Consider the following 71,150-nt stretch of genomic DNA (forward strand, 5'->3'; position numbering starts at 1 on the left):
ATGTAAGATAAATAAGTGAATTCAATCTATAAATTTGAAGAATTTGATTATTGTAGCATGATTTCCTAATATTGATCATAAAATTAATTAGCAAACTAATCTTTTCACAAAGAAAAAACCTTCTAGATCTGATAAGAAATGAAAGGTAATAGTCTCCTTCAATTTGACTCATAGTGATAGGAATTTTAGATGTATCCGAAAAGTATCTACAACATTAATTTTATTTTTACCGGTACGTATCTCGAAGTATCCTACGAGTATCGTATTCGATACGGTATCCATTTGGATATCGTGATAGTATGGAAGTATCCATGTTTCCTATGATCTAACAAGTGTCCTTGGCATTGATGTGCTGCTATCGTTGACTGCTGTGCTTTACTGGCATGATAAAAAGCATGTTCTTTGTTTGCAATTTTGCATTGGTCAAGATCCATTATCTGAGAGACTAAACTGATGGTCTAGCACAATTAAATCTTTACATGTCTCCTTGAAGAAGTGGGAATGAGTTTGGGTTAAGAGATTTTTCTAATATAAGGAACTTGTGATTACATATCCTGCTACATCACAGTTATGCTTAGATTTTTTTATCTCGCAACCAAAGAGATGTGTGCAGCTCTATATGATTGTCGTGACTTTTCTAGTGATGATAATAATTTGTTGGAGGTATTTCTTATTATGAGTTAATTTTTCAGTGCTATGCAGCTTGGTATGCACATGTTCCAGGTTTAAAGGTGCTAAGCCCTTACTCAGCTGAAGATGCTCGAGGTTTGCTAAAAGCAGCTATTAGGGATCCAGATCCTGTTGTATTCCTTGAAAATGAGCTTCTGTATGTGATTCCTAATCTTTTGTCCTTACCTGTATAAATCCAAACCTTCAAAACATTAGTTAGCTTGAAAAATAAATATGTTTCTTTATTCTTCAGCTATGGAGAATCATTTCCTGTTTCAGCTGAAGCTCTTGATTCTAGTTTCTGTCTTCCTATTGGGAAAGCTAAGGTATGCTCTTATAAGGTCTCTTTAGAGTTTTTGAGTGTAAATTTTACTTAATGAAAGCTCTGGTGTATCTTTTCCTCTATTGACAGATTGAACGAGAAGGAAAGCATGTCACTATTACAGCATTCTCAAAGATGGTTGGATATGCCCTTCAGGTGCATAACCATTAACTGCTTGACTACTTGACATATTTTCTGAACTAAACTTGCATTTCAAATTACTTTAATCCTTTCTTGACTCCTGAATCATCATGGGTCAAGTAATTGAAACATGAGATGATAAATATCATTTTTTTAAAATTTTATAAATATATGTCTGAATGTCTCAGGTCTGTGGTAACTTTTAACTTTTGTTGTTAGTTGCCATACAATAGTGCTGTTCCCTGGATGCTCGTTTATTGCTCTTTCTTTTCCATTTCATGGTATTTCAGTAATGTCTAGAAGTTGGTAGATTTATATATGTAAAGGTATATCTTATCTGATGTTATAGTATATGATTATTCTCCTTGCTCTAGGAGAAAATTAATGGCTATAAGGATATTTGTTTTGCTGAGATTGAAGGAAGTATGTATCTTCTTTGTTTTGTAACCTTTGAGCAGAAATTGGTACTTCTTAGAAATACTAATCCATTAAATATATCTTCTTAAGATGTGCATAGTGGTTATGCACACTTGTACCTATACAATGTGAACCAAGGATGCTGGGCTACTGGCACAGGCAGTGGTGAGTTTGCTTGCCATATAAGGTGTCCTGATGGGATAGTGCCAGGCCAACTGTCACGGCCTGGTAAGGAAGATGTATTCTCTTTCTCCCTTCTAGTGAGCTGGAGACTAATAGGATGATATCTGGTATCCATTCTCCTTCCTTGCTCCACTTTGGATTGAGGCATCCCCCTGCCCACCTTCCATTCCCAGTTATTGGGCAGTGTCACAGGCACCTGCACTGTATGGTTGGAACAATTGCATATAAAATATTTTGAGCTGTCTCACTGCAAAATATTTGGAGAAATTACTGCTGGGGGTTCCAATTGAGAACTCATTTTAGGACATGTTCTATTATGAAATAATTGAAAAAAAGAACCACAATCATGTTGAAGTTTCATGCAAGATATGAAGATAAACAAGTTTCCAATCGAAGTCTGATAAATTATCAAAATAATTTGCTGCATCTCTAATATCAGTAGCACTACATAATTGCCAGTTTATCTTCTTCTCTATGAACCAAGGTCCAAATTTGTGCAAAAGTAATTAAATTTGTGACATTTGTCTATTTTCAGGAAAGCATTTGTTATTGCGGTTGACATCCTAAATGGGACTGTACCATTAATAAAATTGCGCACACACACCTCGAAGTATATAGAGATGCATTAACAATGTTGTGGGGTAGTAGAATGGGCAAGTTTGCATGTGCAGTACTAGTTAACAATACCTGATGGTTCTATACTTTACTTCCGGCAGCAGATGTGGAAAGGGGCACACCTTTTAGCTATTTGTTAATGTTTAAATTGGTTGATTTTGTCTTTGAGGGTTCTGGCCATAGTCTATCTGAATTTTGTGAGATTCTATGATGACTTCAAGTTATCAATATGGTCATTGTAATTTGTTGAATGTCACTTTAAGCTGCCAAATCCTTATCCATTGAGAGAGGTCATAGCAACAATGGTTGAAAATGAACAGTAGCTGAAAGTGTGAAGCAAATTTATAGGTGGGTATGCCATTACATTTTAGACTATAGACTGAATATAAATTTTCCGTTAGCACATCATCCTGATAGTTACAAAGGGGAAATGAAACAAATTTAAACAGGTTTTCTACCTAGGCGAGTTGCTCCCTCAGATTTGATGTTTTGCTTGACTTCTTTGGTTTATCGAACTTAATCAAATTGATAATGGTTTTGTTTCCCGATATATTTTATAAATGTTTCTTTCATGGCTTATAATTTTTGCAATTTCTTTAGACTTTAGTTTATTCTTTATGCATCTAATTCCTTGTCATTGATGTTTAGGCTGCAGAAATATTGTCCAAGGATGGAATAAGTGCTGAGGTAACTGCTTTACGGAGAACATGGACACTTTTCTGTAGTGTTCAAAATGTTCTTTCTCATCCAGCCCAACTTTTTCTTCTCTAATTGTCAAATAAAATGCGCATCACACAGGTTATAAATCTCCGCTCAATTAGGCCACTGGACAGAGCTACCATCAATGCATCTGTCCGGAAAACTAACAGACTTGTAACTGTTGAAGAAGGTTTCCCGCAACATGGCATTGGTGCTGAAATATGGTTAATCTCTCTCTCTCTCTCTCTCTCTCTCTCTCTCTCTCTCTCTCTCTCTGTGTATATATGTATGTTATGCACCTCAGTGTGTGTGTGTGTATACAAACATACAGAAATCAGGTTCTAAGGTGCAATTTTTCCTTTTCAGCACGTCGGTTGTTGAGGAAAGCTTTGGGTATCTCGATGCACCAGTGGAGAGAATTGCTGGAGCTGATGTTCCCATGCCTTACGCAGCAAACCTTGAGAGGATGGCTGTTCCACAGGTAATTACTTTGGCAACTTTATAAATGAAAGTTGAAACTATACGATTGTTCCAAAAAAAAAAATTCAGTTAAGCTGTCAATTAACTAATACTCCTTTTTTGTTTGAATTGCTCTACCCAGGTTGAAGACATTGTCCGCGCAGCAAAGAGAGCATGCTACAGATCAGTTCCCATGGCAGCAGCTGCATAGTTCCTGCAGTTCTACCTGAATACTCTTCTTTTTTTTGCCTTTATTATCATAGAAGATAAATCACAATGTGTCGGTGCGAACTTTGCCACCAGTGAGCTAATTTTGCAGATCTATCACAAGATTTTACCGTTCGAACTTCAAGCAGTTTGATTTTTCCCCAGTCTACTGGGTAAATCACGCGAAACTACTGAAAATTCATTACAGATTGTTCATCTGGAAGATTGAAACATGATGTCTTGTTTAATAATGGAAATCAGAAGGTCTTCAAGAATTTCCCTTATCATGTTATGAATACCACTTGTCTCTTACAGCATTCTGAGACGGTATTTGAACATCTTTATTGCATCTCATTTTATGATACCATTTGTGTCCATCTATAGTTTCAAGTATATTTAATATATATATATATATATATAACTACTTTTTATCATTTGGCATAAAATATCACAGATTCTCGCTAATTTATTATATTTTTATATTATATTAAATATAATAATTATTTTTTATACTAATATTGAATTAAATATTAAAATAGTTTATACTAATATTAGATTTCTTTGTCTCCTGATATTAAAATTTAAAATAATAGTATCTATTCTAGCTTTATTCCAAAGTATTACAGCCTTAGGAGGAGCTTTTGACCGGAATATACTTATTTTTTAAATATTTTATCGGAATGAATTATTCTCAAACTTATTTATTAAATAAGATCTAATTTACTGTAGCATTAATAAAAATACAGAACTGATCAGCGTTTTAAAAAATACTGATAAGTTCTACATTTTTATAGCCAGATATTTTTTTTCTTAAACTACTGAAAGACTAAGTTAAAATAATATATATATATATATATATATAATTAGCGTTTTAAGACTCAGATTAAAAATGTTAATTAGTTCAGTATTTTTTTTTTGTTAGAGTTAATTAGACGGATAGCCTATTTCGGTAAAAAGGTATTGGAATAGGGCTAGTTTGGTCAAAATCTCGCTTTTGCGTACGGCTGTCAGCTGTTCACGAGATGATATCGTGACAGGGATCGGGCATCTCTGACCGTTGAACGGTTGACTTCTCCCGACATACTCATTGCTTTATCTCGTAATTCTCGCCAAACCCGGTTGCCGGGAATTCCGGAAACGGACTTTGATAATGACCCGGTTCAAATGAATCCAACCTCGTTATATCAAAAAATAATATTAATATTAACTTAAAGAGATATAATTTTATTTCTCGCCCCCAAAATTAACTTCAAACCGTGTCTTGTTTTTTCTCAGAATATTTAGTGGAAAATGCAATTTATGCTCTTAACTCTCTATTCTAACATATATGTAATTACCCCATTATTAATTTTAATGTTAAGTATATTAAATTACTCCTTTTGTTTTTATAGCAAATAATTAGAAATTTATTTTTTTTGGTGAATCTTTTTTTTTTTTAATCTTCTCACTGAATTTTTTTTTTAAACAACAATAATAATCGATAGTTTAGCAATTTTAACATTATCTTTACCAGTAGTTTTAATAAAAAAAACTAACGATTTCGTATAGATTAGAACCGATTAAATGACACAAGTGAAATTTTATAGACTTGAAATCAGATATGGGCACTATTTGTCTAGGGTTTTTAAAACTTAATTACATTTAATTTGTTGATTTATAATAATAAAACTATAGCGTGCATTTTGTTGTAATAAAATTGTGAATTGACTATAAAAATATATGCAATTTGTTTTATATGCTAAATTAAAAAGATAAAATCATGTATATATTATATTACTCTTTGTTATATTTTGTTATTATGTTATAGATTTAAGTAATGTGTCATAATCCATGTAGGCAGTATATGGTCACTCAATTTAATATCTATTCACTAATCACAACTATGTTATAATATGAAAAATAAAAGAGGATAGAATTATGATTCTCCCACTGTCTAATCCATTTCTAATATGTTTCCAATCCTAATCAAATATGCCATAATGCATTGCATTGATCATTTATATTTAACAATTTTAATTGTGCTTTAATCCTACAACTCATGTATATAATATCAACAATTAAGTTTTTGTAAGCAAATTAATGCACTAAACTATTTGGTGCACATGAATAAGTCTATACCTATAATTTATTTATTTTTCTAACTAATCTTTAAAAAAATATATTCAATTTTAAAGAGTAAAAAAAAATAGTGTCTAAATGGCAATATTTTAACGCTATATAGGTAGGATTGTCAAAAAATAATACTAGAGTTAGGTGAGCTTGAAAAAAAAATTAGATTCAGAATTAATTTCAAACTGAGCAAGAATAATAGCAAGTTTGCTTAAGCTCGGCTCAATAAAGCTCAAATATATATAATATTAACTTATACTATGACTATTGTTTTTTAATCATTGGATCAAGATATAATGGTTTACAAGATATAAACTTAAATTAAATCTGATGGCCAACTTGAGAAGGCTTGAATTAGGCTTGAATTGAGCTTGTTTAAGGCTTGAGATTAAATTAAGCTTGAGTGAATAGGTTTCAATTGGTCTTATTTTAAATCTCAAGCTCAAATTAGACTTAGCTTCAACTCAACTCCAAACAAAAGGGGGCTAACTCAAACTTCCCCTCATTTAAATTAACATAAAATAGAAATAAAAAGTAATAATTAAAATTCTTTTTTTTTTTAAAAACTTTTTCTTTAATCTAGATCTTTGACCAGAGGAATAAAATAAAGGAAATTATTTGGGGAAAGGAAACAGAAGCAAGTTGCTTGCTATAGAGAGAGAGCGCAGCAAAGAGAGAAGAGAGAGAAAGCAAGATAGATCTTCCTCTTCTTTGTCTCTCTCTCTCTCTCTCTCTCTCTAGGGTTTCTAATTCTTGCTGTTGGAATCTCCACATCTCTTCTCCGATTTCCTATCGTTGATTTCGAGCGACCAACTTGGTCGGGCGGGATTTGGAGGAGATGAAGGCGTCGCTCAGGAAGCTGCAAAGGTTCGCGCTCCACCGTAACGACCAAAAGGAGAAGAGGGGGACTCATCACGTGGCCCAAGAAGATGAGCTCCTCCATGCCACCCAGGTTTGCCTTCTCTCGCTCGCTCTCTCTCGATCACTTTGCCTCCGAGAAGATCACGTGGTTTTTTTGGTGGCAAAGGAGGGATTTTTAGTACAATTACATGATTTTTGGTTGAATATTTTTGTTCATAATCCAATTGGATTCGTAAACTTTCAGCTCACTCTTTCTTGAAAGTGGAAAATTTGTCATTTTAGATGCTGTAGCTTTGGGCTAAATCTGCGACACCTTTGGTCTCTCATTTATTTTTCTTCTTGTGAATTTAGCAAAAGAAGAGTAGAGGAGAGAGAGGGAGAGGGAGAGAGAGAGAGAGAGTTGGTACTGCGTCGCATGATATATGTGTTTTGTCTAATTTTTGTTTTCATTAGTCATTAGCTTTGGGACTTTCCGTTTCATGATGCATGGTGCTCATTGACGGGCTGCGTATTTTGTTGAAAACCTCGGATTAGAGAAGCTACAAATTTTTACCACGTGTGTCTAAATCTAGTCGTAAGGAACTTGAATTGGTTAGAATGTTTTGAAAATAAAATGCATGCTAGAGGTGTTTGTTGCCTGCTACTGCAGCTCCCTCCTGTATTAGAAATATATGCGTGAATTATACCTGACTTTTATCTCTATTTTAGAGAGAAACATATAGCAAGATTTGTGAATAGGGGACTGTTAATTTTACGAATATCACTCCTTTATTCACCACAATCGTGAATAGGGGATGGTTAATTTACAAATATCACTCCCTTATTCAGCAACAATATTGAACATATTCTAACCTAACAACCTCTTAGTTATTATGAAAACATTCAAACCTAACCCGTATGCTCATCCTTAAGTCCATTGCAAGGTGCTTCTCTACTTCCTCAGACAACATTTCCCATATCATCTTGAGTTATCATTGTATTGTCATCAATTCTTGCAACATTGGTTATTTAGAGAATTTTCCGACGATAGTTGTGCCAGTCTGCATACCATATGCAGACCTACACTTGATGTGCCAGTGGTGGCACGACATCCGGCATGGGGTGTGCCAGTCAATGTGGAGCCTATTTTTTAAAACTTTTTTTTAATCTTCATCGATCACCATCAATTAACTTTAGTGACATTTTTATGCCGGCAAATAAAGTCATCATTAATCGACAGTATTTAACACAACTTTCTCGTGTTATTTTGGTGCTGGCAAATAAAGTCTTTAATCCTCCCCGTTATTTTTTGTTCAACTAATTATTATTTTTAATTATTAAACCATTGTTAATATTATGTGTTGAATGTTATTATGTGTTTAATTATATTATGGAGTATTCAATCATATTATGAAGTGTTTAATTATTAATATTAGTTTTAATGAATGTATTCAATTGTATTATGTGTTGAATAATATTTATTTTTGGCTACTGCTATATTTTTAATAAAATAGGTCATTATAAAAATAATCGAAAGATAAAAGACTGTAACGTAGGTTTTAATACATATATTCAAACAAAAAAAATCAAAAATTGACGTGCCAACAACCTAGAAACATCTCTAAATATCCTAGTTTTTTTTAAAATTAAAACCATATTAAAAGCATGCCAGTGGCAGGTAGGGGCGTGACTTCGGGACAGCCATCATTAGAATTTTCACCACCTTTCCCCACATATTGTGATAGTAATCATTACCTATCTATTTCACCTCAATATCCTGATAAGTTCTTCCTCTAGTAATACTTGTAGCTCGTTGTCCTAATCTTTTGGAAAATGTACTTTCAATCAATCATCAAGGAGATGCAAGTTACTGTCTACTTGTGATAGGTCTTGGATTTGGGTTGGTACTACATTCCAAGATTTCCATGGTTCATTGCATGTCGAAAATGAAAATTGTAGGAATCTGGTATCAACATTTGACCCGGCAGTGGCATCCTCTCCATGTCTTTTTCAGGGATTGAAAAGAAGTTCACATTTCTTAGAGGTAGCTCATCTTGTGGTGTTTAATCGGGAGAAATTTCACGGGTTATGAATAATAGCACGACTAATTAGGTTCTTGTGGTCCACAAAGATTCTTCTTTCTGATGTTGTTGAGCATCGTAGCTAGTTCGGCCTTTGGACCTAAATTAAAAAGTGATCTACTTGGGGGGTAGGGCAAGGTGACAAAAGGTGTTCGAGTTGCTAGTCTAGTGATATGCATTACCATAAGTGGCACTCAGTTGGGATCAGGATGTGAAGGATCATATAGAATATCCAGAAGAAAATATCGTTTGTGACTGTAAGTTAAGATGCAGCCTAGACGTCCTCATTTTTTTGCAGGTGGAGACCAATTTATGTCCTTGTCACAAAGGTTGAGGAAGGCAAGTTAGTCAGCAAGGCCTTCAACATAGTTGGGGAAAATAATTGGTGATCAACATTCTCGTTGCAATCTCATGGAGGTTGAGTCGGGCCCTAGCAGTAGTGCCTTTATCATGAAGCTGTACTTCATCACTAATCGTGCTATTGGGATTTGCCCCCCAATTGTCATTATCCTCCTCACTATTGTTAACGTCTCCACTAGAATCACTACATGATGGTGTTAGATCTGCTTATGTTGGTACTGTTTGGACACTTGATTAGGGATCAAAACTGTGCTCCAAGTAGAACATGTAGCATTAGAGAAGGTTTATCAAATGGAATATCCCTTGTTTGATAATCAATACGTTTCCTTACTCAGTATTAAGTTAATATAATTGGGGGTGCATAGGATCATTAGGCGTGACAAAGTCAAGGCTCAATTTAGTTGTAAGATGCTAAGCTCAAGTCATAGAATTGCTATCAATTGGACTGTTATATACAATATTACCTAGTTGAGGGTGAGTTATCTTAACTTGGACATGAACCCTGAGGATGCTTTATACTCTACTTAACGTTAGCAAGTAGCTAGGCAGCATTCCTTGGAAAGTTTATGTACCACGTGTTGATCCTTGAGGCCTATTCTTAGCTTCACTATATATGTAGGATGCAATGCTTAATCTAGGGAACAAAAAAGGTCTTAAGATTTGATGTTCTTGTTGTCTTTTGTAGACTTCCCTAAATTCTTTATGCCTCCTTTTCCCTATTTTAACTTGGGTTGAGGAAAACCCAAGTTTCCTTGTTTACTTGTGTAACTGTCATCACAATTGTTTCCTTGTTTACTTATGAGAGTGAAGTACATCCATTTTTCATGTGAGAGGGATTATCTCCTAGTTGCAGAAGTCCGTAATTGTGTCATGGAAGACTTTCAATGTTTTCCAGTGTATTCTGAACTTTTATCATTTTCATAGTCTCTACCCTTCCCAACCATTATCTCCTTTTCGTTCTAGCTTTTTATCTATTGAACTACTTCTCTATATTATCAGTATGTATATATATATAAATTGCATAGTTGTATGTGCTCGCATGCACTATTTATTAGTTGTTTTTTTTTTTTTGAGGTGTAATGATATAACATCTAGGGTGTAAATGAGCCAAGATCAAGTTAGCGGAGGTAGGCTTGTCTCTGCTCGAAATAAGTCAATAACTAAAAGAGAAGGTCAAAATGAGCTGGACTCAAGTTGAACCTGCTATGGGCAGGTTCGATCTTGGCTTTCCCTACTGACAAGCTGACCTTGAGGTCGGATTGGCTTTGGAAATCCCAACTCTAGGCTAGCTAAGTTACTGGGAAAATACTTAAATGGCTCTTCAAGTGGGGCATAATGGTTTGAAGACATAGAATGAGAACCTATTCAACCCAAACCTCTTAGCAGTAGGACTATTTTGGAACCAAATGTTTGTATAAGTACAGTCTAAAGCTAAATATTGATGACATGATTCAAATTTTAAAAGTAAAAGGCCGTCTTACTAATTGAGACAACAAATGGTAGGTGAAAAGCTGCAACTAAATGTATAATATATATTACTTCATGTGTTCAATCTAAACTGAGCCATGGCCAGGTCAAGCTCAGCTCATTTATTAAATGTATAATTTATATAAAGTTAAATGAACTTCTATTAGTATAACTCATTATGTTAAACAGCTAGTTTTGATACAGTGATGGTGGACTTGACTTTTTTTCCAAGGGAAGTTTATCTGAAAATTCAACCGGAGAACAATATAAACAAAGAAAAAGGGGACCATGGCCGAATTATATTTCTGCTATGTGTAGTATATCATTGGCATACTTTGCAAGATGATAAAATGTGAATTTTTTTTCTCAACGAGTCAACAACATTCTTCAGAGGATGTATATATTCTTTGAAGTGGGTGCTTTTGCTTTTGCAGGACATGCTAGATATGAGGGATAGTTATGATAGTTTGCTTTCAGCTGCTGCTGCAACTGCAAATAGTGCATATGGTATATTTTTCTCTTAATATCTTCTGTTGCTCCAGTATTATGATATTCTCTAAAATATCTTATTTAATTAAAATATTCCTTTACTTGTAAAATACACTTGTGGTATACTTGTAAGAAATTCTAGCACTGTGTGCATGCTATAAATTTGTATCTTTTGATGTACGATTTTTTTTACCACATCAAAAAATTTCTGTACATTTTAGAAGTGTTTGCAGAGAAATGTTAAGCCCGAAGGTGTAAGTAATGAAGAATAAAGCAATATATAACTTCCAAAAAATCCAGATGTCATGAAAAAAATAAAATAAAGAACTAAGCATTCAGATAGGCCTAGGCCACCTATTGTTCAATTGGAAGAAGGGATATAAGAAGAATATTGGAAAACACTTAGCACAGTGTGGATAAATAGAAGGGTTATGCTTATTCCCCTTGCTTCTGAGTGAAAAGGACAATATGCCATATGATAGCATAATTATTAGATCTATTATTGGTTAAATTGCAGATAGGTAAAATAACATGTTTCCAATGTTAAGTGGTAAGGTAAGGATGTTGAGATGAATGATAGGTTGTACTATAAGATATAATAAAAATGAATTAGTGGCAAGTTGGTCGCACCAGCAGTATGCAAGAAAATCATTTAAGTCTGTTTGAACATGTTCTTTGAAGCCATTTAAGGTAAAAAGAAATAATAATTTAGTTCAGGCTAAAGTTTCCTCAAAGATTGAAGATCAGAGTAATTTGAATGGTAGTAAGATAAATTTATCATGGAACCAATCATTTGAAAAAAGGGATAAGGTGTCATACAACGTCCCTCCCTATATCCTTCGTAGGCTGGAGGGTGGCATACAACCATTATTATCTATTGTACTTTTACCTGACATTAGCTTTCCTAAAGTAAGATTATACTCAAGTATTATGCTTCTATATCTTAAGATATCAGACATGTATATATTTCTACAGAATTATCAGAGGCGCTGCGTGAAATGGGTACTTGTCTGCTCGAAAAGATCACACTGAATGATAACGATGAAACCAGTAAGTTCATCAATTACTTCTTGCATATTTTGCTGCATTTTATCTAAGTTATGTCTATAGATTATATGTCATTAGGAGGGGTAACAATTTGCGAGTCATCAGGATTTTGGAATCTACATATTTCAAGGTCTACTTTCCTGGAAAGATTTGATTAACTTCGTCACTTTCTGCACTTTCATATCTTTTGTTGAAAAGACAACTGATATTTACCTTTTTCATGCCTTCCATGAGTTTTACATCACTATGCATTCAATTATAAGGGTCAGCTGTGTGTGTCTGTTTTGCCTGTTCAGCTCTAGTTTGTACAATCTCCTCCATAACCCGAGGTCTTATCTTTTCTAGTAACTTTTATCCAATTCCTCTTTGGTCTGCCTCTCCCCTTTAGCAGTTTGATACCTCCATTTTCAATGGAGCCCCTCCTCACTGATGCAGCATGTGGTTTCGTTGGGTCTTACTGAACTACCTCAAATGATTTTCTTAATGCTGATCCTTAATATACACATACTCACATAATACTATGATCTCTTATTAAGTACAAAATGCTTCTATCATTTCCATTTTATTGGTGCATGCAGGTAAGGTTTTGTTGACGCTTGGGAAAGCACAGTTTGAACTTCAGAAACTTGTTGATAGTTATGTGAGTTATTGATTCCGCTGCTCTGAGATAAGTCGTCTGAAATTTTCTTTTGTTAATGCTTTTCTTCATGGTTTGTTGATTTTTCTTTATTCTGTTCTCAGCGTGTCCATGTCACACAGACCATTACAACTCCATCAGAATCTCTCCTCAAAGAGCTTCAAATTGTAGAGGTCTATTCAACTTTTAAAGTTTATCCCTTATTTTTGATGTGCTTAAATGTTATGGTTGAGCTACAAGTTACTAGAATGTTCAATGCATGCGTTTATAGAAGTAATTGAATCCGCTCTCTCCCTTGCTTTTGAGGTTGAGTTGTTTTGCTATCATTCTTGTTTCTGGGTGTGAGATTTTTTCAAATTGAGATGAATGTGAAGGCTCACTTATGATCACCCTAATGGCATGGGCTAATTGACTAGGATTTTCTTGCTTGGCTTTCTAAGACAAGGTACTATTATTTGGAAGCGAACTGACAGTTATAAAGGCTTTTTATTGTTATTATGTGCTCTAGAATTTAGGAATGAAAGTGTAGTTACTTTTTATGCTCTTATTCAAAGATTGTTGTGCTAGTGGCATGTCCTATGCTGACGACACCTACTTGATACATATGTTTCATGGAGTATGTCGTGTCTAAGTCAGCACGAATGGCATGCCATTTAATTATATATTTTTTGACCTTTTAAACTGTCAACAAAGTCTATTTAGGTCTCAAATGAGTCAAGTCTTGTTAATCCCTATATGAATTCATCTCTTGTTTGTTTTCCTCAAATTAATTTTAGCAATTCCCAAGTATGGTCAAAAAGCTGGAAAAAAGAAACTCTATTTTTGGTCAATAAGATACACCCAAATCTGAAAATAGTGGGATTAGATCTACTCAATGGTATATCTAGTTGATTCCTGCATCCTTTTGTTCCTGTCTAACTCATTTCCTCCTTATTTCAGATTTTTTTAAAAGTAGGGGAAACCCACAATGCCTCTAATTTCACTAATTTATGGCTATTTTCCTTGCATCTACATCTATAATGTTACATTAGCAGGTATTGTCAGCAAACTAGTACATAACATATCAGTCTCCATGGTAATAAATTTGCTATGATTTCACTTGATTTTTTCTTCCTTTTTTTGTTGGAAAAGACAGTGAGAGATGAAAGAAGACTCTCTGTGACAGCATTCTCTTGGTGATCCCACCTCCTATTCAACATCGAGGAGCCTCCAACGAGCTTGCCTACCCCTTCACATTTTCTCTCTTCTTGAGCCCTTAAGGATGGAGAGAACTAAGATGAAAGTCTGAAAGAGACTCCTTTATTTCCACTAATCTTAATAGGTGCCAGATGTCATGTGCTATACATGCTAGCCCCTCCTAATTAGTGCTGACCCAGTGTCAGTATTAAGTGCTGATCTGCATGAGGCATGCTAGCCAACACAACTAAGTTTGATTATATTTCTCGCTTGTCATTTCTTTAACAAGCCCCTGATTTCAGCTCTTTAGCTTATATGGATCCTCTTCTTTCATTCATATCTATTTGATATAAGGTTCTTTATTAAATTAAGTGATATGATGTTCTTTTGTCCTAACTTTCTCCCATGTAATTGTGGTCTTCCCCTCCCTCTTAAGGCTTGCTCCATAGTAAAGTCACTCCCTACTGCTTTCTACAGTCCCCTTTTTGTGCGCCAAAATAATCTTATGTAGGCATTCCAGCTAATTTTTATTGCTTTTTACATCTTATATAGTAAATAGTAACCTCACTTATCGATTTTAACATCTTCATCTCGATTACATTCAACTTTTGCATAATTATTTTTGGTTGACCATTATTCTGATCCAAAAAGAATAGCTTCTCTTGTAATCGTCTTATGATGTTTTCCTTTTGGGTACATGGCTATTGCACGACACACTAGAGATACTTCTTCATTTTATATCCTATTCAATGTTATTTGACTTATTGATCTTCCCAGCTAACTGAGCGTAGATCCATAGAAGGGAAAAATCCCTCCTAGATACTTGCCCATCAAAGATACATATTTTGTTTTCACCATCTTGATGTCTTGAGTTACTACAATTGCATTCCATATAGTTAGTATTGGTCCCTACTTGTTCTAAAACATTTAGATCCCAGTTTTCTTCATCTTTTCTATCAAAAAATCTTCTATCAATTACTCAAGTCCTGTAAATAATTCTTTCAGATCTAACTGAACTTATGTCTAGCTGTTGCTTTTCTGACTGCATTCACCACATAATTACAAAAATATTTTGTATGTTGGGGTACTATACCTAATAGTTTCGTGGGATCTCCATCTGTATAATCATTTGGTGACCCCATAATGAAGATCAGCTGTATGCATATCTAAGAGAAGACATAAGAGGATCTTAAGATGAAGACCTTGTAGTCCCAAATATCTAATTCATATAGCAAATGTACTAAGAATTTTTGGTAGGTCGAGAGTGAGAGTGGAATGGATATGGGTTTGGTATCTACTATATCCATGTAAATAGCATTCAACAAATGTCATTATATATGAAACTAATACTCAGGAGGGCACCCTTAAAAGCTTTTTCAACTGCACCTGGTTCTCACCTTTTTAAAAAACAGCTTCTCCAATATATCTTGCCCTCGCGGGAGCTACACAATGGGTGCCTCATGCACTTGTATTCTTTCCTTTTTTATGTATTCATATTTCAAAAATGCTTGCTTATATCTTTATGCTACTAATCTTGGGGTTCTAGTCAATTGTGCCTTGCCAAGATTAGCTGTTTGTGCCTGTTGTATGTGTGGTATTTTATGCACTTTTGTTGGATAAAGCACAATAACTCTTAGAATGTTTGTTTATACAGGAGATGAAACGCCAATGTGATGATAAAAGGTATTAATCTTATACACATCAAATTTTGATCTATGTTCTCCTGCAATGTCATGATTTCTTACTTTGCCATATTATTTTCAGAGACTTGTATAAGTTAATGTTAGCAGCACAGAGAGATAAAGGAAGGACAAGGCACAGCAAAGGTGAAACTTTCTCTGTAGAACAATTACAGCAAGCTCAAGAAGATTACCAAGAGGAGGCAACTCTATTTGTGTTTCGGTTAAAATCATTAAAACAAGGACAATTTCGAAGTATTTTGACACAGGCTGCTCGACACCATGCTGCACAGGTAGTTCCCACTTTCCTGCTACCAATGATATCTTTTATCTAATATGAGGAATTAATATGCAATATGTCATTATTTTCTTTTGTGATTTAGTTAAATTTCTTTAGAAAAGGAGTTAAGTCTCTTGAGGTGGTTGAGCCACATGTCAAAGTAGTTGCGGAGCAGCAGCATATTGATTATCAGTTTTGTGGTCTTGAGGATGAAAACTCAAACGAGGATGATGGCGATATTGAGGACGACAATTTTGGTGGTTATGATGGCAATGATTACAGGGAATTGAGTTTTGACTATTGTCAAAATGACCATCGCCAAGATGTTAGTTCTATGTCTAGAAACTCAATGGAGGTAAGAACTAAGAAGATCTATATTTTTTCCAAGGACTTGTTAAGTTCTCATGTTAAAGTTTCCATTTAAATTGAGCATTGATGACATAATTCAGTTAGTTAGTCAGCTCATTTTAGTGCATGCATTTATTTGTGTAGTCTGTGCTCATGCATGTTGTGAACCATGTTATATTGAATGGAGTCAAACTTTAGTTGGAACTTTTTCCTCCCAGTCCAATTGAGAACCACCAAAAAAGGAAAATGATTCTATGTTTAAAATCCCTCAAAACCAAAGATGATGTTCTTGAAGTCTCCTAGGTATACATCTAGTCTTAGGAATACAGAAAATCAAGAAATTCACAGAAGTGCATGACACCATGATTTGATTCGAGATGCAAACCAGATTCATTGTATACAATCCGAGTGAGTTGAGTGTTCTAAAGCAAAACTGAGAAAAAAACTTTATATTTTCTTCAGATATGTCCCATCAAAGAATATGGATTCTGATTATACATGTTTTGTCTAGGTTATTTGCAAGAAATTTATCTCAATTCAGTTGGTATATTGTGTATTTTACTTACAATATTTGTGCTAGAATCTTCGTATGCTAGGTCAAAGCTTCACTAAATCTGAATTTAATGAAGCAAGGAATAACATGCGCTTGTTCCCTATAACACACTTATGTTTTTGTTAAGTTTAACTGTCAGTGCAGTGGGAAAATATATAATGTAAAAGAAATTATGCGAGTTTTACTGCCGAGAAACTGCTAATAACCCATAAATTGACTTCAATAGAACATATAGAAATGAGACAGAAAAACTATCTCTTCCAGTCATTAGATGAATTCAAGCCTTTTTCCTTATTTGGAAGAGTAATGAAAAATTCATCATCCATTTTACCTTTGATGGCTTTGTCAGATTCCTTTACTAATTGCATCATATAAATCTCTAGATGCAACAGTCTATAGTGCATCGATTTATAGCTTTAAGGAAATCTACCTGTGAAATAATCATTTTTGCTGCAATGCTTGATGAAGAAGGCTGTGTGGAGTAGATTTATCACCTTCTGATTTACTAATGATTATGAATATTTAGGGGTTGTTGGGAAATATTTGTGGAAGAGCTGCAGTCGGATTTAGCATATAATACAAATTTTAAACCTTCTGTTTTAACGGTATTATAGTTCAAATCCTATGATCAACTTTTTGCATGTCGAGTCCTAAGTTTTTACCTACACCCTAGGTTAGATTTAACTCAATAAGGTTTGAAGAAAGGTATCAGGCAGCATTCTCTATGCTCTTTATGTTAAATTTATCTCACTTCTATTACTGAAGATACCCTCACTTTCCTCTCCAAGAGCAAACTTCTCCTTTTTGCACCCATTTCCTGTCAATCCACTGTCCAAATTGAAAACCCACTCCTGCTGGCTGTGGACAGTTCGCCACATAACCACCATTGCTGTGATTGGTCTGTTCCTCAAGAATCTGCAAATGTTGATGCAGATCAGTTTGCCTGCCTTGGTTCAGTAATCTTCATCTTAGATAGTTAGATTAGACAGAACTTTAGTAACTTTACATATATGGTTAAAATTAGGCCAAACATATGGCTTTGACAGACTAATGTTTAATGTGTTTATTGGGCAAAAACTAGGAAATATAGTGCTCGACTTTTAGACACTGAAAATGGACACAAATTGAATATTGTTACGTTTAAGTTGTGAAATGAAAAATTCTGGTGAATTGTGTTGCAACCACAAGATTGAAGGCTTTATAATAGTACTGACTGGATTTATGAAGGATATATATAGAAGATATAATTATTACTTTTGTATGTTTGAGAAGGCAACTTGGCTAGATTTAATCTCTAGTATAAAAAAAAGTTTTGAGACAATAAGACTTGATGAAATTGACAGAGATGTTGAAAAATGAGGACAGTAAATCCCTGGCTGCACAAGCAGGAAGTTCAATGAACAGGAACTAGTAGTTGTTACTGACAACTTTGTCTTTTTGGAAGAAAAGACATGTTTTACGAAGACATTTAATCTTGGGCAAATGAATTTTGATTTTGAGAAGACAATGCTGTTAAGCTCAATCATCTCTTATATTTGTGCAAACTGGTGGAAAAAGATGAAAGCATGCAATTTATTTCTGGCACTTGGTAGCAAACAATACAAGCTCAGGAGTCAGCCAACTCATTAGACATTGCTTTAGGAAGTTCAATTTCTTTGCACTGTTGATGGCACCAAATGCAAAATTTAATCTAATGGTTTCTACTTCTTGAAGGTTTAGGATGATGGTGGTTGTTAAGTGTTAAAGGGCTTTTCCAAAACCAACCATGAAAGTAATAGTTAGTAAGAAAAGGAAAGGTTGTTTGGAGAGGTTGTTTATATGGCTTAAAGCCATGTTCAGTTGTGGTGCAGAGGCAACATTTACTGTAAAACTAAGTGATGCCATCTTTGAAACTTAGTGGTCGTACTAGCAATATCTTCAGGTTAATGATTTTGAATCATGTCCTTTGGTATGAGTTCCTTGGTCCTTGTTCTTGGATTCTTGCAAGATCTAGGAAGCATGGATACTTCCATCCTTGCAGCATATTTGTATTAGATTCAGTATCAGATATAATACTCGTTGGATACTTCCGGATATGTATCTACTTCCTTAAAGTATCTGTTTTTTTTTAAAAAATAATATGAATATTGCGGAAACTTCTGTAAGACTTCCATGATTCCAATCAATATGAGTCAAGTGAAGTAGGCTATTACATTTCACTTCCTATCACATCTAGAATGCTTTATTTGTGCACAGAGGCATGGTTTTATTTCCAGGAGGCTTAATTAGGAAATGGTGTTACAATGTCAATTTCTTATGATCTATAAATCAAAATTGCTTGTTTATCTTATATCTTAGTTTGTCATATACTATGCAATCTATAGGACCTTTTGTTATGAAAGGTAGTTATTTTTAATTGATAAATTGGAGGTCTCAGTATATAAACTATCACAGACTATGATAATATATAATTCCTCTACTAAGAAAATGCAAGTACAAGTACACTAATATATATGCGCAGACAAAAGTATATACATGTGTGAGGTACATATCACAAATGTATCATATTCTTGTTGTTTGAGATATTTCCATATTGGTGTATCTGTGTCATTTCTATATCGATGTTCCATATTGCAAGATTCATGCCATAATTTCTTTTTCAGGAATCTCTAGACAAAAACCAAGCAGATTTTCTCCCTTCTAGTAGAGGGCCAAGAGATGGCATTCAGTCAGCACCGATTTTACCTGACAAGAAAATTGAGCCGTCTGAAAGGATAAAACTGATTCAACCTTCATTGTCAAAGAAGTTTCACACTTATGTTTTACCTACGCCGGGTGACATAAGTAGCTCATCTTTATCAGGCTCAAGCAAGCCTATTCCTAGATCTCAGTTAGAAAGCAAGGGCGACTTGCAAGCACAGCTGTGGCACTCATCCCCATTACAACCAAATATGAATTTGAAATATTTAAGAGATGATGACCTCCGAAGTCCCACCAGATCAACTCAAGAACAGTCAGTTCTCAAAGAGAGCAATATTAATAGTAGCTTGATGAAGATTCCCCCTCGTTTGAGTGAAGGGTCAGCTTTGCCCCGCTATAGTCCAGAAAATGCTTCTGATACCAAAAAGAGTAGGAGAGAAGCCTTTTCTGGTCCATTACCAAGTAATACATGGTCAAGCAAGCCTGTATCTGTTGCAAATGATTCAGTGTCATCAGTGAAATATCCTCATGCAGCTACAAAGCCTACAATTATTTCAAGGCCCAAGCCATTGATGCCCCCAAAAGTCTCTCCTGGTGCGTCACCTCCTTTGTCATCACCAAGAATCAATGAACTTCATGAGCTTCCTCGACCACCAATCAATTCAACAAAACCTACAAGGCCTCCCAGTTTGGTTGCCCATTCAGCCCCTTTGGTGCCTAGAGGCCAAGAGTGTTGCCAAAGCAAAATGCCATCAATTGCATCACAGACAGCTTCACCTCTACCAACACCACCTGTGGTTATGGCTCGTAGTTTTTCTATACCCTCCAGTGGTCAAAGAACACCAAGAATAAGAGCTTCTAAATTGCCAAGTGTTCCTTATGATAACAACCCCACTATGGATGTATCTTCACCTCCTTTAACACCACTCTCTTTGGCAAATACCCAGCCAACACCACCAGCTTTGGAATCACATACTCAGGACACGAAAACATGAGGTGATTTTGTAAGATCTTGCATGATATATGTTTTTATGTTTATAAATATAAGTAAGCAGAGCTGTTAGATGTCATGAATAATATTAAATTTCAATATTTTGACATTTCAATTCATTTTCTTATTAGAGATTGTATCTAGCAGTAGGCTGCTAATTTTGGAATACTTATTCTGTTATATTATGTAGTCATTTCCATTGTAAACAGTTGCATAAATTGCAGAAGCGATGATGTCAAATGGAGGAATGGTTGGTTAGGCCACGTATTTCAAACTGTAATGACTTAGAAGTTGAAGCTTAATGGTTTGCCATTATATTATTTATGTAGTTGAGAATTGACAGCAAGATACATGAAGATTCTGAATCAATGACATTCCTTTGGAACCACCCGATTGTGAAATTACATGGTTGGAGTTCCATGTCAGGGTCTTTTCAACCCGGCTGACACCAAACCTTACCTAGTGCGACCAATAGTAAACTAAACAAAGAAATCAAATGCTTTGCCCGACCTTCTTTAGTCAGGGAATGTCATAGGAGTCCAAAGGGCTCAGTTCATCATAAAAGTAATTCTCAGAAAATGGTAGAGTGACAATGAGATAGTAGCATGCTGTTTGGCAATATAGTCTGATTAGATTAGGTTCTGGTCTCAGACATATGATTCTTTGGTGGAATGCAGGGACAATCATCCAATTCTTGTTAAGAATAAAAATTATCAGTGGCAACAAAGCCAGGATAGAAGGCACTAAGTCTGAAGTTTGAATGATGGATGCTAATTTTGTGATCAGTGTATTGGGTTACACCATTGGTGTTTTGATTTTTATCAGAAGTCCATCAGACCTCAGAGTGATGGGAAAAAAATAGGTGGTTATGATCCATTATTATTTGGTTTTACTTTTATTTTCATTGGGTCCATTTAGATGTTTCATCATTATTGCTATTATTTTGTTTTCTGTGAGTTGCACCCGGGTGGTAAAGTGATATCCAAGAAGAAAATTATCTTATTCTTTTCTGTGCACTTCTTCAGGACCCTTACAACATTTCTGTCTTGTGGTCAACTACAGCGTGATTTATGATTTGTTCTGGTGTTAGCTGTTTTTAAGGCAGCCTAAATTACCCTCTGAAAAGAGTCCTTTTTGTTTTCAGGTTGGTCTGAGGAGATTGTTGGCTGAGATTAGCATATGTATGACACTTATTTGAAGAGGAACTTGAAAAAGGAATGTTAGGTTTGTCTACTTCTTTCTTTTCTCAATTTCTCAACTTTTATCTGATTCTTCTTTTTGTCTTTAGTTTCCTTAGTATCAATGTTGTCTACATTGTGAATCTATTATATTAAGTTATTGTCTTAGCTCACTTCTTAATTTGTATAGCTTCAATAGATTCTTATTACTATTTGGTCATTCAAAATGTTTGCACTAGCTTGATTACTTGGTCTAAATTCATTAGCACATGTATAGGCTTCTAAATTGCTGTAAAGAATACGCCTTGTTCTTTTGTTTTTATCATCCTAAGTGATCAAGTACAAACATATAAATTTTTATAATTAAGTGTTACGAATTAGATCTAGACTGATTTAGACATAAGAAAATTATGACAATTTTTGTGGTGATAGTCTTGTAAGTTTGGTTTTAATGGCTTTAGTTTTATGTGAATTGGAGGTCGAGATGAAAAGTTAAAAATAAAACAGTGGAAGGAGATCAGAATATGACAGATCGGTAAATATCCGACGTCATGGCGGTCGTCGGAGGGTGATGAATTGCAAAGGGTAGTGGTGGACGGCCGTATAGTATGGTGGCTTGTGGTGGAGGATGATGGCTAGGATTTGAGTGTTTGAGATGGATTTAGGGTTATGATATACTCCTACGAAGATAAAGATCTATCGGTAATAAGAATAAATTGGCTAAACTCAAGATGCATTCAACGATTATAATCAACTCAAGACCACTTCTATTTATTGGAGTAAAGCCCTAGTGAATCAGATCCACATGTGGGTTATCTGCTTTATTTGAATTTAAAAACAATAAACAAATCTAACTAACTCAACTCGACTGACTTAATCCACGTGGTCAGATCGTAACATTAAGATATATGTCCCGGAACAATCTAAAATCATATATAGTTTCCTTTATTCTTCGCAACAAAATGCCTAAAGCATATTTTGTTTCCTAATTTTCAAAGCTGGAGAATTTAATTCTTCTAGAATAATGATTGCAAATGGTCTCCAAGTCATAATATGGGTTTTAGACTGTCTGTGGGAGTCATAATAAGGGGCGAGTCTGAACTAGAAAAAATGGGAACTATATACCATGGATGGCTGTGTTGACGACGTACCGGCATTTGGCACGAGAGGTGCCGCACGGCACCCCTTCTAATAGTTTCGCCACTCGCCATTGATCTTGTCGTCGGGCTACTCGTTGCTGATCATTGTTGCCGTCGCCCAAGCTCGCGTCAGGTGCCTAGCCCGAGAGAGAGAGATAGGGTTATCGATTAAAATCTTTAAGTTGCGGATCTGGATCCAGATCGCTCGGGCGACGGCGACGACGATGGCGAAGCCGAGCGGCAATTGGCGACAGCAACGACGAAGGTGAAGGTGAGTATCCCTTATTTTTTTTCTCTCATTCTCTTACGGCACGGCCGACAAATGCCGCAACTACTTTAATTCCATCTAACATGTTCGTCCAATCCTGTTTCTTTGAATCTATGGTAGAGATGGATTATCTTTCGGACATTTCAAACTCCAATGGAGGAAACCAGAAAAAAACCTTTTGCATCCATGAATTGGAATGTGAAATTCTTTTCGTGTCAACCAGGGAATTTCTCTCTAGAGCGCACATCTTCCTCCTATTTATTATGCAGCTTACTTAAGATTTTGAATGCACACTCGTGCACATTGATATCTGCAAATGACAGATTAGCAAACACTCAACTCTATGAAAACCACTATTTTGCAATACAGAGTTGTGGGATCTTTTTACGAAATGCGGTTAGGTGGTGGTTTATATCATATGCTTAAGAATGTCAGAAGGATGGGTAAGTACTAGAGGAACAACAATCTCCCTAAATCATGGTTTGAATAATTTTCTTCAGTTTAGAGGATGGTGATGATGCACTCTTTCTTGTACCAAACTTAATGTCGTTTTGCTAAACAGATGCTCTATTGACTTCTTGCTTGCCTTTCTACTAGTTGATATGGGTGAATGTGAGTTGAACTATTGCTAGGGAGATGGAAGAGATCAATTCTCTTTTTGAAGGATAAGCTAATCATAAACATGCCATTGTAAAACTGAATGATGTGCCCTCTCTACAAAAGTTCCCAGTTCACCTGTAGAAATTTATCCGACATCCACTCACTTGTGCAATGATGTCCAAATTGTGTAAGAAAAAGCCTGATAGTGCATAGACATATTGAATTGATAATTTTTAGAATGAAATATTCTACTGTTAGAGTTAGTATTTTAATAACTGCCTCTTTATTGAACATCCATAATCATCAGAACTTGCAGTTTGATTATTTGAATTCAACCATGAATCTAGGATTAGAGAATGTATAATAATAACAAGACTGCAAATTTGTGCCTTGTTTCAGGCTATATGTTAATCGTCTCACTGGTGCTGCTCCTTTGGCTAGAGGGTTCTTGTGACCAAATTCAGTTTAGCTGGCAAGCTGATCAGCAACTTCAAAGATAGCATCTTCGTGCGGATTCTGTACATAACAATGCCTCTTCTTAAGTTTACCCCATTCGACCTAAAAGAGAAGAAAAAGAAAAAAAAAATAGAGCTCTCTTTGCTAGGTAGTGTGTTACGGGAGTGATGGGAATAAGTTTTTCAAGTAGAAATATCCTTCAGTGTACTGATTCATCAACAAGGGGTTTTACTTCTTTTTTTTTTTCCTTTTTCCTTATTAGACTGCTCTTGTCCATTATCTATTCTTGTTTCAATTAATTTCTTTGAATCCAACTGTCCTTTGGGATATTTACAATCAGCCCCAAAATTTTCCAATGTCATGGAATAGATGTCCTTTGCTCAACTGCATTAAATGCCAAGCGAACTATACTGTTAAAGATGGGTATTGAATCCAATTAAATTTCTTTTGGGAGGTGAGAACTCTACATTGTCCCAATTAATCTGGCGTCCCTTGAATTTGAATCTGAAAGTAATTATATACAGTATGTCCATCGAATCGTTTTTATATGAACTCTGCATTTTTTTTTATCTACCTAAGCTCCTTAAATTATCTCTAAATTTACATCCTTATACTTTGAAAGAAAATTAAGTTGACCTATTACTATTGCCTCTTGTATCACTAAGACCCCTTTGGAACTTTTAATCGGACTGGAATTAGTGGAGATAATAAAGATGATCTAAATAACTTTGCATTTTGTTAAACAATTACTCATCAAGGGAAAAAAAAGGAAAAGAAATTAAGGCAGGTTACTGATACCTAATCCTTTTCTTCTCTTCTCTTCCTGTGTGTATTAATTTACGCTCTTGAGACAAGTTTTCCATTACCAAAATTTTATGCAACATCATATAAACCAATTAAACTCGTGTAATGATAGTGCACAAGTCAATTACCAAATTTTATTAATGTTAGACTCATTCTTAGCCCTAGATAATTCAATGAATGGAATAAAAATATAAGCCAATCTGATAATCAGGTGTTCTCTTTACTGGAACAAAATCTGATATAATATAAGTTTAGAATGTAAAGTACATTATTGAATTTGTATACAGATTGCATGCTTGACTTTTATTACACTATTGCACTTTGAATGGATTTCTAAAAGCTGTACATGTTATTTGAATTCTAAATATCTAAACTGAGGTGACTGAAGAACTATGAGGAAAAAAAAATTGCCCTTGCTTGAGATCAAACAGGAAGAAGATGCAGCTTATTTTACTGCAGCAACTACATCTAATTCTCTTGCTTTGGCCGTAATGTGCACCCTGGTTTTCCTTTTGACCTCCATGGGAGGTCCTAATGAATATGGCATGAATGCACCAATTAGAACGGTGGAAGGAGCCATTTTGAGGCCTTGTCTAGATCTACCCTTCTTCCTGCTGGAATTCCCCTTGCCGAAGTGATTCATGGGACCAAACAATGTGTCTGCTGGCACTTTCTGTACTTCCTCAATCGACGAAGATAAGAGCTCATCGGTGTTAGCATGCAACGTATTGAGATGAAGCCCGATTGCTGGTGCATCCAGATGTGGTGGTGGAAACCTCTCCATCTTGCCTCTGACACTTGCGCTAGTTACCAATCTTGGAAGCTGGAAATAACAGTCATACAAAGATCAGTGATAGGATGAAGTAGAAGAATTACATGAAATAATCAGATAGAACTATTCTCAAGGTATCTTCTTAGTACCTGATGGCAGGAAAGATGCTTGGTAATCTACTCAATTAACATGGGTTTGTTGCATATCACTGGCCACATTTCAACCTTGTAGCATAAAACCTCATTCTTACATATTAAGAAATTGACTTATTTTTTGGTTGCAATAATTACTTCTCTTCAGTCTATAAAACATATTTTCAGTATATATCTTTTTAGTTCATTTACTCAAATCATTTTTCGGGGAAAAAGACCATTTGAAGGGCATTTATGTCAAAGCCGGCATTTTAAGAATATTCCTCATGATTGAATAGGAGATTAATTATACTACATCAAATACTTAATCTAATCTATTATGAAATTTAAATTATCGGGAAAAAAATTTCAGGCCAATGAGACGTATAACTCGGTAAGCCAAAAATAAACAAAAGGAAATAGAGCTGTTCAACTTACATCAGGGTTCAGATGTAGCTTAGCATTCACATCCGGAGTTATCGCACCTCTGTAGCCATGACTGCGTGCCCTTGCTTTCTTAGTTGTTTCACATTCAAGTGTGCCATTAATCCTTCCTTTCCTGCAATGAGAGCGAAGAAATAATCTAATTTCTACATAGTAATAGCTGAATCAAGGACTACAAAGAAGATAACAAAGTACAACCTCCTAGTTCTTTCATTCCTCAACTTTATATCCATTTCTTTGCTTGGTGGATACTGAGGTAGGCTTGACGGTTCACAGGCATAAGGCTCTGTCTTGAAAAACTGAAACCAGTGTAAGCACTAATTGTACAGGATTTTAAATATTGCTTGGATTACTTACTTCAGAATGAAACAACTAGTGCCATAATAGTTAGTATGCTGCCTCTATCTACCCTCATAGTGAATGAGTTATCATCCTCTTTGTTTGGGAATTGGTTCTCATGTGTATGATGTAATACTCTTAAAAGCAGTGTAGGACTTGACTTTGCTGCAGTGATGCTTTGAACATTTTACTTGAAAGACTAAGCATGGAGGCACAGTGAGGGGAGCAGTCTGTGTATTAGTTTTAAATTCCATATAGAAAGGTTTTGCTATAGAATATTGTGCTTCTCCTTGATGAAATCTAGTAATTCATAGGAGCCCATGAGGTATGCTATTGTATGAAATATGCCATCTTGCAAAGACCATAAAACTGGATAGGGACACTCACTTCACTGTTCAGAGCAGCAGCAGCTGTGCCTCGCTCATCTGGGTCAATTGCTAGGAGCGTATCAAGTAGAGAAAGAGCTGATTGTGGTAGGTCCTTAAATTTTTCTGCTATGCAGCGATCATAACATTTAAAAGAAGCTTGCGACAGCTTTAATTTCTTCCAATAATCTTCTGATGGGGATCCACATAATTTGAAGATTTTGTGCAACTGTTCCACCTGAATGAATGACATGGAAGATCCAGAGTAATTCATAAAGATACATAAGGAACTCTAAAAATATATTTGAAACATGAAGGGAAAGTACTTGCTATTTGGAAAGCTATATTTGGCACCACCACATATTTTAAGTTCATTATGATTGACATACTACATCTTTTTACATATCTGTTTCAAGACCAACATTTTCATTATAGTCACCAAAAATACCATGAGTTAAAAATAACCAAATAACAAGTAACAGGGTAGAGTGAAATTCCATCAGCTTTATGAGTGCAATTTTGAAGTCCTTAAAACATCCTTTCTCCAAGGAGTGATGCTACAGATTTAAATCAGTTTTTAAGTTGATAATATTCATATAACCTGCCTTGTATGATTAAAGTAATCGAGTCCATCTTTTGATAAAAAGAGAGTAAAAACCAACTGGGTTTATGATTAGGGTTGATGAGTCCGATAATGGAGATGGTGTTTTTGATGAAAAAACTTACAAGTGTAAGGGTGGAACTAGACAGGTTGAAAATTGCATGGTGGTGTAATATGTGATTTCCTACAGAATTTCATTTAAATATATAGGTATTTAAAATCTCAGTACTTTATGACATGAGAGAAGAGGTCATATAACTTGCAATTTATGATATTGGGATGCTTATGAGTGGAAAAGTGAAGTACCTCTGTCCTTCCTGGAAATATTGGCTGCCCAGTGAGCAGCTCAGCAAAAATGCATCCAACACTCCACAAGTCAACGCCAACACCATAATGTGTGGCACCTAGTAGGAGTTCCGGTGGACGATACCAAAGAGTGACAACCTTAGAAGTCATTGGTTTCATGTTGTCAGGATCATAAGAAGTAGCAAGTCCAAAATCAGCTATCTTAAGTATTCCCGTTTTACTAAGAAGCAAATTTGAGCTCTTGATATCCCGGTGTAAGACATGGTGATTGTGACAATGCTCAAGACCAGAGAGTAATTGTCTCATATAGCACTTGACCTGAATTCAAGTAAGAGGACATCAGAAACATGAACAAGAAACTCATTTTGCACCATAATTTGGAGAGTTGCAGATTCCGAATATTTATGACCCCAAAAATGTCCACTTTTCTTCCATTCCAAAAGACTTTTATACCATCATATGGTCTGGAAATAATGAAATCTATGACGTCTATCAACAGCAGCAAGTGGTTTCTTCACTAAAAAGTAAAATTATATTGTCCTATTAGGAAAAATGATGTAAAGTTGCATAGGTAGTCCAAATGATTGACTAATCTCTCTGTTCCTTGGTCAAAATCATTCAATAGCTCAGAGGATAATATCAAAAAGAACAACTTGGTTTCCAAGGTATTAAATGTTAATTTGTCTGTTGTAAATAGTTGACTGGTAGTTGAATCACACAATATTCCCAGGATTTCTACTCAACAAAAATAGTGATAATAGCATCTAAAACCGATATGCATGTCCAAAGAGATAAATTGTCTATAATAGTGGTTTACCTATGATAAAGCCATCTCATAGATGTTTTTGTTTTATTTTTATTTTTTTGTACTAGAGAAATTGAAAGGTCCACATCATTACAGAATTTCTACAGAAAAAATGAAAAGGGTACACCGTTAATTCATGTTATGTCTACTAACCTACTTTAGATCTTGTAGTTTAGTGAATCTATCTAGGAGTCCAAAAAGATTTAGTAAAAACCTACTTAAGAGATTAGAACAAGAACTCCTTGAAAACGACATGACCATTATTGGTTTGGTTTGTAGTTGCAAAATATATAGAGATTTTACTTCTTTTACATTTTTGGACACCTAACTGTTACTTCTTATGAAATAAATATTTATGCACCAAAAGTTATGACTTCCATTCCTGTTTAAGTCACACAATAATTCTCGCACATTAATAGTTCCAAACTAATTTTTCCCACAGAGCTCTTCAAAAAGAACCTGCAGATGGATTCCATTCAGTATGAACCTAAAAATTAAGAGAATAATTCTTTTCTCGAATAATTATCTCGAGTAATCCACAGTTGATTCCTTCAACTTTCCCAAAACTTTCTGATCATGAAGAACATTTCCCAGTTCCAGAATTTTGCAACAAGATTCATTCAAGTAAACCCCAAAAGGAATCGACCTTCCTCATATTAACACCTTCAAGTCGATGAAATGAATCAATCAAACTGGCCCAAAATTGAATATGTTTCCTACTAGATGTCAGCTTAACACCCGAAGAAGAGGAGAAGCAAACCTGCGGGAGGGAGAAATTCACACCAGTGGCGGCGGTGAGGCCGGCGAGATCATGATCCATGTACTCGAAAACAAGGTAGAGCGACGGCGAAGCGGCGAGACGAGAAGTGACGAGGCCCTCGAGGCGGATGACGTTTGCGTGCCCATCGAGCCGCCGGAGCAATTCGATCTCCCTCGCCATAAACTTCGCCCCCTCCACCTCTCCGGCCAGCCCATCCGCCCTCACCTTCTTCAACGCCACTACCTGCCCGTTCTCCAAATCCACCGCCTTGTACACGTTGCTGTACGTGCCCGACCCAATCTAAACACACACCAACATGAGATTTCGCGACATGGGTTATTCGAATTGGGACGGTAAGTGGCGGGAAATTGGGGAAATCTCGCACCTTTTCGATCTTCCGGAACGAATCTGCGCGCCGTGGGGTCAACCCGAGAAGGGCGCCGCCTGCGGCGGCTGAGAGCCACCGCGGCCAGCCGGAGGAGTTGGTCGACCTTCCAATGAACTCACGGGGGAGAGGAGCACGGAGGGGATCGTCGACGTCTCCGGTGGCGGTGGTCTCTGGAGCGGTGGTGATGGGGAAGAAGAGGGTGAAGCAGGAGTTATCCGGGGCGGCGAGGTTACCGAGGATGCATCCCATTACTCATAGGAGGCTGGTGGCCCGGTGAACGGACCGCCGCCGGAGACGGAGACGGAGTAGGAGTCTTCTTTGTAGTAGAAAAAAAAAAGGAAGAGAGGAGGAAGCGGGAAGGAGAGGAAATGGAATAATTATTAACGTGATGATGGTCGTTGCAAGGGTCTATCTCGCTTAAATCTTAAGAATTTTATCAAAACACACCCTGAGATTTCCATTATATTATCCACATCCTATTATACGGATATTTATAATTCAATCCCTATACTTTTATTTTAATGTCTTAAAACTATCCTCAATTCACTTTAACTTTAACTTTAAACATAACAACAACCGACACAATAAACAATATTTCATTACTTTTAAAAATAACAAACTAAAATCTAATTACCTTTTTTTAACTTTTTATCTTAGAAAATTTACTCAAGATAATAAGATTATTTTGCATATATTTATCTAATTTTAGAATATTTTCCGAGACATTAAAAATAAAATATAGAGACGGACGATATATATTTATACCTTAAAATGTCAAAAATAATAAATAAATAAAAAATATATATTAATTTGGTTCATGCATGTACCTTTAATGATGTTGGGAATTTAGTGATGATACACCAAACAATTAAAAGTGTATTAACTCAATGGCACTTTTCCACTTATTTTTTTAAGAAACTTATCTATTTTATTATTAATTATATAAATACAATTTTTTGACCTAGTAAAATTAGTTCTAATTTTTTAATTTTTATTTTATTTTTTTAAGAGGAGTAAATTAGCCATTTTATTAAACTCTGCTTTCTAGCGAGTTTTAATAATTAGTGAAGAATCAAGGAATAAATAACCCAAAAATTTTGAAAAATTAAAATAAAATAAAAACTAACACATCTACTATTCTTATGTTGTCCTTCCATGTCATGGATTAATATGGCTCTTAACCAATAAAAGGACAAGAAAGTGGCAAACAAAGAATCTAACCTAAACCAAGATATATCAAAGATAAAATAAAATAATTAAGATAACCCTATGGATCTAATTGGACATCAATTACAAATTTTATAGGCCTCAACAACTCTTGGTTGAAAACTTGTGCAATGGTTGGAATCTCATGTGATAGAATCCTTTGTTTCTTCTTCCAACCTTCTTGTCAAACATTAGAAAAAAGGGGAGAAAAAGAAAGAAAAAAGAAGAGAGGAGACTTTTGGCCTTTTGGGTCTTCAACTCTTTTGACTTGTGTGTGCGTTATTTTTGGGTTAAGCATTAGGAAACATTCCGTGTGGAATAATTTTTAAGAGTGTTTACTACTCATTTGTAATTAGAGAGAGATGGGAACTAGAATTTGTTTTCTCTAAGAATTTGTCTTCTAGATGCTTAGCAAAATTTGGACCAAAGAGGGACCCAATGGGATAAAGAAGTCAGGCATGGAAAATGGATACATGCTTCTATCTAATCATGTAATAATATTAGTCACAATTCATGCAATTCAATGGTATTTTTATATTTTATAACTTATATATGAAGCTATTGGCATGTGTCTATAGTTTCTTTTTTAATAAAAAATAATTAATTGTCCTAAGACTTTTGATTCAACTTAGAATTAGATTACAACCTGTTGAAGGGTTAATCTAATCCTTACAAATATGGTATTTAGCTGCAAAGAAAGCAAGATTGTGAGCAATTGTGTAATAGATTCTATAAAATCTAATTTGATGTAGTGAAAAGAGAGCACTTATATAAGTTAAAATTTGTTTTCTTTTTAATTAATAAAGTGAGTGTGGTCCAACTCATTTATTTCAAGTGTTTTTTTCAAAAAAAAATTAACATAAAGTTTCCACCCCAGATTGTTGAAAACTTGAAATAGTGCCATACTACATCCCTTCTAACATATTTCTGCATGTAATTATCACTACCAAAATTGATGTAATCTTTCAATCACAGCATACATGTGAATAAAGGGACATCAATGGATAACATCTTTATCATTCAATGTCTAATAACACTCGAGTTAATCTACCTTAACAGTAGTTAATAAAACAAAGAACAAAAAACTACTTTATTAAAAAAAAATTTATTCAACTGTACTACGATCATTTTGCGTCTATAATTATCTTAACTCATACGTATAATAAATATAATAATTTTAACGTACTTTAGATAAAGATAAAAGGGTCGAATGATAAATATTCATATGGTAATACTTTTGGATAAACTTTCAGTGTAATTATTCTCATATTATATGGCTAGCATCCTCACAAGGTAATCTAAGGACAAGGAATTCAATGTCAGACAGATAGAGAATAATATCTGTGAGATGAAAATGAGGGGAACTCATCAAATCATCACTCCCACAGATCACATGTTGTATGGGGCCAAAGTGGGCATTTTCCAAAACACTTTTCCTTCAAAGTTTTTGGCACATCTTTGTGTTTGTAGACAACCACCAGCTTAGCTTGGATTTTTGCACTGGTTGCTCATTTTTTTGCAGTACTTCTGTTTGTTTGTTGATGGAGACTGATGACAGTCAGTGGTCTTCTCCACAAATTATCTCTTATGATTTTGATCTATTTTTAACTCTTAATGTGTACTTTAAATTTAGACACTTAAATCTTTGATAAATTTATAGTACAAATTGCCAAACTGCTTGACTATTATTAGTGCTAATATTTTTTATTATAAGCAAGATGCTAAGTAAGCAAACTCATGAACTATCTATACTCTTATTAAATCAGATTTTATTTTTATTGGAGTAGTAAGTTTTTCTTTTTAATATCTCTGTTAATAGTTGATTAATGATTGCAACTTGGTCTAGACTAGACCAAGGAGGTGGAGTGAAGAGCTTAAATTTAAAATAGATTGAACAAATTAAAATAGAGCTAAATCACATGGGTAAACTTTATTTTAACATAAAAATAAAAATTAGAAGTGTAGATTTGGAAATTTCTTTTTGCATTAATTTTTTTTAAAAGAATTATATAAAATCTTCTTATTGTACTTTTAATTTAAGCACTTAACCTCCTCCGGTCTAGACTAAAGTATAATAGTTATTTTTTAGGATAATTTTCTTTAGACCCTACTGAACTATTATTATTTTTTCACATATAAATATTTTTATTACTCACATGCACATTCTAAACTAACAAAAATATTAATATATACTCCTTGAACTAAGAAAAATAAAAGTAATTATATGAATCTCTAAACCAAAATATTTTTTGGATCAGTTACGTATATGGTAAACAAAAGTTTAAGAAATACATACAGAAAACAGTAATAGTTCATGGGGTTATATTTGACCAATGATGAACATTTTTATTAGAGACAAATTTATAGAGAATTGCAAAACAAATATATAAAAAAATATACTTTTGTTATATTTTAATTATTTAAAATCTGGTTGATATTATTTTAAATTTATTAAAAAAAAATTAATCCAATCATCTACAACTTTATTTTCTAATAAGAATATTAAAGTTAGATATTTAAATTAATTAAATATGAAAACAAGAGTAATTGTTGTATTGTAGTTCAGATCACAGGGGGGTTAAAAGTTAAATAAATAAAAGAGTTTCATAACCTTTTTTCTTTAAAATATTTTGGTCATCCACCACTCACATCAATCAAGCATTGAGGTATCTATCCAGAGTTTGCGTTCCTTCCACTGACTCAAGAATTCTTCTCTTCTAGAACTCCATTTTGGTCCACTTTGATGGGCATATTTATTGAATGTTTTTGGAGCCGTTAGGATTTGGTACGCTGACAAAAGCAGCACGGAGACCAACGAGCCTATCATGGGCCATGGCAATGTTTTCACTCAAATGATTTGAGGATAAAGAAAGAAAAAAAAATTAGCCCTTTTTATAGTTCAGCTGAAGTTTAATGTGCCCATTAAATTTCTTATAGTTCTGATCTATCTGTAGTTGCCTAATAATCGTTAAATTTAATACAGAAACATTTAATTTCTGGTTATCAGTTGAAGAAATAAATTTTCTTTTTGGTGCAAATATGTGAGGTTTATATTTCTTTCACCCAAATTCTACTCACAATTCTAAATTTTGGAGACCCAAAGTTTAAAACTTGGCAGTCTTGATAGAAAAATCACCGTCACCGTCTAAGTTCATGTAACTACAGGTTTAAAATATATAATTTTCCTCAAAAAATGACACTGAAGCTTTAGACTCTCATGTTCACTTGACCATCTAACTATCATGAACAATTTCTAACAATAAGAGAAAATATTTTGGATAAACTTGCAACTCATCTTTTATCCAGTAAAATATTCATCAAACTTGAAAAACAAAAGCATAAAAAGAATCATCAAACAGAGGAAGTAGTAGTAGTAGCAGCAAATTAATATGGTGTGAACTCTGGAACAAGCATGACTGACCTTTGTATCCACTCATTCATATGGGTGCCAACAGCCCTGTAAAGTCTTGGTGAGAATTCATTCAATGCAAACATACCTACCATTGACTTGTGATTCCCTGGCCCTGGAAATGCAAGGCATCTGTGTGTGGAAACTTCTTTTGAGTTATTTTTGGGTTTGGTATGTTACCAAATAACAAGGGACTAGTGCCAGCCACCATTTACAGCATCTAAGTTCAATAAGGACTAAAATTTGAACACTTGAAATTTTGTATAAACTCCCAATCCAATTATTTTATGGCTGCATGAAATAAATATGATCAAGTTCCAGTACTTATAATGTCCAGATGAATGTAATGGGTACACAAAGAACTCCGATTACATTTTACAGCATCAACAGAAAATCTTGAAAAAGAAAAGCAATCTAGTTGAATCTGAACAAACAAAAAGGAAAAAAATAAATAAATCCATGACATTCAAAGAACAGAAAGAGGAAGAACTTTTTTCATTGCTGTTTTCATTTCTCATAGACTGCTGCAAGAATAATGGAATAGCACTTTGTGAAAGAGAATCAACCTCCAAATAAAGAATGCAAAGTCAATCTTAACTCTAGAAGTCATAGCCAAAGAGGTGAACATGAGAGCGGTAAGAGAAGAAAAGAGAGGAATAATTTTATAAGGAGAATTGTAAGGAAGCATCACTGTTACATTCAGCAGACTCAGATCTATCAAACCACCTCCATGTCCAAGTATTTGAGTATAGAAACTGAGTCAGAATAAAATGGGAGAAGAAGCTGCTGCATTCTCTAAAAGGTATAACTATACACTTCACATTGATCTTTAGCAAGAGCAGAGCTTTTCGAGAGCCATGTTCTCATCACCGTTGACGCTCTTCAGTGTGCTCCTTACTAATTCTTCAGGGAACCCCATTTCCACCAGCTTCTGCACCTGAAATTGTAAAAGATTAGGTTACTTTGATAAGATCTCTGTCATCAACCTTGTAAAAATACCAATTACCAATGATGTAACTGTTAATTAAGAGAATGTGTAATATGTACCTTTTCCTCAATTCCAACAGAGGTCCTTTTAGCAAAGGCCTCTGTCCAGTAGCGAGCTGTAGCAATGAAGGTTGTATAATCCCGTAGGTACTGCAGTAATGAAGAATGGAAAGAGGAGTGATCAACAAAGAAAATTATGGCATATCTCATGGGGGACCTCAATCATAGTAACAGGAATAAGGGGCATGGACCTAACCTGTTGAGCCACAACAGCATCTTGCGGATCATCAGGTTCAGGCGCAGAAAGAAGAGCCTGAAGGGAAAGTAATGCTGTCTTCAAAGTAAGAGCAGGGCTCCATTGATCTTTCAGAATGTCCAAGCAAATTGCTCCATTTTGACTGCTGATATTGGGGTGCCTAGAACACAGAGATGGATGGACAAATAATGGAGGCATGATTGATGCTGGAATTGAACTTAAAGTCATATGGAGGTAAAGCTATCCTTTAAATTGTAAAATATACAACAATTATGCCGCTGTTGGTACCTTCCGGTTCTCATGATTCATAAGACATGAACTAACTTATCCAAAAACAGCTGTAACATATAAGTAGTCTCTATTCTAATTAGAAAATTTAGATCCAAGAACAAGAATTAAATAAGCCAAAGTTTTCTTAGAAAATAATAGGACAATTTGAAAGCCAAGCACTAGCCCTGTAAAAGCTATTAGGTTTCCACCAGCAAGTAAACAATAATAGCTGTTGATAGATGAAGCAGTAATAGATATCTCAGGTTTACACCAACACTGCCACCAAGTACAGAGAAATTCAGATTAGCCACCAATCAACCAAATTATAAAGGCAAACATCTGAATTCACTATAACTACGAGTTTTAGGAAGTCACTGACTAAAATAGTATCTGAACTCACATCAGGAAGCTAATAAGGTTAACTCCTACTGGAGTAACACACCAATGTTTGTTGATTCAAGCTAAGATCCTAATCCTTTTAGCCAGAATATAGAGTTGCTCAGCCGATCCACCCGGCCCAAAGTCTCCATAACTTGCCCAAATTTTCCAGGCCAAAATGCAACTTAAAACCGAACTAGGTTTGCCTGATCCTGACTAGAAGTGTATTCAGTTAGGATAAGGTTTAATGTTTCCTGGACCAAACTCCAACCTCAACCCAAAAACCAAAAGTGCAGCACAACCTAAAATCTTCAATCCGCAACCCGCAATCCTTGTCCACTCCTTCAAATTGCTCATCCGTGACTTCCAACTCAACTTCTCCTTCTCCCTTCTTAGTCCTCGCCCTTTCTCTCCTCATCTTCCCCTTCTCCCTCCTCGCCATTGCTACCAATCTCCTCACGCTCATTTGTGGCAGCCCCCTCCACTACCTCTTTTCCAAGATTTCAAAAATCGGTATCGGGATCGGGATCGGCCGTCCGAAAAAACGATACATATCGGCTGTATCGGCCGCCTATATCGGATCGGACTATTTTAATTAAATAAAATTCTAAATATTATTAAAAATGTTGAGAAATTTCTAAAAATTTTAAAAAAATTATAAGAAAATAAAAAATAATAATTACTCACATATAAAGCCTAAAAAGTAAAAATATTTTTTTCTCCCTCTCTTCTTTTCTATCCCTCTAACTGTTAGTCTAAAGTATTCATTCTCTCCCACACTCTTTTTTTCTATCTTTTTCTTTCTCTCTTTCTCACCCTTTTTTTTTAATCTTTCCCTCTCCCTCACTCTCTCTTCCTTTTTTCCTCTCTCTCATACCCTTTTTTTTAATCTTTCCCTCTCCCTCACTCTCTCTTCCTTTTTTCCTCTCTCTCATACCCTTTTTTTTTAATCTTTCCCTCTCTCTCTCTCACTCTCTCTTTCTTTTTCCCTCTCTCTCTCTCTCCTTTTCTCTCCTCCACTCGGGATCGGCCGAAACTCGAATCCTTGCTCTCTTCCTTCACCACTCCTCTTCCTCTTCTTGCCTCCAACTCGTTACCTTCGCTGCAAGCACAGCTTCCCAAAATAGGTAACTTAGAAATCAGGCTTGGGGTTTCTCAATCCAAGGGCCAGCCCAAACCCGACAAGCTAAGCCAGACACGAAGTCAACCCATGAACACCCCTACCAGATTATTTAAGAAACTAGGTAGATTTACAGCATTCTCTCATGAAAGTTCGCATTTACTATCTTTTTCCTTGTTATAAGGCTAAAGTAAAATGCTGACTCGGAGGAAAGTAATATTTCCCTCCCATGTAATAAAATAGTACCATACTTGGTCAAATGGAAGAATCCACATTGTAGTAACTTTCAGCTCCTGATCAGGGCAAGCTTCGACCCTATGACCAACTGCCTTGCAGTTAGAGCACACCATGGGCACCCATGATCAACCACCTCTTCTTCCATGCCACCATTGCCCGATTCAATCCACCCAATTATCTTCTAATGAGGTCAACCACCACAAAATACAAGACATAAATTGAATATCATTTAAATAGCTCCAGCACTTCTATTAATCCAATCTCACTCCAATTACCTTATCTTCATGTGGAGAATGACTGATCATAGTGCTATCAAAAAATATGACGTTCTATTTGCCTTCAATACTTAGCCTAATCACAGTTAATTAGATGTAAAAAATTTCGCAATTAGCTAAGGAGACGAACTAGAACAAGGTCAACATCCACTCTCATTTGACTAGATGAAGCTCAATTACAAATTAAAAATATTCAAACTTAAAAAAATCATATATATGTACCAAAAAGTTATGCATTCTTTACAAATTTAGATATGCTATGTGTAATAACAACCTGGTTTCTACCGGAACAGGCAACTAGACAACAATATCTTTGAAAAGGAATTAAAGGAAGGAAACATAAACAATACGGTATAACAAGTTAAGAGTTATCAAATGCCAGTCAAAAATATTGCAACTGTCAGTCAAAAGTATTGACAAATATCTAGCAAATAAGACAGCTAGTCCAACTCCCAACTATGCAAATTGAAAACGTGATACAAAACTATCCATCAATCTGCTACAGTTTCCTGAATTAGCAAGTAACTAGACTGCAAGGTCACCATAGAAAATTCTACAAAGAGAATTGAGATGCAAAAAAGATAATGATGCTTAAGGCTTTCAAATTTCAAAGAACCACTGAGGGTGAAAAGTTCCATACCATACTTTCGTTATGAACTGCATTTTAGGAGGCTCAAAGGGATAGCCACCTGCCAACCAATGATGCAACATCATCAATTCTAAATTCACAATTTAGTATAATTCCACAATAGTTATAGCAACTTCCATATGTATGCACAACAATAAACATCTGAATAGAAAAGCCACGGACAAGCACTGCAACTGAGTTGAACATAGTAGAAACTAGAAAATTCACAATTTTTTATTACAATTTGCACTCAGATGCTCTCGGTGAATATATCAATAAAAAAAATTCTGGATAACGATTAGGACGATTTATAAACGACCGCACATCTCAATTGAAATATTAATCTAATTAAGACACAAAAACTAAAGGAAACCCACATCAGAAAACGCAAGATTTGACCGGACTAGACCCCTAAGGAGGAAACTTTCCGACAAAATCAATAAATCTCAAGTTCCATACCGGGCAATCGGATGTCGATCTTGAAGATACCACCCTCATAAGGGGTGGCGACGGGGCCGGAGATGGTTCCCATGAGGTGGCAGAGATCGCTCCCACCTTCGCAGAGGTCGATGCTGACCCCAGAGATCGCCTTGTCGCGGTTGCACTCCGCGAGCTCCTTCTGAACCCTAGACACGTCCAGCATCCTCCCGATCTCGTCAAATCCCCCCAAAGAAAGATTTCTAGATATAAACGCGATGGAAACTTAGACGAGAGGGAAGAGAAACCCTTCACGCTTCGCATCTGAAGGCTTCCTTCCCCCTCCTTTGGGAAAGAGAGAGAGAGAGAGAACGAGCGAGCGCCTGAGGCAGTGGTTGCGACGTAAATAAAGGGAATAAAATTAGAGAGGGTGGGTAGGTTTAAGATGATCCTGCGAAGCGGTTTTAGTTTAGAGAAAATTGAATCCGAATCCATTTTATATCGGGTTCCAAATTGGGATCCAAGTTTGATGATCCCTACTGTTTTCTTCTTCTTTTTTTCTTTACGAAAATTTGTAGACATATAATTTATTAAGCTTCAAATAACTGTTATAATTTGGTATATATATATAAATAGGAGATATATGATGATAATTCTAAAACAAATCCCATACTTGGTTGAGAGCATACTGACTAATAATAAAGCCCGGGTATCAATATGTTACTATACAAGTGCTCAAGTAAATAAAACAAACGGAGAGATATGACATTATGACATCAATCCTAAACAGGCCATCAACTTAGCCTGCAAGGGCAGCATAATAATAAAGCTCAAATGCAGGAGACTTGGACTTGGAGCACATCTCATAAATAGTTAGTCATTTGGCTCTTCTCGTCCAAACTAGACACAACATAAAAATGGAGGCGCCACCAGCGACGACGGGAGGAGAAGATGTGCACCAGAGGAGGGCATCATCGTCGAAGGTGTCGGAGCCGGAGGAAGCAAAGCATACCGTAGCGGGCAAAGGAAAACCTAGGGAGGCCAACAGATCCTGGGCTTCTGTAGCGGCGAAAAGCAGAAAAGTTCCAGTAAAACCGGGAGCTATACCGGCGGAGATCCTGGCTAAACTTCGCAACTAGCTGGAAGACAGTGTGGTGATCGACCCAGAGGTGCTGGAGAAATGCCGGAATAGGTGGAAACTATCACTATTCGGTAGATTCCTGGGTAAGGGCATACCGCTGGCTTGGATGAAAACCATGTTAGCTAAGCTATGGGCGGGGATAGAAGGATTCTCGGTCTCAGACATGGCAGAGGGATACTATGTATTTAGATTCGAGAAGGCAGAAGATCTGGATCATGTGCTGATCAATGGACCGTGGACAATTCAAGGGCAAGTTCTCAACCTTATACCATGGCGTAACAACTTTCGGCCGTCCCCTGAGGCATTCACGACAGCGCCGGTTTGGATACAGCTCCATAATCTTCCGCAGGAATACTGGGAACTGGAGGCACTTATTCCAGTTGCAGCCTTCTTTGGCAGACCTCTACGGGTAGATGAAACAACCCTAGATCACTCCAGAAGCAGATTTGCCCGGGTGTGCATCGAGGTAGACCTCAGCAAACCTCTGAAAACAGCGGTTTGGCTTGGGCAAAAGGAAGAAAGAGTAGACCAAAGAGTGTTGTATGAAAGCATCCCAAAATTCTGCTTCAAGTGTGAGAGGATAGGGCATAAGGTGGAAAAGTGCGAGGTCACAGCCAAAGAACAAGGGGTTGAGCCGCCGGCGACAAAAGACGGCGAGGGAGGTGGCGAACAGCAAAGTATAAACCCTAACCTGCCAAAGGACTTCAAGGAGGAAGACAACACTTATTATGAGCCTTGGTGCACCGTCCAAAGGAAGCCAAGATGGCAGGCTACCCAAAGAGGAAAAGGAACCAGCTACGCAAACCGTACCCCGGCAGGGGTGGGGAAAGATCAGGCTACCATAGAAAAAAAGAAAGAAGGGGCAAAAAAGCATAGAGAAAGGAATCAATATCCACAGAGCTACACTGCCCACGACAAGGAAAGGAGTGCAGGCCAACACGACAAAGACCATCAGCAGGCCAGCACCAGTAGGAAGACGGATGATCGATTTGGCATAGAAAGACGTCTACGTTGCCCGCACGCTTCCCATGCAGACCAAGAGTACGTAGAGAAGATGAAGAAGGTGGCGGAGTCTAACCAAGGAGAAGAAAGAGCAAAGAAGGAATCCTCGAAGCCGAGGCCAATCACGTCAGGAGGTGTGGTAATTAAAGACCGAGCGCCGGGGCCCGCGTTAAGTAAGCGAGCCAATGGAGAGAAACAGAAGGAAGTACGGATGGAGGAACCCGAAGGCGACACCGAGGGCGATCATTTAATGCTAGACGAGATGGATCTGGATGGCGGATATCGCAACTTGACAGGTGTAGGAGCGGTGAAAGGAAGAACTGCTGTTGTCCAAGGGATAACAGTGTTGCTGGGCACGGGAGACCAGCGGGCTCAACGGTCGGCCTACGTCAAAACAGTCAGAAGCCTTGGAGGAGCGCGATGGAACACCAGTGACTATCCGGCTCACTTTGTCCAAGATGGACTAGTCTCGGCCGGCTTTACCCCTACCTCTGTGCAACAAACAAACCCACCGGGAAAACATGGGGAAACGGTGGCTAGAGTTAAACGGTGCTTATTATTGGCAGATCGGGAGGGGGAAGTTAAGGAAGGAGATGAGAGACACCTACAGGTGGCGCTGGTGGCAAACAAAGGAACTGAAGCTCCCGGTGAGAAGGCCATGGAGCTGGTGCTGGCAAATGAGGATACCAACGGAGGTGGAAATGACATACCCACCTCTAAGAGAGGCCGGATTCACTGACAGACCGCCTGCTCGCCATACCTTAAGGTTTAGCAATGTTAAAAACCTTAGTGTGGAATTGCAGAGGTGCCCGCAAGAAAGAGGCACTAGACCGTTGTAGAGTAATGATCCGGGATCATAAACTGGACATGTTAGCCTTGCTAGAAATGCATACTAGCTGGCTGGAAGCGGAGCAGGTGGCAAAGAAGCTTGGAAGAGGATGGGCGTGGTTTGCCATCCCTGCGCAAGGCCGATCTGGAGGCATTCTAGTTCTCTAGAACAAGGAGATTGGGTGGGTGGACGTGGCAGCTGTATCAAGATATGCTGCTCACCTTACCATTACCCTCACGTCGGGACAAACCTGGATATGGACTACAGTTTATGCTAGCACCCTCCTTGAAGGTCAGCAAGAACTATGGGAGGAGCTGAAGAACATGGCCGCCATCAGCACGCCGTGGGCGATCATAGGAGATTTTAATGCTTTCCTTTCCCTGCAGGAGAAGCGGTGCAGCGGAGAGGTATCCCTGGGGCCAAAGGGAAAGGCTTTTGCGAAGTTCGTGGACGATATGGGGCTGTGCGACCTAGGGTATGAAGGCATCCCATACACTTGGTGTAATAATAAAAAAGGCATGCGACGCATATGGATCCGACTTGATAGAGCCCTGGGCAACACGGAGTGGGTGAGCGAACACCCGGATTGCAAAGTCCAGCACCTGGACCGGGGTGCTTCGGATCATGCGCTGCTACTTCTCAAGGTCCCGGCAGACACGACAAGGAGTAAGAGACCATTCGTTCGAGCTCCTCTGGATGGAATATGAGGAATGCCAGAACATTGTGAAAGACACCTGGACGCGGCACGCCGGGGGCAATCCAATGCACGCGTTCACCCACCGAGTTAGCGAGCTGAAAAGAAGCCTGAGCAGATGGAACCGCGAGGCGGTGGGGAGTGTGGAGAGGCGGCTGAAAGACACAAACACCAAATTGGCAGATCTAGAAGAGCTGGACACCAATGGCCTGCTGACGGAGGAGGGTGTGCAGAGTTTGAGAAGCCTATACAATCGCAAAATTGCCCTTAACAGACAACTTAATATCAAATGGCTGCAAAGATCCCGACTTAGGTGGGCGGAGGAAGGAGACCGAAACACCAAATTCTTCCATATCTCGGCTACCATGAGAAGACAACGTAACAGGATCTCAGGTATCATGGGTGAAGAGGAAAGATGGGTGCAGGAGTCAGATGAAGTGAGCCAAATCTTCACATCTTTCTACCAAAGCCTATGGGGGGAAGTGGAAGAGCAAGACGACAGGAGAAATGAGTCGCCCTCACTACCAACCATATCGACCGAAGAAGCGTTGGCACTAGAGAGGCCTGTGACGGCGGAGGAGATCAAGGATGCGGTGTGGAGTCTACCGCGAGGCAAGGCCCCTGGCCCGGACGGGATGCAAGCGGAAGTCTATACCAAGTACTGGGACACCATGGGCGGAAGCCTCTGCCAGGCAGTTGGCCACTTCTTCACTAGCGCGACAATGCCAAAAGCTTGGGGTGACACCTTCATAACTCTTATTCCGAAGAAGGAGCACCCAATTAAGGTGGCGGATTACCGACCCATTGCGCTGTGTAATGTCATGTACAAGGTTATTGCAAAGGTCATGGTGAGCAGATTAAAGACGATTTTGCCCAACATCATAGGACCGGAGCAAGCGGCCTTTGTGGCCGGCCGAAGTATAGAAGATAACACGCTGGCGGCTCAGGAGGTGGCTCACTCAATGGCTGTAGATAAGGGAGGAAAACCTATTATGATGATCAAAATGGATATGGAAAAGGCGTATGATCGGGTTAGCTGGCAGGTGGTGGTAGGAGCGTTACAGCGGATGGGCTTCCCTACACGGTGGTGTAACTGGGTGCAGGCGTGCATCGCATCCCCCCGGTTCGCCTTGCTGATCAACGGGAGCCCGACCAATTGGATCACGCCGAGGAGTGGTCTGAGACAAGGAGACCCGCTATCACCCTACCTCTTCATCATCGTCACGCAAGTGTTGTCGAGGATCATCAATGAGAAGGTAGAACAAGGGCTACTGCGAGGGTATAGGGTTAGGGATGTGCAACTGTCTCATCTGCTATATGTAGATGACCTTCTGCTCATGACGGAGGCTTCAAAGGATAATGCTAAAAGCATCCTAGAGTGCCTGAGCCGATACGAGCACATCACAAACTAGAGGGTGAATTATAACAAGTCGGAACTGTACCTGCCAAACAGGATCGGGGCAGAAGAAGGAAGACAACTCAGCGTTCAACTCGGCTTGAAGGTGGCAGGCATGCCATTCAAATACCTCGGGGTGCTTATCTCGGGGAGGAGAGTGAAGGTGAAAGAGCAGCAGGAGCTGGTGGAGCGGATCGGCAAAAGGCTGGCTAGCTGGAAAGGGACGCTCCTATCCCAAGCCGGCAAGCTAACCCTGATCAACGCAACACTGCTAGCGATCCCGGCATATTGGTTGGGCAGCACGTGGGTGCCGGACGGGGTACTGGAGGAGATAACCAAAAAAGCACAGACTTTCCTTTGGAAGAACAACGACGGCCACGGCCTACACCTGATGAACTGGGAACAGTTACCTTGGCCAAGTGGGCAGGGTGGCCTCGGAGTCCATCGACTCAGAGATGCAAGAACAGCCCATCTGGGAAAGCTGGTTTTTAAAATGCTAAACAGGGAGCAGGCGCCATGGATCAGAATTATGCAGGCCAAGTACGGGTGCCTGCACCCGTGGGAGTCAAAGAAGAACCAAAACTCATCGTGGGTGTGGCGGGCTCTAACAAAAACCGCCAAGCAGCTAAGGATGGGCTGCAGAGTGATGATAGGGAATGGTAAAGACACGAGAGCCGCCTACGACCCATGGCTGCACGAGGTCCCGTGGAGCAGACAGCCGAGGGAATTGGCGAACGTGTTAATGGAAGAAAACTTGAGAGTGGTAGATATCACCAAAGATCAGCAATGGACTACGACGAGACTGGTAAGGGAGGCGGGGTCTGATTTGGCGTATGAGATCTCAACCTTCCCCATGGGTGCCGCCACCAGTGAGGACAGGTGGATCTAGTGGCCGCACCCAAGGGGAACTCCATCTGTTAAAGCCATCTATCACTCCCTACTTCCTCAAAGCAACCACCTTTGGGAAGGGTGGAGAAATCTATGGCGACTACCGGTAGCTCCGAGGATCAGAGTTTTTTTGTTGGAAACTACTGTGGGGTAGGCTCCCAACGCGAGCTTATCTCCAATATATTCACGTTGGTTCAGAGGAATTATGTGCTATGTGTGGTTTGTTCCGCGAGACGATCGAACACCTCATGTTTACGTGCAGATACATTCGGGGGGTGTGGGAGATCCTGCGCACCAGAGAAGGGGTGGAGACCGCGATGATAGACCAAGAATGGATCACGAGAGAGTGGAGTACAATAAAAGAGGATGATTGCCGGATCAAAGGGACGATTGCATGCACGCTGTGGTCTCTTTGGAAAAGCAGGAATGGAGTGGTTTTCGGTGAGAAGAGGACGCCGGAGCTAGCAGTGGTCCGAACAGCAGTCGCGATGGCGGAGGAATACAGGCATATAAACAAAGGGAAGACTCCGAAGATAAGGAATAGTAGGAAGATATGGGAACCACCGTAGCCGGGTTGGATCAAAGTTAACACCGACGGCGCACTAAGAGCCGGCGCGTATCAAGGAGGTGCCGCAGCCGTTTTTTGCAGTGCAGATGGAGAGCTAGTCCAGGCGGTATGGGAGCCGTGCCCGGGCAACTCGGCTCTACAAACCGAGCTCTGGGCTATCAGAATGGGTCTGAAGGTGGCTGAAAGAGGTTGTAGGTTGGAGATTGAAACGGACTGCACAGAGGCCATCAGGTGCATGCAGCAGATTGAGCATAGCCCCTGGCGCGTTCGCAATCTGGCGCTGGAGTGTGTTGAGCTTGCAAAAGAGTTTGTAGAAGTTAGGCTCTCCCACGTAGGGAGAGAAGCAAATACCATTGCTGACTGGGCAGCAGCTAAGGCAAGCGTGGCCTCTGGCTACTGCTCTTTCGAGCGGCCAAGCAACGCTCCCCCAGAACTTTGTAACCTCATCGCTGTCGACGCGGTTACGTATCGACAGTTTAATTAGCTGGGCACAGCTCATTGACAATCAAAAAAAAAAAAAAGACACAACATGCACAAAGACTAGTCAACCCAACTAACCACCATGAATTGATAAGAACAATCCACCTTGAGAATATGGGCCAACTCCTTTAGCAGCTCTGGTTGACCATTGCAGCAGAAACACCAGCGATAGGGAGGGAAAGCTCCCTTGGCCACAAGGGCAGATCCACGACCGGCAACTAGTCGCGACATAGGGAAGTCGGTGAGGAGGCTAAGTAGTGGGCAATGGAGTGGGTGGCCACTCATGGTGGCCAGCTTGAGCCTTGGGAAGACTGGAGGAGCCGACGTCCACCGTAGCCAGGGGAAGCGGAGGAGGCAGAATAAGTGGCCAAGGGCCCTAGCGGTGAGGGAAGCGGAGTCAAGGGGCAACGCACGACTGATTGCAGTGACTAGGAAAGAGGCGGGCTAGGCTGGTAGTGGCACAATCGAGAGAAAATAAAAGAGGCGAGATCCAACAATGTGGAGACGGGTGTGGGGAAGTAAAACCATGGCGGAGGTATAGGGGATGGGGTTTGAACTCTAGATAATGGTGGGCCTTGGCCTTGTCAGCACAAGCTCCACCATCCTAACACCCGGGTACACGAGAGGACCAGTGAGCTCCAACCACCAACTATGGTAGGGAGGAATGAGGAGAGGAAAAGGAAAGAGAAAAGACAATGGGAAGAGGGGAGGGGAAATATACTTCTCCCCTCCCCTAACACCCTGCTAAAAGGGGGAGGGGGAAGGGGAAGGGAGGAAGCAATTGCTGTTAGAAAAATTGATGCATTTCTCAGTCAAGTTAATTAAAAAAATTATATATATTGGAGATTCAAAATGTTGATGACAAATGCTTACCTATGCATAAGAAAATTTTCTATATACATCCAAGGAGAAGAATGAAACGAAAGATTCCATTTCCTTTTCTCCTTATGCTCTTTTTGTTTATAAGATAAATGTGTAGAAAGTGAAAAGTGTATATAACACCTTCTCTTCACAGTCCCCTGGTTGAAAGATCTAACAAGTTGGAGATAAAACGATATCTTACTAACAATGAGATCTACAAAACAGTTTCACAAATGATCGAATAAAAAATGAAGAGAACAAGGAACAGATTGAATCGACTGATCAATCCAATCTGCAACAGGACGAGATCGAATGGAGTTACTTATTTTTCGAAATCTTTCTCTTTCAACCATTATATCCAAAATTCCAAGAACCCAAAGCAACTTACCGCAGTTACTATACCATGGAGCATAATCATGCACCAAACAGCTTGACATGCAGCAAGATCACTAGAATTGTTTAACTTATCATAGGCTACTATGCTAGAAACAAAGCCTCTTTTCTGCATCATTTGAAAAGGAGATAATGCCTCAGTCACTCTATCACATCTAGAGAGACCCTCAACAAGTGTGTTATATGTGGATATATCACCATTCACCAAATTTTAGATGGGCATTCGTGAGTATCGTGTAAGTCAACCATCACCATTATGAGATCATAAGCTTCTTCCACCATGTTAGCTCTACAAAGTCCACTGAGCATCCAATTATAAACATGTAGATTTCCTGCAGTATCCTCAGTTCAGCATCATTTTTTTCTTCAGTAGACTTGTTACTTGACCCTGTGTTTCCTCTTTCCACGGTTAACACTTGTTTGAGTTAGTAACCTAAGAAGCATGCACCTCACTTCTTTTAAGTTTCTTAACAAACAAAGGTTGTATCCTAACTTCACGAAAAATGTTCCGAAAAATCCCAGCCACCCACTGCTCCATTAAGCTTATATGTTAGTGATCTAGCACCATCCATCCATCCATCCATAAGATTCTATTTGCAGAGACAAACTTAGCAGACTATTGTTTATTAAGACTGAAGGTTCACATCCATAGGCAACTAATTTGTCCATCAAATAATAGGATACATCTACTCTTCCCTCTGCATACATAACCATAATCACTATATTAAGAACTACGTCAAGAACAATTACTCTGCAGTACCTCATCAAGGAGTTCAGCTACCTGTTGCAACATTACATTTTAAAACGAAATAAACTTTTGAGAAATTGTTTGAATGATTGCTTACCTTGAATTGATAAGTTGAATACAATTTATACAGATTTACAAGAAAATAAAAAAAATAAGCAAAATGACATATCTCTAAAGTTAGAAAGTTATAGCAGTGAAAATGTGTCTAATAATCAAGGCTAGAATTATGTGATGTCATTTAATTGTCCTCTGATTATGGATCTGCTGTTATTTGATTGTTCTTTGATTATGAAAGATTTTGCTGGAACATATTCTTTTCATTTGAACAATCACCAAACAGCTTATAGAATGAAACATGAGGAGAAAAGCTCTCCCTTATATATATATATATATATATATATATATATATATATATATGCATGTAGAGATGAGATAGGTTGTCCCTCATATATATCATAAGAACATATCTATACATTAACAACCCATCTCTGAGGGATCAAACACACATAGTTTGCCAATTAGATACTTAAGAAGTGGAGTGGAATGAGATTTGGTGAAGAGATCGGTTATCTGCTCAGTGAATGATGCGTACATAGAGAAGACTGATAGTGCTAGCTAGAAATTGATGTCGAACAAAATGATAGTTTACCTCAATATGCTTTGTTTGCTCATGAAACACACGATTATTAGCTATCTATATAGAACTCTAATTATCACAATAAAGAGTAGTTGGCGTAACGAAAGACACATTTATATCACCAAACAAACAATGAAGGCAAATAGTTTCTTTACTAGTAATAGACATAGTCCTATACTCTACCTCACTACTAGAGCGAAAGACAACATCCTGTTTTCTTGCTCTGCTAGAAGATAAGAGAATTACTAAGAAATAAACAAAATCCATGACAAGTGATAGGATCTATTGCCCGGTCAACATCAAAATAAGCAAGAAGCACAAGAGTGCCCTCTATCAGCACATTGTAAGCATAAACACCAAGCTAAGTGGTATCCATCTCTTTCATCTTTGAAAAGCATTCAAAGGCATCTTCTCGACTAGAGGTGATAATTTGACCTAACTTGTCTAAACTCGGCCTAAACCCACCCAATTTTAACCGGGCTAAGCTCGAGATGGTAGTGGATGGCATGGGCTAAGCCTTTGTTTACCCGGCCCAACCTGAAAACCCAATCCACTATGCCTATCCATGCCTATCGTGTTTGGCGGACTGTGAATAAACATTTAAGTCTAATTGGCCTGAAAAGCTCAGCTCGCCCAATGATCACCTCTTCCTAACAATACCCGTTTATTAGTACAGTACACATTACACGATTCAAAAAAAAAAAAGTCCATGAGACTCCATCCTACTACACACATGCTCTGCATCCAAAACTCTCTATGCCTTGCAAAAACAATTCATTAAGGACTAATATATATAGTTGGACTCCAGGATTCAAACCTGAGCTTATATACTACTATTGGATATATTGAGGCGATAAGATGAAGCTTGTTACTAGTGTTAATTCAATAGGCTATACCTGGAGGAAAGTCATTCAAAGTTTGCTTGGTTCATATCTTATTTCTGTTTCCAGGTTTAACATTTTCATTAGCCAACAGTCTTTAGCTTTAGATACAGTTAATCAGTATTATAGTTTCGACCAAGAAGTTCAGCAAAGTAGACAATAAAACTAACTGTAGCTTGTTCTTCCAGCATAACTTGCATCAAAGTTTACTATATATATGGTTAAATATATTAACAATGTTTCTCGACAAAGAAGCAAAGGTCAATTGCGTGCACTAAGCTCATCCAAGATGGCCCAGCTACAATTTCATTATGAACATGAATTGTGTTGCTAATTCTTCAATCTAATTCATCCAAGTTTTATATAAGAAGAGGCTGAAGGTTTATATTTTCTGTTGAGATGAATCATTATATTTTCTGATTGTTGTTGGAAGCTTTTGATCTCTTCCAATCCATTCAAATCTCCTGATGTTGCTGAGTACTAATAATATGATTTGTTTTTTTTACTGCAATCCAACTTCAGAGCCAATAAAATTTTTGGCAAGCAAAAGCTGCCGAAATCCTTTCTCTCGTAATATCTAAAATTAAAAGAGTGAAAAGAATCAGTAGTAAGTGTTATTTATAAAAGAATTAATTTACAAGTTACAACTGATACCATACATTAGCATTTATTATATTACAGATCTCCCACACCCACATACTAATTTCACGCCCCGGTGGAGTAAATTAGAGATGTCTGACTCGGACCCGATCCGAGGAGATTGAGCCTCACCCGAACCCGAACCCGAACCCGGAGAGATTGAATCAGTAGTAGTAGTAGTAGTAGTAGGGATCATCAATCGCTGCATCACCGAACGGATCAACAATCGCTGCACAACCGAACGGATCATCAATCGTTGCACCACCGAACGGGTCATCAATCGTTGCATCGATGACCTCCTCGCGTTCCGAGGCCGCCGGATTCCGAGTGGGCTCGTCAACGTCCTCCATCATGGTGCTGTCTAGAAACTTCGCGAACTCCGCCGCGTCGAGGTCGAAGTCATCGTCGTGCGGTGTCGCCGTCGAAGGACATGGCGGATTCAAGAAGTCGGCTGCATCCGTCTCTGGCGGCGTAGAAGCCGATGGCATTGCCGGATTCCGAGTGGGCTCGTCAACGTCCTCCATCCAGCTGCTGTCCAGAAACTTCGCGAACTCCGCTGCGTCGAGATCGAAGTCGTCGTCGTTGTTGTGCGGTGTCGCCGTCGAAGGACATGGCGGATTCATGAAGTCGGCGGCGTCCGTTTCCGGCGGCGTAGAAGCCGATGGCATTGCCGGATTCCGAGTGGGCTCGTCAACGTCCTCCATCAAGGTGCTGTCCAGAAACTTCGCGAACTCCGCTGCGTCGATGTCGAAGTCGTCGTCGTTGTTGTGCGGTGTCGCCGTCGAAGGACACGGCGGATTCATGAAGTCGGCGGCGTCCGTCTCCAGCGGCGTAGAAGCCGATGGCATTGGATCCGGCGTAGGCATGCCGCAGTCCGTGACGAAGTCCGATGATGAAGGACAAGCGGGCTTCCCAGCTTCGGTGTCGGACGTAGGAGTTACCGGCACCGGCACCGGCACCGGCGTCATCGGGATGGTCCATGCCGTGCTGCAGTCCCCCCAGGGGGTGGAATGACAAGGCGGATTGGGGAAATGGACAGTGGTGTTGAAGTCTGAGGAAGGAGCAGCCGGACTGAGGAAGTCGGCGATATTGAAGGAGCCCCGTGTAGAAGTTTCCAAGCCAACATAGCCAGAAGTCGACGGGAAAGGAGGGTTTTCCGCCACCGCAGCCGCCGCCGCACGTTTCTTCCGGCTAGAGGAGATGGCCTGCGCGCTCTTCTTGATCAAACACAGGACGGGCTCTTCACACTGCACGCGCGCATACATTATCCAATTATTTATTAAGAATTCAATACTAACACTGCAGAAAAGAAGAAAAGAGGTTTAGAAGATTTGATATATACCGGCCGAGTAGAGGCGTTGATGGGAGGAAGCTCGTAGTCGTACATGACCCAGCCGGTGCTCTTCTTCCTCTTCCTCGTAGGTCTATCACCATCCTCCTCGCAGAGGCAAAACGAAAGCATCTGCTTGTACCCGAGAATCCGGCTGCTTTCGCTTTCGATCACCGGATTCTTCTTCTCAGCGTACCAAGTCCCCGAACCAGCGCGGCGGATCGTGTAGCCGGACTTCTGGTTCTGGAGGGTTCGGTGCGAGAAAAAGTAGCCCGTCTCCTCGTCCTCGCCGACAAGATTCCACGGCTCAGTCGAGTAGACCTCGGCGCTGACGATGGCGTCGGTGCAGGAAAGGGGAACCTTTCGGACCCAGTTCTTGAGATAACCATCGATGAGCTCCTGGTCGGTGGGGTTGAATCTGAATCCGCAAGGGAGGAGGGCGTCGAGCGATGGTGGTCTTCCTGCGCGCATTGTGGAAGAAGGTAGGGTTTGGAAGAAGACGAAGAAGAAATCAAGAACTCTCTCAGCTCTGAAGAGGAGTGATTGAGCTGAGGTGAGGCGAGTGGATGGTCTGTTATATATAAAGGGCATTATTGTCTTTTTCGTAAATAGTAGTTCCCAATGGGTGTAGGAAAAAGATGAGAAATTCCTAATCGGAGAGATAAACATTTTAAGATACGCGTCGCCCACGACGGCCGTGGATGATAGATCCTACTTTCCTCTATCTTTGGAGACTCTCCTCATTCGATGTCTCTTCTTTCTTCCATTATTATTAGTATAATATTATTATTATTATTATTCAAATCAAATGGATGTGCCTTTGCGTGTCTGTCTTTTGTTGCTCATCACCATAGATTTTTTTTCCTCGAGCTTCTTTTCCCCTCTAGTTTCTTTTTTTGGTGAATATGAGAATTGTTTCCTTCTTAACATTCTCTTGTTGTGGTTGTTGAGCATTAAATAGTTTTGGATTTTTATGTTCTGTTCTTTTTACTTTTGCAAGTTGGAGATATATATGACTTGCTTATTACTTGGGAGAAACTTAAAAGAGTAATACCAGATGTAACTTATCCCAGAGTCAACTACATACATACTGACTTTGAAAAATACTACTTTCTTTGCTGCACGAAATTACCTGACAATCAAGAACTCTCTCAGCTCTGAAGAGGAGTGATTGAGCTGAGGTGAGGCGAGTGGATGGTCTGTTATATATAAAGGGCATTATTGTCTTTTTCGTAAATAGTAGTTCCCAATGGGTGTCGGAAAAAAGATTAGAAATTCCCTAATCGGAGAGATAAACTTCAAATCATCTATATTGAATTCTTCGATCTGTAGAACCTGAAATTTAATCATCTATATTTTATAGTTTCATTTTTATGTAGCCTTGAGAAACATTAATCTATTGGACAAGAGCGGCCTATTATGCTTGCCCATGAGATTAAGGAACTTTTTAATAAGTTTTTGTTCCTCTTAAGCTGTGTATGGTTTCTGAACTTTTCTATTGATAATCTGGACTAGGTTTTCTTCTGCAACTACAAATGATCCAATTTTGTGTTAAGATGGCGAAGTCGGAGACGTGATAAATCTTCAAGGTTGGCTTGGAATTAACGAGTTTTCGTCTAATGTAAGGATATTGTATCCAAATAGGTGAGTTACAAATTTATTATGATCCCGACTAAATTATATTTATTATCTTTTTTATTATATTTGACAAAATCACAGCTCAGAATTTAAAAATTATTATTGAAAACAAAATTATAAAAAATTGGATAAGTTTTGCAATGCATCTAAGATAATACCTTCAAATATTTAGATGATAAAGATATGAGAAAAATATATTTATTATTTAAATTTTAATTAATATTATTTTATATTTATCGAAAAACTTATTCAATTCTGTATAATTTTAATTTCTAAATTTAACTTTTAATTTAATTAAATATAATAAAAAAATAACAATTATAATTTAGTCGAGATTACATGATAGTTAAGTATTTAAGGCGAAAGTACTTAGTTTTATAAAATTTAGCCAAACCGAGAAAAGTGCAATTTCAATTTTTACATAAACCACCATATAATTTGTATTTATTAGCGTACACGCTCTGTGTTATCAATCGTTACAATTGACTCATCTTATGTGATCAAAGTTGAGATAAATATTTTGTCAAAAAAAAAAATTTAAAATAAATTCACTCGCCAAATAAAAATAGAGTATTTCTTTTTGAACAATTTATCAAAAAACCATGTTACGTTTTGTATTTTATTATTCATATCCGACATATAGATTTAATACCTCAAAAAAAAAAAATCTTGCATATGGTTATCATATGTATATATATATATATATATAAATATGAAATGACCTTTGCATTTTTGAGCGAGTTTTTTTTAAACAATAAATAAAAAGGAAAACAAATTCTACTGTCACATAAGATGTTCTAGATATTTTAGAGATTTATTTTTAAAGTAATAAGATATTCTATATTTCATCTTCTACGAGTAGATTAAAATTTAACTTACAGTAGTAGTTTTAAAGGCATTAAAAATACAAAAACAATAATTATAGGAGTCAAATGATATATATTCAAAGAAAAACATTGTGGGTTTCTAATAAATTTTCTTATTTTGTGAACAAAAGGGATATTTAAATGCAACTTTAAATTGATCAAATTATTCGTACCCCAACTCTTATTATTATCTGGTTTAGCCTTCAGTGACTTTAGTCTTGTTTAGGGGCGAAAACGAATTGGATATGAATCGAATAGTGCTCAATAGATTCATATTTTTGGTCTTAATATATATTTAGATACGGATATTAGATGGATAACAAAATTTAAAATTATATCCTAACGAAATAGATACTGATAATTTTTGGATAGAGTATTAAATCTTAAACAGATGATCAAATTTTAAATAAATTATAATATTTTATTTAGAGACGATTAACATAAAAATAATAAGAGTTTCAAAAAGAATAAATTTCTTGCATGTCAAATACATATAATATTAGCAAAATTAATCTCTAAAAATAATATATAACACATCATTATTAATAATATTAATATTCACTATTTAAGTAAGCAAACTAAAAATTATTAATCATTCAAAAAATGCGGATAAATAGATATCTGATATCTGTATCGAAATCCAAATCCGAAAATTATATTCGACCCAAATTCGTATTTAGTTTTTTTTTCAAAAATGCTATCCATATTCAGATCGAATAAAAATTTTTTATTTGAATTCGATTTGAATCATGCCGGATAGCGAGTCGAGTCGGAGTTTTTTTTAAGGGAAAGCATGTAGGTAAGCTAATTCATCAACTTCCAAGACTAACATTAATACAACATGATACACAAAAAAGAGGGAGAACAAAGCGACTCTTTAACACAAGCCCCTCTTGGCCTACAATAAACAGTCTAACAATTTGAAACAGAGCATTAAGCTCGGAGCACAATACAAAATTAAAATGAAAAACAACTCAAAAGTAGGAGACTCGAAGATTACTCACCAAGAACAATAAGATAAAGAAAAAAAACATACAACACCCTAAATCAGCAGCATTGCAAAATAAATAGCACTACTATGGAGCCCCAAAAAGCATGACACTTACGACCAAATAGAGATACTAGAAACACAAACATCGGCTTGATCAAGTTGCTACTGTAAACGGATCTCGAACTCTCTCCTCGTCCAGAGTAGCTTCATCCACCCGGCATGGCGGTGATGCTAGTAGGCAGATGGGCACTAATGAGTGAGAGGTTAGCGGCAGCAAAGAAAAAAAGGGACAGATGCGGCAGCTGATTTGCCTCCTTCGAGAGGGAAAAGATCTTGAAGAAGAGCGACGACGAAGGAGATGACCGTAGTAGCATTGAGGGGATTTCATATAGCAGTGAGAGCGACTATGGGAAGCAGCGACGGTGGGCGCAGAGAGGAATGATGGTAAGTGCGATGAAGAGCGGTGGTGTGTGTGGTGAGGAACAGTGGTAAGCACAGTGAGAAGCGATGGTGGGAAGCAACAGCGTGCTAAAAGGGAAAGATGTAGTGAGCTTTTGGGTAAAGGAGAGGAAGAAGAAAGAAAAGGGAAGAGAGAAAGAAGGGTTCTCCCCTTCCGACAGGCTAGGGGAGGGTAGTGAATAAAACCTCGTCGACGGCAACGACAAGGGAAGAAATCCCTTCTAGAGGGAGGGAATACTTATGCCAAACCCTAGTAGAGTTAGGGTTGGCGCAGCTTAGGTAGCTGAACTAGAGACTCGGTGGTTCCTATAGAGACTGGGGTCGGATTGGAGTTAATCGCACACGTTTTAACCCTTAGTCTGGTTGCATTGCAAACTAAGTTGGCCCCCATTTAAGTGAAAATGATTTAATTGATTAACTTCTCTCTGTCACAGTAAGCGCCAGTATTTAACAGTCACAATTTGAACAGGGAGGTAGGGAAAAGAACCTTATTTCTATCCGTAGCTGATTAACCTCACAAGCAATATAATTAATATTTAAGAATGCAAAAAGATAAAAGGAAAATACAATCATCAATTATGGCCGCAGTAGCGCAAGGAGTTGAATGCCGATTGATGCAAATTTTAAGATCTGATCGGCGGACCACCGTAACTCCGTAAGCGTATAATATATATATATATGTATTGGAATTTTAAAAGAGCCAAAGAAAAGTATTGGTTTAACCGATTAGAGAGAGAGACAGAGGATATATAAATTGGAGAACTAAATGGAAGCAGAAGGGAAAGGAGAGGAATAGATAGAGAGAGGAAATTGAGTCATCTGGGGTCTCAGGAGAAATGGGTCTTCCTTAAAAATCGTTCTAATCAGAAAAATATATACAAGAAACAGCCTTTGGGATGATCGGATTGGTTCCTCTTTTGGTTGGTGGATTCATCATCTTCCCAGTCTCGGAATTTGATTTAGTATTTTTGCTTGATTTGACTGTTTGGAGGTGGATGGGAAGGAAAAGGTGGATTCTTGGTGTGGAATGTGCGCAGAATAGCACTTCTTTGGTGGTATCTGGGGTTTGATCGGTTATTTTGAGTTGGGTGTCGGTTTTTCTTCTTTTTATGCGATTTTTTTTTTAATCTTGGTTTAGATCAGAATGCGTGGGTTGATGTGATCATCGATTGTAGATGTGTAGGTATTTGAGGCATTTGGCATGTCTGATAGAGTAAGGATCTTGATAGTATGCTTCTGGGCATATATATAATGTTCTTTATCTAATAAAATCTTGAGTTCGTTGTCTAAGATTTTAATGGGTATATCTCCTTTTATCAGTATAGGTCAATGAGTTAGGAGTAGGTGAACTTTGCGCTGAGTTCATACCATCTTCATTTCTTTCTGAAGTATGCAAAATAAAGTATTATTTATACTTACATTTGTGCTTTATTTTCTCCTTTTAAATTGGTTTCTTGTTTGATGGATTGAATTCTTTGTAGCTTGGAAGAACTGTATAAAGTTTTTGTTTTTCCTCTCTCAGTTTTATGCAATAAACTTTTTTTTTTCTATACTAAATTGTAAAGATGCATATCTTCAGTCGTTTTTTAGTTGAAATTTGAAAATTTTGTGTATGGCATTCTTTCTTGGATTTCGATCTTCGGTTTTTCTTTTAGATTTTGAGAATTAAGTTTTCTTATTTGTTAGGTGGTTTTAAGACTTTGATTAGAGACTTCTTTGTAGGTGGGATCTTGAATCTTGACATTTGTTGAAGTTGAGATTCTACTTGTCAAACAAACCCAGTCGAACTTGGATACTATTGAAGTACAGATCTTATTTTTCCGCTTTCATCATCGGAGAGGTGGATCCCATTTATTTTGGTAAAAAACATTAGAATTCTTTCTTTCAGTTTGTTGAAGAGAAATGATGACTCAAAACCAGGATAGAAGCACAACTATAAGTGGATGACTTAATTGCAAATTTGCAATGACCAACAGGGATAGGGAAAAAGAGGGAGAACCAGTATGGTGGAATAGAATCTGGTGATGCAGAGATTCATACTGTCAACATTTGAAATGGGTTTGCCTCAAGTATCACCAAATATAGCCGATGAAGTTACGGCAACACTAAGCATATCTGCATCAACTCCTCCTCACTTTGGTGGTGTTAGTGGCCTTGATTTGGATGTGCTGCATGGAAAAGGAACAGATGATCCGTTTAAATATAGGAATGACATTCGTGGAGCCACAAGCTTCCTAGGGCTGAAGATTGATTCACAGGGTACAAATGGCAGGTTTCATCCAATATCAGGACAAACAGTTCATAGGCCTGCAATGCAGGTTTTGGGTTTTGAATCGGGTCATCTGGGCACTGCTTTCAGTGGTTTTGATGAAGAAGTATCAGATGAACTTCGTTCATCTTCATCTGCTAATAGTTCTGCTTCTTCAATTGATCCACATGGGCCTAGGAAAAGGTTACTGTCTCCTTTAAATAGTACACTTCAGAAGCAATTCCATGGTGATTTCTTGGATATTGGTTGCAGTGATGCTCGAGCTGGTTCTCTTGACTTGGTTAGGAAAGACAGTAAATTAAAATCTCACAATCATAAGAAAGCAAATATTGGAACCCCTGGTTCCTTTAGTTCTCTAGTTTGGCCTAGCTCTAGATTCTCAAATTTGAATAACTTGGATAATAGATTGACTTGCAATTTATTCAGCGATTGTCCTTTGCTTGAGCAAAATGAGCCCTCTCCAAAAAAGGAACACATGCAAGCATTGTCCTTCTCTCCTCTGGGACCTAAATGGCTTGAAAGACTGAAAAATGCAGGAAGTCAGAGGGACATCATGGATGATATTCAAAGTGATCTTTTGGCTTTGAAGGATTTGAAAGGACCAAATGGCAGAAGTGGAACTGACATGTTATTATTTACTGATGAAGATCATATTAGGACAAAGGATATATTGGAACAAAATAACAAATTTCATGATGAGTCAGGTCAACTTAAACCAAAAGGAACATTATATAGAGGTCGAAATTGGGATACTGACTCCATAAATCATGCTAAAAGATTGAGTGTTCTTCCTGTTAGGAGGTCACTAGTAGGTTCCTTTGAAGAGTCACTCTTGTCTGGTCGCCTCTCATCTGGAAAAGATAGTCAGGTTTCCAATCAAATCACTGATATGTGTCTTGGTTCTCAATTTGGTGTTTTCAGATGAATGACTTTGTATTTTCTTTGTTTCTTATGATTGTAGAGGATCGATGGTTTTCTAGCTGTGTTAAATGTGACTGGTGGTAAATTTTCACCGCCATCTCAGAGAATTCCATTTTCAGTGTCCACTGTGGATGGTGATAGCTCATTGCTGTACTATGCATCAATTGATCTTACAGGGAGTGTGCCTAAAAGTAAGAAGAAAGGCCGGAAATTGAGAAGAAGCCTTAGCAACAAGGATTCTCACATGGCCAAAAGTCTCTTGTGCATTCCCATGAAGGGGCGCATACAACTGGTACTAGGATTCTTGGCCTTCAAAAATTGATTTTTAATGATGTAAGTTAGGGGTAAACATTGTTTTAATCACTTGCTATTAGTGCATTATGTGGTGCACTGGTGCTTAGTCAGTGACTCAGTGTACAAAATAATTGGTGAGGCTGATTGTCTAGCTGATGCATGAGACAAATCTTGAAAGCATACATGTAACTGAGAACTACATCATGCTACTCGTAGAATGAGTCTTTGCATGAACTAATGTATATGCTCCAAGTGTTATGCAATCAAAATGAGTTCCTGCTAGACCTTTCAATTTTTAACTCTTGTCCATCTCATCACTGTCTTTATTATCTAGTAAACTACCTATTATATGGTAAGGTGTTTTCTATTCAACACTGCAAGAGTTTCTATATTCTTTTAGAGGCCCTAATACCTATGTATTTCCTTATAAACTGTAATGCAGACATGTTCTCATGTATTCTATTTGAAAAAAATTTCAATTTTGATCATCATGATGCAGCTAACATAGTTAGAAAGGAACAGTAACATCATAGTATTTATTTAGCAAGATGAAAATCTAATGATGTACATATAAGCTCGTTTAGCTAAAATAAATTCTGTGTAATGACTAATGAGCATGCTCACGTAGCATGGAGCTTTTAGATGGTTTGATATTTATAATGTACTTCTTCATTCTTTCTTGCAGCACGCAGTTTGGTAACAACACATTGGCAATCTTATTATTTGCATCTTAGTATACACTATATAGTTATAGATGAATAACAATGTACAGATTTTATGTGAAGAGATAATATTTTAAATTTTCCTTTGTTTGCATATCCTGACATGCTGGCTTAACAGGTCCTTAGCAACCCAGAAATGACTCCCCTCCATACATTCTTTTGCAACTACGATTTGAGTGACATGCCTCCTGGAACTAAGGTATGGGATAGCATTACTTTTTCTGATTTTGGAGATGATTTTGTACCTTTTTTCTGTGTGTATATATTTTTCTGATATGAATTGCCAGAATGAGACTCTTTTCTGTTTTTTTACAAATTCTTGATATTCGTTTATGCCTTGTGTTCATCGTATCTACTCATCTAATTGCATTAATTCTAAAATGAACAGACTTTTATGCGCCAAAAAGTCACCCTAGCTTCCTCAGGGTCTCTGCTGAATCAATTGAAAGAAGAAAACAAGGATCATGACATGAATGTTGGGCGTAAATCTTCAGCACTTTCTAACGGACGTGAACATATAGATCACGACAGAGGGTCTACTGAATGTAATGAATTCAAAATTAGATGCTTTAGTTGTTGAGATCATGAGACTGTCAGCTTAAATTTGAATTTCCAAACTGAGAACTCTAGTTACTGAGATTGATCTATGCTTTACAGGTTGTATACACAGAGATCTGCCAAATGAATCACAAAGTGAAGTTCAGAAAAACATATATTTCTCATCTGAGGACAGTCTTGGACAACCAGATCCATGTAATTGTTGCATGAATGGGAAATATAGCTCCGAATTTAACAGAAATCAGTCTCAAAGAACTTTTGACACCAGTCATTTTGATAGATGTCATCTAAGTGACAGAGCATCTAGTCATTGTTCACTAAGTAATAATAACGCAGCTTGTGGCGGTGTTCTTCGTTATGCTCTGCATCTGCGTTTTCTAAGTCCCTCTTCTCGGAAATCATCGAAGTCGATGCAAAGATGCTTATCTGATATGTCGTCAGGACCATGCAGTAACAATATGGAGACTGAGGGGAAGCAGCGTTACTATTTGTATGATGATCTTAGAGTTGTGTTTCCTCAACGCCATTCAGATGCAGATGAGGGGAAGGTATGGTAACTTTAGAATGCTTATGTAAGTTGTGCTGATTAAACCTTAGTTCAAAATTTAGGTCATTTCGGTCATTTCGGTTTTAGTTTTGGCTTAGTTGAAAAATGAAATGTTCCGGTCATTTCGGTTCTAGTTTTGTTCTATCAGTTTCATCCAACTTCCAATTTAAAACATGCATTAAAAAAAAATTATTATGTTTCAGTTGGATGCTAGTTTCGGGTGCTATTTTGGATCGGATAGGACTGAAATGAAACATTTCGGCAAAATGTCTCGTTTTCAAATGAAACTTCAAGCCATCATTAAACATTGAATAGCTTCTAATAGGCTATTGGTTTATCATTCATTGTCTTGGTGGACTCTTTTCGTTCCTTTTCTTCTATACCGTTCTATTTTCAGTTATCCAGAGATAATTGGATGAAGTTATTGCTGAAACTTGATTGGTATTGTGCATATAATCTTCAACTTAAACTTGACTTAAATTTGTGTAACATTTCTTCAATATCTTTCTTCTAATGAATTGACAATATGACAATCTCTTTTACAGAAAATATATGTAAGGACTAAGGAGTATTGTACAACAGATCTCCTGTTTCTTTATCCTTCTAAATACATATATTTTCAACACAAGAAAAAGGAACAATCTATCTAACTAACGTTTACAATTGCATGCACTAAGTTGAGCATGTAATGCCCTTGTTAAGAATATAATGTTAGAATTATGCCTGCTCATGGATGATGGCTGTGAGAAGCATGTTAATTAACAGGAACAAACTATTGCACTTGGAAGTTATTTAAATCGAATTTATTTAATGAAGAGATAGTTGCCTTTCAGCCATAAAGTTGAAAAGAAGGTTTATTGCTAACCAAACTCAATAGACCTATCTCTTGAGTTTTGATATTCACTCTTCATCAGCGTTGCTATAGGGATTCTTTTGTTACATGACCTTTTCAATTGACCTCTCTATTTTTGCACAATACCATAATATGTGATGTTAATTATGTTACAAAAGTTCTCCTCCCAAACTATTTCCTCGAGTAGACAAGAGCTCATCACTTGTGTTTTTTTTTGGTATCTGATCATAAGTTGGATGGGATTATCACTGACCTTTTATCTCTTTATAGGTAATTCTTGGCATATATTTCATTCATCTAGTTCGATTTTTCCAATACCATTTTAAGTGATAATTTTCTTTTTGTCTTTTTTTTTGTGTTTGTTGAGCAAGCTAAGCTTTCTTTTATGTGGCTTGTGGCAGTTAAAAGTGGAACACCATTTTCCAGCAAATCCGAAGTTTTTCGATATAAGCAACTGATAGGTACATGAATCACCTTCTCGTGTCTTGCTTCATAGCATCATCGCATTACTAAATTGTAGATAGCTTGGACCAAGCTGGCCATCAACAATGTTCTTCAACCTTATGTATAGAAATTTCTTTTGGAGAAATCTTCCCGATTTCTGATTCATTTGCTTGCAAATATCCTATGGGAGTGCCCAACTATGGTATCACTGAAGAAATCAAACTTGGTACTGTTGGCTCCTTTTGATCCAATGATTAAGAGTGAGTTCTGGTCAGAGCAGGTAAGAAATTTGCTCCTTCAGGTTCTGGATTTGTTTACAATCTGGTTTGTCTTGCAAAGAGCCAAGCACAGTTTTCGAATAAGGTATGGCCAGATCTTTCACTTGAATTGATGCTAGATGTTTATAATTTTACTTACAACTTCATCTGGTGAATAAGACTGTGAGAATAACTGAACTCATACAATCTAATTTAGGTGACGGTGGAGCTTCCTAAAATTGGCAACCTGAATTACCTCAGCAGTGTCTTATATTCCAATTTAATGTACCTAGTTTATGTATAGATCCTGCTAACCACTTCTAGTCAGATTTGGATCGTGCATGAGTACTGAAAGTTTCATCCATTGTTCCCTCCATAAACCAGAGTCCAAAATTTAAATGGAAAATAACAAAGAGGAAGCGTTTGAACTTTGAAAGACTCTGGAATTGGCATTTACTATCTCACACATCTACTCCCAAGTCATGCATAAGAATACACATCTGTGTATAGATATATCTTTACATTGTTTGCCAGATAAAATGGTATTTTACATATTTGACTGATGACATTTTCTTTAATACCTATCTGTGCTTATATTAAGAATAAAATTCATAAGTAATTAGTATCTGATACTTGTCATCAGCTGAAGAGTAAGTGTTGTATATATCTGGCGCAAAGAGTTTAAGTGGCAACAAGTCTTTATTCTCTCCCCCATAACTTTAAACAATCAACAGTATCATAAACACCACAGTGACACCCGCCACCAATATGACCTAAATATCTTCTCTCCTATCATTGTTGTTTCTATCTCAGTTTGCAGATATGGCAGCGGTGGTGGTCATTGTGGTTAAGATGAGCAGTCGGCAGTGGGAGAGGGGATAAATAGACTGGTGATTAGTGTAATAAAGCTTTGGGAAAGAAGATAATGCCTGGGATGATAATGGAAGAGGAAGGAAAATATTTAGCGATACACATAATTCTAATTTTATTTTGGGAAGTTGCATTGCAAATCCTAGATTTTAATAATATTATGTTTTATGCCCTATATTTGAGGTAGATCTTTGCCTGCTAGGTAAGAGCAGTACCGTATCAAACTTTTTTTTTTTTTAAAGAAACACCATGAGAGGGATCTAACCCCAGAAGGTCTAGTGGGAATTCATAAACAATGGTATATTCTGCTTATTTGTCCTGATTATTGAAAATACTCTTACTTTAATCTATGGACCTCTCTCCCTCATTTTCTACATGAATTTTGTGCATCTACCATCTAGACCAAAAATTTGATGCCATTGAGGATCTGACTTCTGAGAGGTATGAGCAGATTGATGCAAGTATCAAAGAAAATAACCGCAAGGAACCTATGGCTCAATAGCAAAATTTTGACTCCATGTTGGCCAAGATAATAAGATGAAGCTATGAGAGGAAACATGAAAAATCCTTTCCAGGGAATATAAACTTTTTGTAAGTTTTCATGGTGAATACAGAATTCCATCCTTTATATAAAAGTTGTACCTTGTCTCTTTTTACCTTTTCAAACTGTGTAATAGCTTCACCAATTTGTTTAATCTATTTATTTTTACTCCTTTTTTTCTTTAGTTCTCTACTTTCTCTATGTTTATATTCTTGAGATATTATCTCTATTTATTTATTTGTTTACTTTTTTTTAGAAAAAACTGGTATGGCAATTAAATTCATCAGCTAGCATTTAGCCAAACTGTCAGTGCAGATTCTACAAATCTTGATCTGGATAATTTTTGACACCTTTAAAGTAGAAGCTTGAATATTAAATTTCAGATTCCTCGAGGCCTGAGGATTTATAGCATCATGAAATATTTCAGCAGGATAGTGCAATCACTGAGGGATATCTACTGCCACTTATGCTTCATTATTTTAGTACAAAGAGTTGGGGCTTATATATCCTTCAGTGTGTAAGAAATCAAACAGCAGCCTTCAGGTCTTGGATTATTGTGGTGGTTGCATATCCTGCAGAGTAGAAGTATATACAAATAAGATTCATTTGGTCTTCAGATAGACAAATACCAAGAAGGAAAGTGAACTCTATGAACCTCTGCAACTTTCCTCACTGCCCCTTTTAAGTAGTTTTCTGAGACATTCCTGCCATAAGAGAACAACCAATTCCTGCCAAATCACACTTAATGCTCACTAAGAAATTTTGTACTCAATCTGGATAATGAGGTTCTCACATGATGTCTAAATGCGAATAATATCGAGCATTTTGGTTGGTATCCTGCCTGTTAGCTTGTTTCCATTTAATTGTCTGCGAGAAAAGTTGATAGTTTGAATTAGCCATAAAGTACAGACTTAATTTTTTATTTGATGAAACTTAATTTGGTATCTCATTTTCCATAGCATTTCAACTGTGAGGTTGTTTTTAAATTATGAAGACCTAGTCTCAAATGTTTAAATGTTTAAATTTCAGGAATTGAAGTTGGAACTTGTCATTCTGTTACTATCTGCCTTCTTTTTGACAGAACTCTTTTATCTTCAAATTTATGATATCAAGTATAACTGAAAACTTATAGGGTGTGGAACAATTGATAGAATAACTCAGAACAAATTCAGAGTGAAAATTTTCATCAGTTGAAGCTTTAGAGATATAGTAGCAAACTATGGAGATAAAGATTAGAAAAAGTGTGCCATTGAAACATTCATTAATTTAATTGTTATGAGATCAGAAAAGAAAAAAAGTTAGGAGATGATGCCAATTGATCCTTATATTTATCAATTTATTTGCCAGAAGTGCAGGTACCACCACTACTTTCATATGATTGAAGACTTCCAAAAGTTTTCACACATGCATACTCTATTAAATTTCACTTCCAAAGGGTTTTCTCATGCAAGGAATGAAGGGTTGAAGGATGAGAAAAACTTACAAAAGTCTCAAGGATTTAATGTTTCCAAGAGAAGAAGGTATAGTTCCAGTTAACATGTTCTGCTGAAGGTCCAAGCTCACCAGCATCCCCACAGTTTACCCAATTCCTTTGGAATAGTTTCCCATAAATCTCCCTGCAAATTAAATTTATTTTATGTCCTAATTTGATTAGCACCTTTTCAATAATATCTCATCAGCATCAGCATCTTTGTGCAAATCAGCACACACCATGGACTTATGATGGATCTCTGATTGCAAACATAGGGTTTTTTTTTACTTGGATTAGGCTTAACACTTGAAGCCACAACTAATTGTCAATTTATCTAGCAGATAAACTGTTTTGGGAATCTTACATAATTGCCACTTAAAACTATTTAAAAAAGAAATCATAACTGGCATTATATTCTTTATAATGTCATAATTGCCATCGAAATTGTTGTGATCTTTCAAAAATATCATTATTTTAGTTAAATCTAACTAATCATGATTAAAACACAACTCAAAGACTATTTCACCAATAATTTAAAAGCTACCTAGTATTTATACACAATACTATTCTATACGAGACAAATAGCACAATGAAATATACTTTACTTTATGTAACACAAAAATTATTGATAAATATTTTACATTCTAAACTTAAAAAAGGTCAAGAGTATTTTAGGGTGTGGGATCGGCTGTTGGTGTCCCGACTTGATCCGATTCGTTGGCACCGCTTAGTCGATAAGTCATACTCATTGTGGTTAGTGATAATTCTAAATCATTCTTTATTGGATCTTGTGGTCGTAGTGAAGATGAAGTCCTAAACGGTGGAGGTTGATCCATGAAATGTTAGTATATATATTTATTAATCTTAATAGTAATCCATTAGGAATATTTTGTTAATAATTAATCACAGTGGCAATTCTAACATAGTCAAAAGATTTTAATAGCAATTTTGATATTTTAAAGAATGAAGTGATAATTATGATAGCTTAAAAGGAAATTATATAAAAATCCCAACTTTCTTTTATTTTAAATTTTATTTTGTGATAAACAAATAAAGAATGCAAATTTTGCAAAAAGCACCTTACCATTATTTGGAAAACAAAAGTGTGGAAATAAGTTCTTACAAGTATTGAAATAACTGGGTTCAGCCCATTCGCTCTTAAAATAAATAAATAAATAACTTCTTACGAGTATTGAAGCTTTGCCAACATTAGGCCACTAAGAACAGCCAATCCCAATTAGATCTAACCCAAAATAAATATTTTGTTAATAATGGTTAGATTTAAGTTTTATATGTGTCACTCTATAGTCTTATAATCTAGACTAAAGTACAGTTACTATTTTTTTATCATATTTGATCGACTCACGAATCAAATTTGAAGATATTTATTAAATGCAAAGTTGTAGATGATTGAATAAGCTTTTTAATATATCTAAAATAATATCGACCAAATTTCAGATGATAGAAATATAACAATATATTGAACAAAGTTTATATTTTTATTATATCTTTGTCATCTAAAATCTAATTAATATTATTTAATCCTTTAGGTTGATGCTTTATCTCGATTGCCTTAATCGTGGCGTACTAAAACTCTTTTACCTCCACAAGGGAGATTTCATTTTTTTTCCCTCTTTAGTCACATTAATTATTTTAATGAAATTTAATCTCTAGCTTGAACGTCTTTATATTCTTGAGCGTTTATTAATAGACTTGGGGTTGTTAATTTATATTGAGTTCCTTTGTATTGTGGATTTTGAAAAGTTAATGCAAAGGCTTGTGTATCTCAATTTCTATTGGGTTACATGGCCAATAGTGATTTTGATTTCGGGTTATATTAACCTTTCGTCCAGGTATATCTATTGAAATAACACTAGTAATAAGTTCAATATATCCAGTAGTATTATACAATCCTAGATTGCCGTACTGATGAGATGAGGAAGATCAATTATTATATTTTCTATTTACCATTCAAAAAAGAACATAGAAAAGATTAATAGTGCATTGAAGATAGCCAGAGCCTGAGACCACGAACACCCAGAGTATTGAGCACAGGTGGTATTAAATAAACCATCAATATATATATGTCAACTAAATGCATTACAAGAAAAGACCAATTAAAGATTTATATTTGAGATAGCAGAGAAATATGCATAGTTTGTGCTTATATTCATCTAACTATAGCTCTGGATTCTCTCAGCAATGATATTAAAAATAGAAGATATTGCCCTTCATTGCATTGCTGGTGAGTGCTATTTGACTTCATTATGGTGGGAATTTAAGTAGTATTGCAGAGAGTACTGCAAGCATCAAGATATCCATAAGATTTTTGGGCATCTTCTTCCTTTAATCATGGTCAATATACTCCCTATCCTGCCAAAGGTTAAGAATGTCAAAAGAATACAATAAAGATAGGGAAAGAAAGCATCTACCTCCCATACTCTGAACCAAGAGGGCAAGCCTTATCTAAACAACTTGTTCAACAGTGAGTTTTCTGCAAATGCATGGCGAAAACATTAGGAAGCCTTTTGCATTCTACCTTCAGAAGTTCTTTATCCATAGCAGAACCCTACGTATATAGAGGAAGTGGTCCCAAGAATAGCACAAGAATATATTCTCTATGGAGAAGATCAGATGGAAAAAAAGAGAGTATAAGCTACTTTCTGAAAGTATAAATACATAGTGAAGCAAGCATTAGCATCCAAACAGAGAACAAATATACTGGAAGAGAGGTCTTACATATAGATAAGAGTTTCTTTGGTAGCCAAGGATGACTTGCCTATCTCCATTTGAGGTTTTCAATCACCTGGAAGCTTCATGTGGATTAGTAGGCAGTCTCCTTGGCTAGTCTGAGTGGCTCTTATCCCTCATGCTAGACATAAATCTCTTCTTATTTTCAAGCATCTGGCTTACAGCTTCGCATAGATATAGTGGCAGATGATTACATAAACAGCATGAAGATCAATTTTTCATGCGAGTCCATGTGTCGTAGCTTATCAACTGTGACAATATTGATCAAACAGATCAAATTAGGCATGACTCATTGATGTTTGCATGTTCTCATGCCAATTGCAGTATTCATTGAGAGGTTTGTGCATATTCCATGTGTTCTCTCTCTGATTGATGATCTAATGTGCAATATTACAATGCATTTGTTGATCAGAGTATGATATTCAATTGAACTTCTGGTTTTCATGATTTTGCATTAGCATAGAGGAAAGTTCTTTGGCGACATGGTAAAACTCTATTAGGTTACATTTGTGAAAATATGCCAAATAATAAATGTGTTCTAGGCAATACACCTATTACTTGAACTTTGTATAACGCACAACAGTGCCACATAAATAATTAATTGTAGTATTTTCACACTCTCTCTCTCCATCATCAATCAGACTTAGAGGATGATATTTGCCAGTATTATTTAATCCAATATTGACTTTGACTACTTTTTGAAGTGTTTGTCTATTATTCACAATCATCTGAGCCGGATCAACTAGCAAATAGAGAAAGAAATCAAGAATGACAAAACCTGAAGTAGATTATAACATAATATGAGACCACAATTATCTATTTCTAAAGAATGAAAACACCGGCTGCAATAATAATGGGCAATTCTGAAAAAAAGAAAAACTGATGGAGAAATTCAGACATAAACAAAAAATCTAGTTTTGCACCATCTTATTATTTTCTGATCCTTTAAATTATCTATTACTTTTTCAAGCTTTCAAGAGGTGAATATAGACTGAAATAAAAGATATTTCGAGGATGCTTGACTGACACACTTGTTTATCACAAACAAAAAAAACCAGAATAGAAGTCACTTTTGTTGGGTGCAACCTCAGCTGATCAATCTTCATACTTACTATCCCAAACGTTCATTTCCTTGGCGATTAAAATTTACTGATACATGCGTCTAAACCTTTTGTCATCCAATGCATTCATCATCTCACTGATCAGTAATTAAGTAATGCATGCGTATAACACAATTATTGGTGAATATATTTAATTATTTATGACAAAAGGCTCAAAAGATGATGACTAAATTTTCCTGAAAACTTAGTTGTGTTGAATTTTCAACCAATTAACCTGTTCAAAATCAGAACTTATTAACCATAATAGGTGGGAAATTTCTGTAATCAAATCAACTGTGGGAAACTCAACCAAGGTAACACCTGTTAGATTGTTAAGATTGGATTAATCTAGTTAGAACACATGATGTTGAAACCTTGAAATACTTGATACAAACATTGGAGAATAATAGCAAGTTCAACTAGGCATTTAGTTCATTGAGAAAGAGAAATTTGGTGGACCCAGTACTGTAGGCTTGGTTGAGAGAACATTTTCTCATTGTACTCCTTTCCATGGTACAATTCTTCAATCAGAACTCATCCAATTAATTATATTGTGTCATTTAATTCAATTAGCAGATCTTTTCCATTTGAAATGAATGGCCTTGTACAATATTGATTTGTTTTGTGGAAGATAATAATTCCCAGCTAGTCTACTGTGAGAAATGATTAAAAGAACCAAGCAATCTACTCAAATGTGTTTGCAATGATGATTAGTTTCCATGCACGGGGGAAAAGACACTCAGCAATAACAAACTAAATGGAAACTCGACCATGATAAGTTGAAAAAAAGGGAAACCTCAAATGATTCCTTTTAAGTCTGTGTCATGGAGAACTCCTTTATTGCATTTACCATGTTATTTATAAACTTATAATTTCTTCATATCTCACCTCATTCGCCCTTGTCTAGCAAGCACAACGTATAACTTCATGGTACTTTAACCAAAATTTGCCAAAGATTGGATTTAACCCTTATAATCAGCACCACCTAGCCTAATTTTGTTTCTAGCTCATAGATAAAGACAGCTCCTTCTCTGACCATAAGGTACAATAAGGAAGAATTGATGAGAAAAACGCCTATATAGCCTATGGAAGCAGACAGATAAATTTCCACAGCTACATGAAGGGCTGTGAGAGGGGAAGAGCTGGTGCAATGGAATCTTATGTCTAAATTTCCAATCCACCAAACAATCTAGTAAATCTTAAACTTGCCCTCCTATGAAGGAGACCATCTTCTTGGTTGAAGTTACCTAAGAGGACTTTTTAAGTTTCATATCAAGACTCCAAAGGACAAAAGTACAAAACATATAAATCAGTGCAGAAGCATACTAGAATGACTAAAACAAATTGTTCAACTCACAATAGGTATTTAGTGGCAAAAAAAAGTTTGAAAAGATGACACTAAAGAATTGCTTTTAACTAAGAAGCCTAATAATAATAACTGTGGTAGGAATTGGTTGCCTACCTCATTACTAGGTGGTAGCCCGCTTGCTTAAATGAGTGAAGCATGAATTACTAGGAAGCCAGATGAAAGTGAAGAACAAATACAGTGGCTTAATTGAATGTGAGTGATAATATGATATCACAAAATTGGTCAATTGACATGAAAGAATGCATTTACTGATTCTCCATCTTGTAAAGTAAGAAAAAGAACTCGGCTTACAAATAGAGTTTACATATTGTTCTTTGATTCTACTATGTTTCTTTTACAAAAAACTCTCATCTCAGGATCTTCAAAATTAGTATCATATTTTCTTTAGGTCTCCCTTAGCATACTAGTGTTGAATAAGTATCTCTTCTTATGGTCTATATCTCTTATTCATTATTCCACATTACTTTATAAAAGTAGTATTTGGCTATTTCCTTGAATGACATGCTGACAATCAAAAGACATATTCTCAACATGCACAATTTAAACTGCCAAGTAGAAAGTGGTGGCAAACATTATATTCTTAGGAATGATGCTACAATGGAAGAAAGCTTCAAAGACCAATATCTTTAACAAATCCTACGGCCATCTCATGGATACGATCTTCATGAGTCTATGAGACCTGCAGTTGCTTTCCCTTTAAACAAGTCAATATTCTCCCATGATACTAAAAGAGGAAAATGGTTATAACAGAGGAA

At 37.0% G+C, this 71,150-nt stretch overlaps 5 protein-coding genes and 1 long non-coding RNA gene across 31 annotated transcripts in view; 3 read left to right on the forward strand and 3 right to left on the reverse strand.

Moving 5' to 3' along the window:
• The window catches only part of LOC140792256 (pyruvate dehydrogenase E1 component subunit beta-1, mitochondrial-like), a 7,221-nt gene extending 3,234 nt beyond the window's left edge, over window positions 1–3,987 (forward strand). Inside the window, exons 9-15 of the mRNA XM_073143132.1 lie at window positions 693–826; window positions 923–995; window positions 1,082–1,147; window positions 2,996–3,034; window positions 3,146–3,270; window positions 3,413–3,527; window positions 3,648–3,987. Of these exons, the coding sequence (XP_072999233.1) occupies window positions 693–826; window positions 923–995; window positions 1,082–1,147; window positions 2,996–3,034; window positions 3,146–3,270; window positions 3,413–3,527; window positions 3,648–3,716 (621 nt within the window). The 3' untranslated portion in view covers window positions 3,717–3,987. The remainder of the gene's footprint in view (window positions 1–692; window positions 827–922; window positions 996–1,081; window positions 1,148–2,995; window positions 3,035–3,145; window positions 3,271–3,412; window positions 3,528–3,647) is intronic.
• Window positions 3,988–6,439: 2,452 nt separating this feature from the next.
• Window positions 6,440–24,473, forward strand: LOC140791855 (uncharacterized protein At2g33490-like). Its single transcript, XM_073142542.1, has 11 exons — window positions 6,440–6,773; window positions 11,004–11,076; window positions 12,034–12,108; window positions 12,684–12,745; window positions 12,847–12,915; window positions 15,573–15,601; window positions 15,683–15,890; window positions 15,981–16,232; window positions 19,421–20,453; window positions 21,593–21,672; window positions 24,033–24,473. The coding sequence occupies exons 1-9, from the start codon at window positions 6,660–6,662 to the stop codon at window positions 20,450–20,452; spliced, it is 1,914 nt and encodes a 637-aa protein (XP_072998643.1). The 5' UTR covers window positions 6,440–6,659; the 3' UTR covers window position 20,453; window positions 21,593–21,672; window positions 24,033–24,473.
• Window positions 24,474–25,084: 611 nt separating this feature from the next.
• On the reverse strand, window positions 25,085–30,197 carry LOC140791856 (probable serine/threonine-protein kinase At1g54610). Its single transcript, XM_073142543.1, has 7 exons — window positions 29,802–30,197; window positions 29,417–29,716; window positions 27,852–28,169; window positions 26,967–27,182; window positions 26,439–26,539; window positions 26,235–26,355; window positions 25,085–25,716 (listed from the first exon to the last, which is right to left on the reverse strand). The coding sequence occupies exons 1-7, from the start codon at window positions 30,051–30,053 to the stop codon at window positions 25,339–25,341; spliced, it is 1,686 nt and encodes a 561-aa protein (XP_072998644.1). The 5' UTR covers window positions 30,054–30,197; the 3' UTR covers window positions 25,085–25,338.
• A 4,858-nt stretch (window positions 30,198–35,055) lies between these two features.
• LOC140792696 (ubiquitin-conjugating enzyme E2 27) lies at window positions 35,056–39,423 on the reverse strand. The gene is made up of 5 exons (XM_073143847.1): window positions 39,030–39,423; window positions 38,583–38,631; window positions 35,663–35,822; window positions 35,467–35,556; window positions 35,056–35,356 (listed from the first exon to the last, which is right to left on the reverse strand). Exons 1-5 carry the CDS (start codon window positions 39,211–39,213, stop codon window positions 35,249–35,251), a joined length of 591 nt encoding a protein of 196 aa, XP_072999948.1. The 5' UTR covers window positions 39,214–39,423; the 3' UTR covers window positions 35,056–35,248.
• Window positions 39,424–56,147: 16,724 nt separating this feature from the next.
• Window positions 56,148–65,406, forward strand: LOC140792790 (uncharacterized). Of its 9 annotated transcripts, XR_012109825.1 has the most exons (11): window positions 56,148–56,348; window positions 57,151–57,287; window positions 57,405–58,565; window positions 58,659–58,910; window positions 59,753–59,833; window positions 60,023–60,179; window positions 60,292–60,740; window positions 61,994–62,053; window positions 62,164–62,399; window positions 63,615–63,754; window positions 65,052–65,406. XR_012109825.1 is itself a non-coding variant. In XM_073143989.1 (8 exons), the coding sequence occupies exons 3-8, from the start codon at window positions 57,453–57,455 to the stop codon at window positions 62,048–62,050; spliced, it is 2,109 nt and encodes a 702-aa protein (XP_073000090.1). In that variant the 5' UTR covers window positions 56,150–56,511; window positions 57,151–57,287; window positions 57,405–57,452; the 3' UTR covers window positions 62,051–62,729. The 9 variants fall into 9 exon arrangements, 5 of the variants coding, with proteins under 5 accessions (XP_073000094.1, XP_073000093.1, XP_073000089.1 ...); XR_012109824.1 differs by having other exon boundaries at window positions 56,149–57,287; window positions 62,511–63,754; XR_012109822.1 differs by having other exon boundaries at window positions 56,149–57,287; window positions 62,164–63,754.
• Window positions 65,407–67,275: 1,869 nt separating this feature from the next.
• Window positions 67,276–71,150, reverse strand: part of LOC140792237 (uncharacterized) — a 17,832-nt gene continuing 13,957 nt past the window's right edge. For 8 of the 18 annotated variants that reach the window (XR_012109720.1, XR_012109721.1, XR_012109719.1 and 5 more), the window contains exon 8: window positions 67,276–68,175. This is a non-coding gene — a long non-coding RNA (uncharacterized lncRNA). The other 10 variants (XR_012109711.1, XR_012109712.1, XR_012109709.1 and 7 more) reach the window with 8 other exon arrangements.

Source organism: Typha latifolia, chromosome 7 (genome assembly GCF_019914945.1).
Source record: "Typha latifolia isolate L0001 chromosome 7, TyphaL0001v2, whole genome shotgun sequence".
NCBI classification, from domain to species: Eukaryota; Viridiplantae; Streptophyta; class Magnoliopsida; order Poales; family Typhaceae; genus Typha; species Typha latifolia.

Excerpts from the sequence above, each read along its gene's own strand:
- LOC140792696 (XM_073143847.1), bottom strand. The coding sequence starts at position 39,213 with ATGCTGGACGTGTCTAGGGTTCAGAAGGAGCTCGCGGAGTGCAACCGC. Across the intron at positions 38,632-39,029 it reads GATCGACATCCGATTGCCCG|GTGGCTATCCCTTTGAGCCT; the intron begins GTATGGAACTTG and ends ATTGGTTGGCAG. Across the intron at positions 35,557-35,662 it reads ATGCTGTTGTGGCTCAACAG|TACCTACGGGATTATACAAC; the intron begins GTTAGGTCCATG and ends TCATTACTGCAG.
- LOC140791855 (XM_073142542.1), top strand. The coding sequence starts at position 6,660 with ATGAAGGCGTCGCTCAGGAAGCTGCAAAGGTTCGCGCTCCACCGTAAC. Across the intron at positions 12,746-12,846 it reads AGAAACTTGTTGATAGTTAT|CGTGTCCATGTCACACAGAC; the intron begins GTGAGTTATTGA and ends TTCTGTTCTCAG. Across the intron at positions 15,891-15,980 it reads CTCGACACCATGCTGCACAG|TTAAATTTCTTTAGAAAAGG; the intron begins GTAGTTCCCACT and ends TTTGTGATTTAG.
- LOC140791856 (XM_073142543.1), bottom strand. The coding sequence starts at position 30,053 with ATGGGATGCATCCTCGGTAACCTCGCCGCCCCGGATAACTCCTGCTTC. Across the intron at positions 29,717-29,801 it reads CGTTCCGGAAGATCGAAAAG|ATTGGGTCGGGCACGTACAG; the intron begins GTGCGAGATTTC and ends GTGTGTGTTTAG. Across the intron at positions 26,540-26,966 it reads CTGCTGCTCTGAACAGTGAA|TTTTTCAAGACAGAGCCTTA; the intron begins GTGAGTGTCCCT and ends CACTGGTTTCAG.
- LOC140792790 (XM_073143988.1), top strand. The coding sequence starts at position 57,453 with ATGCAGAGATTCATACTGTCAACATTTGAAATGGGTTTGCCTCAAGTA. Across the intron at positions 59,834-60,022 it reads ACATGCCTCCTGGAACTAAG|ACTTTTATGCGCCAAAAAGT; the intron begins GTATGGGATAGC and ends TAAAATGAACAG. Across the intron at positions 60,741-61,993 it reads CAGATGCAGATGAGGGGAAG|TTAAAAGTGGAACACCATTT; the intron begins GTATGGTAACTT and ends GGCTTGTGGCAG.